General features: G+C 41.4%; 1 protein-coding gene, 1 long non-coding RNA gene and 1 other non-coding gene across 3 annotated transcripts; all 3 read left to right on the top strand.

Annotated features, from left to right (window-relative positions):
- Positions 1–38118: 38118 nt before the first annotated feature.
- On the top strand, positions 38119–38894 carry LOC123133166 (uncharacterized). The gene is made up of 2 exons (XR_006465172.1): positions 38119–38355; positions 38559–38894. It is a non-coding gene; the product is annotated as an uncharacterized lncRNA (long non-coding RNA).
- Positions 38895–42887: 3993 nt separating this feature from the next.
- Positions 42888–43509, top strand: LOC100146093 (uncharacterized). The gene is made up of 2 exons (XR_006465420.1): positions 42888–43112; positions 43259–43509. It is a non-coding gene; the product is annotated as an uncharacterized protein (transcript).
- Positions 43510–44788: 1279 nt separating this feature from the next.
- LOC123133165 (uncharacterized) lies at positions 44789–46231 on the top strand. The gene has a single exon (XM_044552704.1). It carries the CDS (start codon positions 44848–44850, stop codon positions 46012–46014), a length of 1167 nt encoding a protein of 388 aa, XP_044408639.1. The 5' UTR covers positions 44789–44847; the 3' UTR covers positions 46015–46231.
- The last annotated feature ends 25858 nt before the right edge of the window (positions 46232–72089 follow it).

The raw sequence follows: 72089 nt of genomic DNA, 5'->3' as shown, positions 1-72089 counted from the left end.
TGCCAAAGGATAAAATGAAAAAGGGAAAGTGAAGATCACCTTGACTCAAGCACAAAATAAAAGCATAAAGTAAGAACATAAAGTAAAAGATAGGCCCTTCGCAGAGGGAAGCAGAGGTTGTCATGCGCTTTTAGGGTTGGATACACAAAATCTTAGTACGAAAGAACGTCACTTTATATGTCACTTGTGTATGGACCTTTATTATGCAATCCGTCGCTTTTATTGCTTCCATAACAAGATCGTATAAAGCTTATTTTCTCCGCACTAATAAGTCATGCATATTTAAGGAGCAATTTTTATTGCTTGCACCGATGACAACTTACTTGAAGGATCTTACTCAATCCATAGGTAGATATGGTGGACTCTCATGGCAAAACTGGGTTTAAGGGTATTTGGAAGCACAAGTAGTATCTCTACTTGGTGCTGGGAATTTGGCTAGCATGAGGGGGAAAGATAAGCTCAACATGTTTGGAAGGTCAATGACAACATAGTTTAACTGAGATGTGAGAAAACATAAACCATTATGTTGTCTTCCTTGTCCATCGTCAACTCTTTTAGCATGTCATACTTAATGAGTGCTCACAATCATAAAAGATGTCCAAGATAGTGTATTTATATGTGAACCTCTCTTCCCTTATCACTTCCTATTAATTGCAACGATGACCAAAACTACGTTTATCGACTCTCAACAACCTTTATGCCTCATACCTTCTATGTGTGAAGTTATTACTATCCATAAGATCAATATGAACTCTTTTATTCTTTTTATACTTTCTATTTTTCTCAAGATCATAGCAACAAAGCGAAGCCCTTGACTCAACACTAATCTTTATTATAGATAGCTCACGGACTCGATTACAAAAAGAGATCACAAAGCAAAACTCAAAACTACTTGATATCAAAACTTCAATCTACTAGATCAAGATACTACTAAAATGATCGAGCTAAATAAAACAGTAAAGATAGGAGTGTGATGGTGATACGATACCGGGGCACCCCCCAAGCTTGGCAGTCGCCAAGGGGGAGTGCCCATACCCATGTGATTATGTCCTCGGAGGTGATGGAGGTGGTGATGATGATGGTGGATAATCGCACATCGAGCGTAAAAGCTCCTCCAACTTGCGGATAATGCCCTTGAGTCCGGTGATATGATCCTTCAACAAAATATTCTCCTGTGTGAGATACTTATTTTGTATGTGAGCTCACTCAATCATCTTGAAAGCTTCAATATCAGTTGGAGTAAAAAGGTTAGGTAAGGGTTGAGGGATGTCTTCTTCTTTCACTGCCGGGGCTTGAACCTCCATGGCCTTCTTGATCCCTTCATGCTTGTTGATCTCTTCCGGTTCTTCTCTTTTCAGCTCTATCTTTAATAGGCAAGCATGCTTGTCTTCATTGTTGAAGGAGGGTGACGCCATGGTGCTCTAGATCTGTAACAGAAAACAGCTCGAAACGAAAACAGAGGATATTTGCGTGATACGGTGGTCAAAACCTTTGGGAGTATATATAATGAATTTTTACCGACCAAAAATACATAAAGTGCAAGAAAACGGAGTCCAGGAGGCACACGAGGTTCCCACGAGACATGGGGGCGCGTCCAGTAAGGGTGGGCGTGCCCTCCACTCTTGTGGGGGCCTCGTGTCCCTTTCGGACTACTTCTTTCTTCCTAAAATTCTCAAATAATCCAAAACTGATAAAAATTGCCATTGGAGTTGTTTTGGGGTCGGTTTACTTACTGTACCACATACCTATTCCTTTTCGGAGTCTGGAACATTCTGGAAAGTGTCCCTTATGTATTCCTCCGGGGTTACGGTTTCAATAATATTAGTTTCAACGTTAATAGGATTACCTGAAATATAATGTTTAATTCTTTGACCATTTACCACCCTCGGACTTGTGCCTTCGAAGTTGTTAATCTTTATCGCACCAGAATGATAGACCTCCTCGATAACGTAAGGGCCTTCCCATTTAGAAAGAAGCTTTCCTGCAAAAAATCTTAAACGAGAGTTGAATAATAACACATAATCACCTACGTTAAACTCACGCTTTTGTATCCTTTTATCATGCCAGCGCTTGACTTTTTCTTTGAATAGCTTGGCATTCTCATAAGCTTGGGTTCTCAATTCATCAAGTGAGCTAATATCAAACAACCTCTTCTCACCGGCAAGTTTGAAGTCATAATTGAGCTCTTTAATAGCCCAATATGCTTTATGTTCAAGTTCAAGAGGTAAATGACAAGCCTTTCCATAAACCATCTTATATGGAGACATACCCATACGATTTTTGTATGCAGTTCTATAGGCCCATAATGCATCATCAAGTTTTTTGGACCAATTATTTCTAGATCTATTAACAGTCTTTTGCAAAATTAATTTGAGCTCTCTATTGCTCAACTCTACTTGACCACTAGACCGCGGATGATAAGGAGATGCGATTCTATGATTGACATCATACTTAGCAAGCATCTTACGGAAAGCACCATGAATAAAATGTGAACCACCATCAGTCATAAGATATCTAGGGACTCCAAACCTCGGAAAAATAACTTCTTTAAGCATTTTAATAGAAGTGTTATGATTAGCACTACTAGATGGAATAGCTTCTACCCACTTAGTAACATAATCAACAACAACTAAAATATGTGTATAACCATTAGAGGCAGGAAAAGGTCCCATATAATCAAAGCCCAAACATCAAACGGTTCAATAACAAGAGAATAATTCATAGGCATTTCTTGACATCTACTAATATTACCAATTCTTTGACATTCGTCACATGATAAGACAAACTTACGAGCACCTTTGAAGAGAGTAGGCCAATAAAAACCAGATTGTAGTACCTTATGTGCAGTTCTATCCCTAGCGTGGTGTCCTCCATATGATTCAGAGTGACACTTGTGTAGGATCTGTTCCTGTTCATGCTCAGGTACACAATGTCTAATAACACCATCCACTCCTTCTTTATAAAGGTGTGGGTCATCCCAAAAGTAATGTCTTAAATCATAAAAGAACTTTTTCTTTTGCTGGTATGTGAAACTAGGTGGTATAAATTTAGCAACAATATAATTAGCATAATCAACATACCATGGAGCAGTACGAGAAGCATTAATGACCGCTAATTGTTCATCAGGAAAGCTATCATCAGTAGGTAGTGGGTCATCAAGAACATTCTCTAACCTGGACAAGTTATCTGTAATGAGGTTCTCAGCTCCCTTTCTATCAATAATATGCAAATCAAACTCTTGGAGCAGGAGAACCCATATAATGAGTCTAGTCTTAGCATATTTCTTTTCCATAAGATATTTAATAGCAGCATGATCGGTGTGAATAGTAACTTTGGAGTCAACAATAGAAGGTCTAAACTTATCACATGCAAACACAACTGCTAAGAATTCTTTTTCAGTAGTTGCAAAATTTCATTGGGCCGTATCAAGAGTCTTACTAGCATACTGGATAACATTCAATTTCTTATCGACTCTTTGCCCTAGAACAACACCTACATCATACTCACTAGCGTCACACATAATTTCAAAAGGTAAATTCCAATCAGGTGGCTGAACAACAGGTGCAGTGATCAAAGCTTTCTTAAGTATCTCAAATGCTTCTACACAATCATCATCAAAGACAAAAGGAATATCTTTTTGCAATAAATTAGTCAGAGGCCTAGAGATCTTAGAAAAGTCCTTAATGAACCTCCTATAAAAACCGGCATGACCAAGGAAACTTCTTATACCTTTTATGTCCTTGGGACATGGCATCTTTTCAATAGCATCAACTTTAGCTTTATCAACTTCAATACCTCTCTCGGAAATCTTATGCCCCAAGACAATGCCTTCATTAACCATAAAGTGACACTTTTCCAATTCAGAACGAGACTAGTGTCTTTGCATCTCTGCAAAACTCGATCAAGGTTGCTCAAACAATTATCAAAGGAGGATCCATAAACAGAGAAGTCATCCATGAATACCTCGCAAATCTTTTCACAAAAATCAGAGAATATAGCCATCATGCATCTTTGAAAGGTAGCAGGTGCATTACATAAACCAAAAGGCATACGTTTATAAGCGAAAGTACCGAAAGGGCAAGTAAAAGTAGTTTTTGCTTGATCTCCCGCTGAGACAGGTATTTGAGAGAAACCAGAATAACCATCTAGAAAGCAGAAATGTGTATGTTTAGATAGTCTTTCTAGCATTTGATCCATAAAAGGTAAAGGGTAATGATCTTTCTTAGTAGCTTTATTTAATTTACGGAAATCAATTACCATCCTATAACCTGTAATAATTCTTTGCGGAATCAATTCATCTTTATCATTAGGAACAACAGTAATACCTTCCTTTTTAGGGACACAATGGACAGGGCTTACCCATTCACTATCAGCAATGGGATAAATTATACCTGCCTCAAGGATCTTTAGTATCTCCTTTCTTACCACTACTTTCATCTTAGGGTTTAATCATCGTTGAGGATCTCTAACTGGTTTGGCATCTTTCTCCACTTTAATTTTGTGTTGGCATAGAGTGGGACTAATGCCCTTGAGATCATCCAGAGTATATCCAATAGCAGCACAGTGCTTCTTCAGAGTTTTCAATAGTCTTTCCTCTTCCTGCTCTGAAAGGTTAGCACTAATAATAACAGGATATATCTTCTTTTCATCAAGATAAGCATATTTAAGATTATCAGGTAATGGTTTGAGTTCAAACACGGGATCACCCTTGGGTGGAGGGGGATCCCCTAGAATTTCAACGGGTAGGTTGTGTTTCAGAATAGGTTCCTGTTGAAGGAACACTTCATCTATTTCCCTTCTTCCCTTCATAAACACATCATTTTCATGGTCTAGAAAATATTGTTCTAACGGATCAGTAGGAGGCACGGCAATAGAAGAAAGACCAATAATTTCATCCTTACTAGGCAATTCTTTATCACGGGGTTGTCTACGAAATTTAGCAAAATTAAACTCATGAGTCATATCATCCAAGCCAATCGTAACAACATCCTTTTCGCAATCAATATTAGCATTAACAATGTTCAAGAAGGGTCTACCAAATATAATGGGACAATAGTCATCTTGTGGGGAACCAAGAACAAGAAAATCAGCATGGTATTTGACCTTCCCACACAAGACTTCAACATCTCTAACAATCCCAACTGGTGAAATAGTATCTCTATTGGCTAGCTTAATTGTAACATCTATTTCTTCCATCTCAGCAGGTGCAATGTCATGCATAATTTCTTTATATAAGGAATGAGGTATTGCACTAGCACTAGCACCCATATCACACAAGCCATGATAACAATGATCTCCTATTTTAACAAAAATGACAGGCATGCCTACAACAGGTCTATGTATCTTAGCATTTGGTTTAACAATATTAGCAGTCTCACCAAAGAAATAAATAACATGCCCATCTAAATTATCATCCAAGAGATCTTTAACCATAGCAATACTAGGTTCAACTTTGATTTGCTCAGGAGGTGTAAAAGTCCTAGTATTACTCTTACAAACAATAGTCGAAGTTTTAGCATGATCCTTTATTCTAATAGGAAAAGGTGGTTTCTCAACATAAGTAGTAGGAACAATAGGATCATTATAAGTAATAGTCTTTTCTTCAACTGTAATAGGTGCAACTACTTTCACTTCAACAGGAGGATTATATTTAAGCCACTTCTCTTTAGGGAGATCAACGGGAGTAGCAAAAGATTCACAGAAAGAAGCTACTATCTCAGAGTCAAGTCCATACTTAGCGCTAAATCCATGAAAAACATCGGAATCCATAAAAGATTTAACACAATCGAACTTAGGTGTCATACCTGACTCCTTACCATCGTCGGAACCCCAATCTTCAGAGTTGCGTTTAATTCTTTCCAATAAGTCCCATTTGAAATCAATAGTCTTCAACATATAAGAACCAACACAGGAAGTATCAAGCATGTTGCGATTATCAAGAGAAAGCCGAGCATAAATTTTTTGAATAATCATTTCCCGAGAGAGCTCATGATTGGGGCATGAATATAACATTGACTTAAGCCTCCCCCAAGCTTGAGTGATGCTTTCTCCTTCGTGAGGACAGAAATTATATATGTAATTACGATCACGATGAACAAGATGCATAGCATAGAACTTCTGGTGAAATTCCAACTTCAATCGCTTATAATTCCAAGATCCCGTATCATCACATAGCCTAAACCATGTCAATGCATCTCCCTTCAAAGATAAAGGGAATGCCTTCCTTTTGACAACATCATCGGGGATACCTGCAAGCTTAAATAATCCACAAACTTCATCCACAAAGATAAGGTGTAAATCAGGATGCAACGTTCCATCTCCTGCAAATGGATTAGCTAGCAGTTTCTCTATCATACCCGAAGGAATCTTAAAATAAACATTTTCATAAAGTTCAGTAGGTTGAGGAGCAACTCTTTGCTCCACTGGCCGGGGCGAAGATGCCCCAAACAAGCCCCTCAAAGGATTAGTTTCCATAGTAACAAGTAACAAAAATTTCAGCACACTATATAAATGTTTCCTTACCAAGTTCCACTCACCAAAAATGCTACACTCCCCGGCAATGGCGCCAGAAAAGAGTCTTGATGACCCAGAAGTGTAGGGGATCTATCGTAGTCCTTTCGATAAGTAAGAGTGTCGAACCCAACGAGGAGCAGAAGGAAATGATAAGCGGTTTTCAGTAAGGTTTTCTGCAAGCACTGAAATTGTAGGTGATAGATAGTTTTGTGATAAGATAAATAGTAACAGTAACAAGTAAACAAAGTAAATAAGGTGCAGAAAGGTGGCCCAATCCTTTATGTAGCAAAGGATAAGCCTGGACAATTTCTAATAATGAGAAAGGAGGTCTCGAGGACACATGGGAATTATCGTCAAGCTAGTTTTCATCACGCTCATATGATTCGCGTGCGGTACTTTGATAATTTGATATGTGGGTGGACCGGTGCTTGGGAACTGCCCTTACTTGGACAAGCATCCCACTTATGATTAACCCCTATTGCAAGCATCCGCAACTACAACAAAAGTATTAAGGTAAACCTAACCATAGCATGAAACATGTGGATCCAAATCAGCCCCTAACGAAGCAACACATAAACTAGGGCTTAAGCTTCTGTCACTCTAGCAACCCATCATCTACTTATTACTTCCCTATGCCCTCCTCTAGGCCCAATAATGGTGAAGTGTCATGTAGTCGACGTTCACATGACACCACTAAAGGAGAAGACAACATACATCTCATCAAAATATCGAACGAATACCAAATTACATGACTACTAATAGCAAGACTTCACCCATGTCCTCAGGAACAAACGTAAGTACTCACAAAGCATATTCATGTTCATAATCAGAGGTGTAATAATATGCATTAAGGATCTGAACATATGATCTTCCACCAAGTAAACCAATAAGTATCAACTACAAGGAGTAATCAACACTACTAGCAATCCACAGGTACCAATTTGTGGTTTTGGATACAAGATTGGTACAAGAGATGAACTAGGGTTTGAGAGGAGATGGTGCTGGTGAAGATGTTGATGGAGATTGACCCCCTCCCGATGAGAGGATCGTTGGTGATGACGTTGGTGATGATTTCCCCCTCCCGGAGGGAAGTGTCCCTGGCAGAACAGCTCTGCTAGAGCCCTAGATTGGTTCCGCCAAGGTTCCGCCTCGTGGTGGCAGAGTTTCGTCCCGTAAGCTTGCCCACGATTTTTTCCAGGGTAAAAGCCTTCATATAGCGTAAGATGGACACCGGAGGGCCACCAGGGGGCCCAGGAGACAGGGGGCGCGCCCAGTAAGGGGGGGGGCGCCCCCCACCCTCCTGGACAGGGTGTGGGCCCCCTGATGTATTTCTTTTGCTCAATAATTCTTAATAAATCCAAAAACCGGTTTCGTGGAGTTTCAGGACTTTTGGAGCAGTGCAGAATAGGTTTCCGATGTTTGCTCCTTTTCCAGCCAGAATTCCAGCTGCCGGCATTCCCCCTCTTCATGGTAAACCTTGTAAAATAAGAGAGAATAGTCATAAGTATTGAGATATAATGTGTAATAACAGCCCATAATGCAATAAATATTGATATAAAAGCATGATGCAAAATGGACGTATCATAGACCACTTTGCAAGCTTGTGCTAGTCACCACAGGGCGTATCATAAGAAATGGATCACATCATTGAAAAGATGACATGATTATGCTCCTAAAACATTTAGGCATGTTGCTCAAAAAAAAATCACACAAAATGCTATGAAAAAACAAAATGACATGTTACAGTAGTTTTCTGCACTTAATAGCACTTAGCACTTTTGCAATGATGATAATTGCATCAAGATGAATCCTAATAGGAATGCAAATGCAACCATCATGTATAGCATCAAGAGCAGAACATTTTGACATATTACACACTCCAAGTTTTTTTCATATATCATCATCTACTACAAAAAAATTGATCAAGTTTTCATATATCATCATATCATCATCATCATTTGCATATTTTGTGAGCAATGATGTGAGCATTACATAATCTCCAATATTACATAAGTGAACATTACATACATAAAATTTTGTGAGCATCACATAATCTCCAATATTTTACATATGAACATACATACATAAAAAATTTATGAACAAAAAAGAAACTTTTTTGTGAGCATTACATAATCAACAATATTTTTTTAAAAATGCAAAAAAGTGCATTAACAGAGCATTAAAAAAAGCATATACAATGAAAAAAAATAAAGGACGGTGGCGCCGGCGGGGCAAGGCAGGGGCGCGGGGCAGGGTAGATGCTCACGGGGCGGCGTCAGAGCAGGGGTAGTGGGGCACAACAGGTGGCATCGGGGCGGGCATGGGTGCAGGGAGCGGCGCCGGCATCGGGGCAGAGGGAGTCGAGGGCGTCGGCGGCGGTGACGGTGACATGGAGCAACCTGACAGCGTCAACGGTGGTGGCGACATGGAGCAGCCTGACGGCGTCGGCGACGGCGAGGTGGAGCAGCCTACGACGTCGGGGCAGGGCTCGATGGCGACGGCGACGACGAGTAGCTGAGGGCGTCGGGGCTGAGAAGAACTAATTTTTGGACCAATGCCCCCTTTAGTCCCAATTGTTGCTACGAACCGGGACCAAAGATCTCTTTTCGGCAGCCCAAAGGGCGGGAAGCAAAGACCTTTGGTCCCGGTTGGTGTCACAAACCGGGACCAAAGGGAGTCATTGGTCCCAGTTGGTGCCGCAAACCATGACCAAAGGGGGGCATTGGTCCCAGTTCGTGCCACCAACTGGGACCAATGGCCTTGCACATCAGCGTGGTAGGAGTTTAGTCCCACCTCGCTAGTTGAGAGAGTGGCGCACCAGTTTATAAGGCGCGGTGCGCCTGAGCCTTTGAGCTCCTCTCTAAAGCAGGCTTACGGGCCTAACCACTCGCTATCTGCCCGTGGGCCTACTGGGCCTTCTGAGGGCTTGAATCCTGGCCCAACTGGCTAGTTGGGTTTCTAGTCGTATTCAGGCCGTGGTGGCTCAGTAGGTGGCATTTTTTTGAATTTTTTTCCAGCTTTTTTGTTTTTTGCATTATTTTTTTCTTTTATTTTTTGCTTTAATTTTTTTAATTCTTTTTGCTGTTAGGTCACAAAAATTATTAACTTTCTATTAGTGCCATTGGTTTTCAAATTTGAATTCTTTGAAATTTGTGTGAATCACTAGTTTGTGAATAACTTTATTATAAAAATAGATTTTTGAGTGATTCTTTTTCATGCTATTTAATATTACTATGTTTTATCACTATATTTAAAACTAGATTTTGTTATTTTAGTTTCTAACAAAAAAATTCTTTATGATAATTCTTTTTGATATTAAAGTTTCTAACAAAAAAGTTCTTTATGATAATTCTTTTTGCTCTTAATGTTTGAACAAAAAATACTTTGGTAATTTTAGTTGCATAATTTTTTTATAATTTTAGTTTCAAAAATACTAGAAGTTTATAAAATCTTTTAAGTTGATTCCTTTTGCTATTAGAGTTTAATAAAAGCTTTTTAGTTGATTCTTTTTGCTATTGAAGAATATTATAGTTTTGTTTCAGTTGATCACAACAGAACATTTTAATTGATTTTTTAGTTGATGGCTATTAGAGTTTCATAAAAGTTTTCTAGTTCATTCTTTGTGCTATTAGTTCATTCTTTGAGCTAAATGACCCTTAAATTCAAAAGCACTTCAAATGAACTCTAAAGAGGTTGAAAGTTGGCATGGTATCATCATTTCACCCACATAGCATGTTCTAAAAAGTTGAGAGGGTTACGACAAAAACTGGATGCACTTCGTGTACAAAATGGACAATTGCTACCTCTTGAGCACCGCGTTGATTTTCCTTTGAAGCGGAAAGGGTGATGCAGCAAAGTAGCGTAAGTATTTCCCTCAGCTTTTGAGAACCAAGGTATCAATCCAGTAGGAGGCTCCACGCAAGTAGGAGGCTCCTGTAGGCCCAAACTAGGTTTGTCAATCCCTTCACGGCCACTTGCGAAAGTGAGATCTGATAGAGATAATAAGATAAGATAAATATTTTGGATATTTTTATGATATAGATTGAAAAGTAAAGATTGCAAAATAAAGTAGATTGAAACTTATATGATGGAAAATAGACCCAGGGGCCATAGGTTTCACTAGTGGCTTCTCTCAAGATAGCATAAGTATTACGGTGGGTGAACAAATTACTGTCGAGCAATTGATAGAAAAGTGCATAGTTATGAGAATATCTAGGCATGATCATGTATATAGGCATCACGCCTGCAACAAGTAGACCGACTCCTGCCTGCATCTACTACTATTACTCCACACATCGACCGCTATCCAGCATGCATCTAGAGTATTAAGTTCATAAGAACAGAGTAACACATTAAGCAAGATGACATGATGTAGAGGGATAAACTCAAGCAATATGATATAAACCCCATCTTTTTATCCTCGATGGCAACAATACAATACGTGCCTTGCTACCCCTGCTGTCACTGGGAAAGGACACCGCAAGATTGAACCCAAAGCTAAGCACTTCTCCCATTGCAAGAAAGATCAATCTAGTAGGCCAAACCAAACTGATAATTCGAAGAGACTTGTAAAGATAACCAATCATACATAAAAGAATTCAGAGGAGATTCAAATATTTCTCATAGATAGAATTGATCATAAACCCACAATTCATCGGATCTTGACAAACACACCGCAAAAAGAGTTACATCGAATAGATCTCCAAGAAGATCGATGAGAACATTGTATTGAGATTCAAAGAGAGAGAAGAAGCCATCTAGCTAATAACTATGGACCCGAATGTCTGTGGTAAACTACTCACAACTCATCGGAGAGGCCTTGGCGATGATGTAGAAGCCCTCCGTGATCGATTCCCCCTCCAGTAGAGTGCCGGAAAAGGCTCCAAGATGGGATCTCACGGGTACAGAAGGTTGCGGCGGTGGAAATAGGTTTTCATGGTGCTCCTGGATGTTTTCGGGGTACGTAGATATATATAGGCGAAGGAAGTCGGTCAGGGGAGCCACGAGGGGCCCACGAGGCAGGGGGGCGCCCCCCTAGGGCGTGCCCTACACCCTCGTGGCCGCCTTGGCTGCTTCTTGATGTCCACTCCAAGTCTCCTGGATTGCGTTTGTTCCAAAAAGATCGCTCCTGAAGGTTTCATTTCGTTTGGACTCCGTTTGATATTCCTTTTCTTCGAAACACTGAAATAAGCAAAAAAACAGCAATTTGGGCTGGGCCTCCGGTTAGTAGGTTAGTCCCAAAAATGATATAAAAGTGTATAGTAAAGCCCATAAACATCCAAAACGGGTAATATAATAGCATGGAACAATAAAAAATTATAGATACGTCGGAGACGTATCAAGGATCCCCAAGCTTAATTCCTGCTCGTCCTCGAGTAGGTAAATGATAAATACAGAATTTTTGATGTGGAATGCTACCTAGCATATTTCTCAATGTAATTTTCTTTATTGTGGCATGAATGTTCAGATCCAAATGATTCAAAATAAAAGTTCATATTGACATAAGAGTAATAATACTTCAAGCATACTAACAAAGTAATCATGTTTTCTCAAAATAACATGGCCAAAGAAAGTTATCCCTACAAAATCATATAGTCTGGCTATGCTCTATCTTCATCACACAAAATATTTAAATCATGCACAACCCCGATGACAAGCCAAGCAATTGTTTCATACTTTTAAGGTTCTCAAACTTTTTCAATCTTCACGCAATACATGAGCGTGAGCCATGGACATAGCACTATAGGTGGAATAGAATGGTGGTTGTGGAGAAGACAAAAAGGAGGAGAAGATAGTCTCACATCAACTAGGCGTATCAACGGGCTATGGAGATGCCCATCAATAGATATCAATGTGAGTGAGTAGGGATTGCCATGCAACGGATGCACTAGAGCTATAAGTGTATGAAAGCTCAACAAAAGAAACTAAGTGGGTGTGCATCCAACTTGCTTGCTCACGAAGACCTAGTGCATTTTGAGGAAGCCCATCATTGGAATATACTAGCCAAGTGGTATAGTGAAAAATTCCCACTAGTATATGAAAGTGACAACATAGGAGACTCTCTATCATGAAGATCATAGTGCTACTTTGAAGCACAAGTGTGGAAAAGGATAGTAACATTGTCCCTTCTCTCTTTTTCTCTCTTTTTTTGGTGAGCTTATTTGGCATCCTTTTTTTATTTGGGCTTCTTTGGCCTCTTTTATTTTTCATAAAGTCCGAAGTCTCATCCCGACTTGTGGGGGAATCATAGTCTCCATCATCCTTTCCTCACTTGGGACAATGCTCTAATAATGAAGATCATCACACTTTTATTTACTTACAACTCAAGAATTACAACTCAATACTTAGAACAAAATATGACTCTATGTGGATGCCTCCGGCGGTGTACGGGATATGCAATGAATCAAGAGTGACATGTATGAAGGAATTATAAAGGTGGATTTGCCACAAATACGCTGTCAACTACATGATCATGCAAAAGCAATATGACAATGATGGAGCGTGTCATGATAAACGGAACGGTGGAAAGTTGCATGGCAATATATCTCGGAATGGCTATGGAAATGCCATAATAGGTAGGTATGGTGGCTGTTTTAGGAAGGTATATGGTGGGTGTATGGTACCGGCGAAAGTTGCACCAACTCTCAAGGTGAGAAAGGGCAATTCACGGTACCGTAGAGGCTAGCAATGATGGAAGGGTAAGAGTGCGTATAATCCATGAACTCACATTAGTCATAAATAACTCATATACCTATTGCAAAAGTTTTATTAGCCCTCGAAGCAAAGTACTACTATGCATGCTCCTAGGGGAAGGGTTGGTAGGAGTTAACCATCGCGCCATCCCGACCTCCACACATAAGGAAGGCAATCAAAAGAGCACCCCATGCAACAAATTTGTTGCACAACTTTTACTATACGTGCATGCTACGGGACTTGCCAACTTTAACACAAGTATTTCTCAATTGCATAGTGACCCAACTAGCATTACTCTAACATTACCACCTTTATATCTCAAAACAATTATCAAGCATCAAGTTGATCATAGTATTCAATTCACTTCCTATGATAGTTTTTATTATACCCAACTTGGATGCCCATCATTCTAGGACCAATTTTATAACCATAGCAAATACCATGTTGTTCTAAAAGACTCTCAAAACAATATAAGTGAAGCAAGAGAGATCAATAATTTCTAAAAAACCACCGCCGTGCTCTAAAAGATATAAGTGAAGCACAAAGAGTATTCTAATAAATTCCAAATCATGTGTGTCTCTCCCAAAAGGTGTGTACAGCAAGGACCATTTTGGTAAACTAAAAAGCAAAGACTCATATCATACAAGACGCTCCAAGCAAAACACATATCTTGTGGTGAATAAAAATATAGCCCCAAGTAAAGTTACCGATAGAGGAAGACGAAAGAGCGGATGCCTTCCGGGGCATCCCCAAGCTTAGGCTTTTGGTTGTCCATGAATATTACCTTGGGGTGCCTTGGGCATCCCCAAGCTGTCTCTTGCCACTCCTTATTCCATAGTCCATCAAATCTTTACCCAAAACTTGAAAACTTCACAACACAAAACTTAACAGAAAACTCGTAAGCTCCGTTAGTATAAGAAAATAAATCACCACTTAGGTACTGTTATGAACTAATTCTAAATTCATATTGGTGTAATATCTACTGTATTCCAACTTCTCTATGGTTCATACCCTCCGATATTACTCATAGATTCATCAAAATAAGCAAACAACACAAAGAAAACAGAATCTGTCAGAAACAGAACAGTCTGTAGTAATCTATACCGTTCAAATACTTTTGTAACTCCAAAACTCCTACCAAACTAGGAAGTACTAGGACATTTTTCTATTGATCTACTGCAAAAAGAATCAACTCAAAAGCACATTTCTGTGATTTATTAGAATTATTCTTGTGAGCGCAAAAGTTTCTGTTTTTCAGCAAGATCAAGTTAACTATCACCCAAGATGATCCTATAGGTTCTACTTGGCAAAAACACTAATTAAAACATAAAACCACATCTAAACAGAGGCTATATGAATTATTTATTACTAAACAGGAACAAGAAGCAAGGAAAAAAATAAAATTGGATTGCCTCCCAACAAGCGCTATCGTTTAACGCCCCTAGCTAGGCATAAAAGCGAGAATAGATCTAAGTATTGCCATCTGTGGTATTGGGAGAGAAAAGAGAAAATTTCTTATCTATAGCATTTATTCTTCTGTTTTGGGAAAGCACATGGCCATTAATGGAAGAAGAAAGATTAAGCACGTTACGGAAATTTGCATCTAAGCTAGCCTTCATCTCTCTGATAATTTTGTTTTGATAAAAGCATAAGAGAGTGGTGGATTCAACCTTATCATTCATGGGGTGCCCAAATATGGTTTTCATTTTTTCATAGGTATCTATAGCATCCCCCTCAAGAAAACCTTCTTCAAAATAGAGTCTAAAACTTGCTTAAACGAAGAGGGTAAGCCAACATAAAAGCTTTTGAGGTAAATCTCAGTTTGATATTGTGGCACATAGCTAGCTCGAATCGTTAATAGCCTATCCCAAGCATCTTTTAAAGATTCATCAAGTAAATAACGAAAAATTCCAGAGTCCTCTTCATCAAAATTATTCAAACTCTCATTGGTAATCCGGGAGCTTAGAGAGGACAGAGGGACTATCCAAAGTACTAAAACTCGGGAGAGAACCCTTAGTTCTTTTTGACTCAGCCATGGTGACGAAATAAACGATCTAACACACGAGCACACAAAAGGCAAGCGAAAAAGAGGCGAATGGAAAAGAGAGGGCGAATACAACGGCAAGGGTAGGCGAACGGAAAAGAGAGGGCGAATAAAACGGCAAGGGTGAAATGGGGGAGAGGAAAACAAGAGGAAAATGGAAAATAATGTAATGCAAGGAAGATGAGTTTGTGATGGGTACTTGGTATGTCTTGACTTGAGCGAAGACCTCCCCGACAACTGCGCCAGAAATCCTTCTTGCTACCTCTTGAGCACTACGTTGGTTTTCCCTTGAAGAGGAAAGGGTGATGCCGCAAAGTAGCGTAAGTATTTGCCTCAGCTTTTGTGAACCAAGGTATCAATCCAGTAGGAGGCTGATACGTCCATTTTGCATCATGCTTTTGTATCAATATTTATTGCATTATGGGCTGTTATTACACATTATATCTCAATACTTATGGCTATTCTCTTTTATTTTACAAGGTTTACCATGAAGAGGGGGAATGCCGGCAGTTGGGATTCTGGCGGGAAAAGGAAAAAATATTGGAAACCTATTCTGCACAGCTCCAAAAGTCCTGCAACTCCACGAAAGTCATTTTTGGATTTAATAAGAATTATTGAGCGAAGAAAGCACAAGAGGGGGCCCACACCCTGGCCAGGAGGGTGGGGGGCGCGCCCACCCCTACTGGGTGCGCCCCTGTCTCTTGGGCCCCCTGGTGGCCCTCCGGTGCCCATCTTTTGCTATATGAAGGCTTTTACCCTGGAAAAAAAATCAGAGGCAAGCTTACGGGATGAAACTCCGCCGCCATGAGGCGGAACCAATCTAGAGCTCCGGCAGAGCTGTTCTGCCAGGGAAACTTCCCTCTGGGAGGGGGAAATCATCACCATCGTCATAACCAACGATCCTCTCATCGGGAGGGGGTCAATCTCCATCAACATCTTCACCAGCACCATCTCCTCTCAAACCCTAGTTCATCTCTTGTATCCAATCTTGTATCCAAAACCACAAATTGGTACCTGTGGGTTGCTAGTAGTGTTGATTACTCCTTGTAGTTGATGCTAATTGGTTTACTTGGTGGAAGATCATATGTTTAGATCCTTAATGCATATTATTACTCCTCTGATTATGAACATGAATATGCTTTGTGAGTAGTTACGTTGTTCCTGAGGACATGGGTGAAGTCTTGCTATTAGTAGTCATGTGAATTTGGTATTCGTTCGATATTTTGATGAGATGTATGTTGTCTCTCCTCTAGTGGTGTTTTGTGAACGTCGACTACATGACACTGCACCATTATTTGGGCCTAGAGGAAGGCATTGGGAAGTAATAAGTAGATGATGGGTTGCTAGAGTGACAGCAGCTTAAACCCTAGTTTGTGCGTTGCTTCGTAAGGGGCTGATTTGGATCCATATGTTTAATGCTGTGGTTAGGTTTACCTTAATACTTCTTTTGTAGTTGCGGATTCTTGCAATAGGGGTTAATCATAAGTGGGTTACTTGTCCAAGTAAGGGCAGTACCCAAGCACCAGTCCACCCACATATCAAATTATCAAAGTACCGAACACGAATCATTTGAGCGTGATGAAACTAGCTTGACGATAATTCCCATGTGTCCTTGGGAGCTCTTTTCTCATTATAAGAAATTGTCCAGGCTTGTCCTTTGCTACAAAAAGGATTGGGCCACCTTGCTGCACTTTATTTACTTTCATTGCTTGTTACTCGTTACAATTTATCTTATCACAAAACTATCTGTTACCTACAATTTCAGTGCTTGCAGAGAAAACCTTACTGAAAACCGCTTGTCATTTCCTTCTGCTCCTCGTTGGGTTCGACACTCTTACTTATCGAAAGGACTATGATAGATCCTTTACACTTGTGGGTCATCAAGACTCTTTTCTGGCGCCGTTGCCGGGGAGTGAAGCGCCTTTGGTGAGTGGAACTTGGTAAGGAAACATTTATATAGTGTGCTGAATTTTTCTGTCACTTGTTACTATGGAAACTAATCCTTTGAGGGGCTTGTTCGGGGTATCTTCACCCCGACCAGAAGAGCAAAGAGTTGCTCCTCAACCTACTGAACCTACCGAAAATATTTACATTGAGATTCCTTCGGGTATGATAGAGAAACTGCTAGCTAATCCCTTTGCAGGAGATGGAACATTGCATCCCAGTTTACACCTTGTATTTGTGGATGAAGTTTGTCGATTATTTAAGCTTGCAGGTATTCCCGATGATGTTGTCAAAAGGAAGGTCTTCCTTTATCTTTGAAGGGAGATGCATTGACATGGTATAGGCTATGTGATGATACGGGGATCTTGGAATTGTAAACGACTGAAGTTGGAATTTCACCAGAAGTTCTATCCTATACATCTTGTTCACCGTGATTGTAATTACATATATAATTTCTGGCCTCATGACGGAGAAAGTATCACTCAAGCTTGGGGGAGGCTTAAGTCAATGTTATATTCATGCCCCAATCATGAGCTCTCAAGAGAAATGATTATTCAAAAAATTTATGCTCGGCTTTCTCCCAATGATCGCAACATGCTCCATACTTCCTGTGCTGGTTCTTATATGTTGAAGACTATTGAATTCAAATGAGACTTATTGGAAAGAATTAAACATAACTCTGAAGATTGGGGTTCCGACGATGGTAAGGAGTCAGGTATGACACCTAAGTTTGATTGTGTTAAATCTTTTATGGATACCGATGCTTTTCGTGGATTTAGCGCTAAATATGGACTTGACTCTGAGATAGTAGCTTCTTTCTATGAATCTTTTGCTACTCGCGTTGATCTCCCTAAGGAGAAGTGGTTTAAATATAATCCTCCCATTGAAGTAAAAGTAGTTGCACCTATTACAGTTGAAGAAAAGACTATTACTTATAATGATCCTATTGTTCCTACTACTTATGTTGAGAAACCACCTTTTCCTGTTAGAATAAAGGATCATGCTAAAACTTCGACTGTTGTTCGTAAGAGTAATACTAGGACTTTTACACCTCCCGAGCAAATCAAAGTTGAACCTAGTATTACTATGGTTAAAGATCTCTTGGATGATAATTTAGATGGGCATGTTATTTATTTCTTTGGTTTTTTTTGAGGAACTTATGATAGTGAGGGCACCCCCCCACTGACTTTATATTAAAACCCCATCAAGACAGAATTACATGTATGAGTTTACATCTAAGGAGGAGGAAAGAAGAGGGCCTGTACACCAGGAGTACAGAAAGAGTAACCATCAAGTACAAATTCAAAACAAAGAAACAATCAAGTGGAAGCAATCAGCTGCTCAACAAATGGCACCAGGGCCTCTCTGACTCTGTGTCTCATCATGCCAAAGTCATTGTGGAATCTTTGCCGCCACCCATCCACCGTGGGCGCAACCCCCCTAAAATGTTTGTCGTTACGTTCTTTCCAGATGCTCCAGGCCGCGACAATGAAAATATCCATGAACATAGGCCCTGACCACAAGTTTTTCGCTGCATGCACTAGTTGTAACCTATTTCCAGTCGCGGGCCAGGAGATTCCCAACTTCGCCCAACACAAAGTGCTAAACTCACAGTGAAAGAACAGATGCTCAACTGTTTCCTCGGGGGGGTTACTACATAACAAGCAGGCATAGTTATTGTCCCTGAGCTTCATATTTTTTCTCTTGAGAAGGCCCCTCATGTTGAGTCTGTCCGCTAGAAGCAACCAAGCGAAAACCCTCCACTTGTTAGTGCATTTGGTCTTCCAGATCCATTCAAAGGCTTTGTCGGCTGCCTCATCACGAAAACAATGCAGGTAGAATTTGCCAGAATCAAAGCTCTCCGATCCCCAGATGCATCTCCAGGAGTCATTTGTCTCAGTCAGCTCAAACAGGGCCATGCTGTTTTGGAGATCATCAAGCTCACCTCTTGCCTGCACTGAGAGTGGCAGATGGAAGTTTTGGCCGAGCGTAGATGCGGTCAGAAGATTCCACACCGACACGTCTTCATTCTTCGAATAGGAAAACAAACGAGGGTGAGTGTCAGCCAACACATCCTGATGCCACACGTCCTTCCAAAACAGGGTTGTGCTCCCGTCCCCTACTTGGACAGTCGTGACCCCTCTGTAGACCGGCGCAAGGTGGATGATGTCGCGCCACCAAAAAGATCCACACAGATCATTCGCATGCGGGACCAGGCCATTGTAGTAGGCACCCACGGAAGGTCCATGCGATTATAGAACTTGTGTAGTTGTTTGAGGAGCAGTCCCTGGTTCTGAATCTTCAGATCAATGATGCCGAGGCCGCCTTTGCTTTTGGGATGGCAGATCAAGTCCCAAGCTGCCAGCGAGACCGCTTTCACGCCATCGTCCGTGGTCTTAACCCACAGGCAGTAACGCCTGAGTTTGTCAAGGTGCTCAAGGATCTTTGGTGGCAATCTGATGGAGCACATGGCATAAATCGTGAGGGACGTGATCACAGAGTTGACTAGTGTAAGCTTTGAGCCAAGATCGAGGAGGGTAGCTGTCGTGGAGAGTTTGCGTTCCACCGAGGCCACCAGCGGCATGAGATCAGTCACCGTGGGTCGTGTGGTTCCCATGGGCAGCCCCAGGTATGTGAATGGCATGGAGCCGACCGCGCAACCAAAGACTTGAGCCAAGCGAGAAGTCTCAGACGCATCGGTATTGACAGTGATCAGAGTGGACTTCATAAAATTGATGTGTAGCCCCACTGACGCCGCGTAGTCCTGGAGAATGATCTTGATGGTTTCCGGCTGGGACTGATCCGCGGGCATCACTAGGATAGTGTCATCGGCGTATTGAATGACAGGATAATCGTTATCAGGCACTGGGATCGGAAGCTGCAGGGCGCCTGCTCTGTATGCATCGTTAATGGCAGCTTGCAAGAGATCGGCCGCAAGCACAAAAATGAGCGGGGACAGTGGGTCGCCTTGGCACACCCCACGTAAATAGAAGAAAGGCTTGCCCGGGGTCCCATTGAGGAGTACTGAGGATTTGCCAGTCGAAAACAGGATGTTCATCCATCCAAGCCACTTGTCATCAAAGCCCATACATTTCATGATCTCCATCATCGGGGCATGTTCGATTGTGTCAAAGGCCTTGGCAAAGTCAATTTTGAGAATGGCGATCGCACGCCCCGACGCTTGGCATTGGTGTATAAATTCAAAAGCCCACACAACACAGTCCTGGATCGATCTCCCTCGCAAAAAACCATACTGGTTTCTGTGTATGATCTTAAGAATCACTTTCTGCAGGCGGTTTGCGAGGAGCTTTGTCAGCAGTTTCAGACAACAGTTCAGGAGGGTTATTGGGCGATAATCATTGGCAGTTTCCGGGGACTGGGTTTTGGGAACGAGAGTGATGTACCCAGTATTCAGACTTTCAAGGTCAAGGTTACCTGCGTGAAAATCAAAACAAAGCCGGTAAAAATCCTCTTTAATGATATGCCAGCACGTCTTGATGAAGCTACCACTGAAGCCATCTGGGCCAGGGGCACGGTCAGATGGCAACTCATTGACCACTTGATCAATCTCCTTGCGAGTGAAAGGGCCGACAGATGCTGGAGTCCATCGACCCTTTTTATGATACGCTTCAGGTTAAACTTCATGCTGGTTTGATAAGAGCAGCCCAACCTGTCTTTAAAGGCTTGGAAAAGAACTGCCTCTTTACCCAGGTGGTCATGGATGATCATATCATCGGGCAGTCTCAGCGTGGCAATGCTGTTTCTACGGTACTGTTTCGTAGCCACCCTATGGAAGAATTTTGTGTTGCCATCGCCAAATTTGAATTGTCTGACAGTGCAGCGTTTCCTCCAGTAAGCCTTTTTACACTCCAGCAGGTGAAGGAGGTGGCGCTTCAAAATTCTTCTGAAGTTGGCTTCAGGTAAGGTCAGCCTCCTTCTTTCTTCCAAACCATCTATCTCTAGAAGGGTTTTATTGCAGTTCTCAATAAACACAGACAGTTTAGATATTTTCCTGCTCCACTGTTTCAGATCATAATGCAAGGTCTTAAGTTTCTTGCACAGGATAGCGGAGGCATTTGGAGCATAGCAGTGTTTAGTCCAAGATCGTTGCACCACTTCAAGAAAGCCTGGTTGCTTGATCCAATAGTCCTCGAAGCGAAAATTTTTGGACTTTGGTATCCTGGATTGGATACTTACATAGCACGGGACATGGTCTAAAGTGGGTTTACCAAGCGGCATAACCATAGTGTTCGGATAGTTGGCTACCCAGTTGACGGAGGTGAAGTGCCAGTCAAGCTGTTCGAGGAGTGGATCGGATTGCATATTGCTCCAGGTAAACGAGCGGCCCTTGATTGGGAGTTCGTCGAGGGAGTGCCGATGTATGAGTTCGTTAAAGAGCAGCATGTCGTTAGCATCCCCTCCTCCTCTATTGCGGTTATCCGGTGTGCGGATAAAATTAAAATCGCCGAGGAGAAGCCAATCATCACCCGCAGGGATATCCAGGTCAAAGAGCCACGAAGTAAAAAGCGCTCTATTCGGATTGTTACAAGGGCCATAAATATTTACGAGCGTCCAAGAATCGTCTGACTGCGTCGAGGTAAGTCTGACGCCTAACGCAAAAGTTTCAGAGAAAACAGCCACGCCAGTGAAGACCGAGCTCTTCCACGCAGTTAAGATCCCTCCAGAGCTACCCACAGAGGGTACAAATTCAAACATATCAAATTGTTTAGGACAATTTTTTTTAACATAAGAGGCATCAAAAGAGGTACGTTTAGTTTCCTGAAAACAAACGACGGAACATCCACTGACATCAATTGCGTTACGGATCGCGAGGTGTTTCTTCTCAAAATTGACTCCACGCACGTTCCAGCATAGGATGTTCCACTGCTTATTCGCTGACATCCCACTTAGTGTTGATTTGGTTCATCCCCTCCTTCGCCCTCCAGGAGCTTTTTAGCGCTGAGATCATTAGGGGGAATCCCACATAGAGCCGTGCCCACATACTGCAGCTGATCGATGGGCGTTGGAGGAGGCAGCTGTTAATCAGACGTAGAGGGGTTCAGCAGCGTTGTGTTGCAGGGGTTGGTCGCTTTTGAGGAGCAAGCAATCGAGGGAGCACCCCTAGGTTTGACCTTAGATTGCCCCTTCTTAGTGTCAGTGATCATTGGCACTCTGAAGCCATCATATTTCGTAGATCTTGTGCTGCGACAAAGGGATGCAGTATTGACCGGCGCCGTTTCTTCAGAAACCATCTTCTGGAAATACCCTTGGCGCTGCTTACTAACGGTGCCAACCTTGGTCGAGGCCAGAAGCATGGAGCTATCCGAGTCCTGCTGCATTGAGGGAATAGACTCATCTCCAGTGTTTGGTATCTGCACCGCAAAGATGTCCCAGATATCTGAGGGAATGACCACTTGTGTATCCAGGTGGAACAGAGCTTCGGTCATAAAGACAGGTTGAGCACAAGCAGAAACTGCCTCGCGGAGAATGGCAACAGAGACAACTTGGAAGAACGTGAGGGGGTTGATCGGTAGCAGACCCTGATTCAGTATTGCGGCAGAGGCATCTGGCCCTTGAATGCAGTGAGTAAACCACCCAAAAGAAATCATCCAAAGAAACTGCAGAACAGATCTCCCTTCCTCAGCTCTCACCTCAACCATGTAAGCACTTCCGATTGCACAAACAAATTGAGCTCCCGAGGTCTGTCCACCATTGATCAGAGCATCCGCGGCCTGTTCAATGTCGGAGTAAACCGACCATTCATCTTGGGGGTCATCACTGATGTTACTCTCCTGTTCCACTCCGTCCATGAGGGAGGGGGCAGTATATTGGAACAAAGTTCTGAAACTAAAGCCCCGGTCAGTTGGAGGTGCAACAGGCCAAACGCCCCAACCGTCCCCTTGCAATTGCTGCTGCAGCTGGGGGGCATGTTGTTCCCAAGCTGCATCAATCTGCTGTTGCAGTGCCTTGCTGATGATCAAAAGCCCATTGATGTGCGGCAGAGAGGTAAGGCAATTCATACGGATGCGGTGAGGCATTCATGGGTGTAGCATCATCCTCATTGCCATTCAGTCCAGGGATTGTATCTCTGCCATTGAGAACATATACAGGCACCGACCATGAGCGGCCCATACCTGGCATAGTACCAATGCGCTTGACGACAAGGCTATGTGGCACCTGTGCAATGTTACTGATGATTACACGGACAAGCACCCGCTCCTTATTCTGGCCAGGCCTGTGCCAGAGATCTAACTTTCGAAAACAAGAAACAGCTTTGTTGATGTAGTGATCTGTCTGATAATCCATAGGGAAAGCTAAAAGAAGAACCCAGGCTACGTACTGAAAGGGACACTGACGCATATTTTCCCCTTCATCGTGAGGCACAAATGAAAAGGTAATATCATCATCCAACGGATCTAGTTGGTGTGGACTTTCCAAGATAAACTGATCTCTCAAAGCGACATCCGCAAAAGCAACCATGCCCACCCCAATCGGATAAACAAAGGCATCAGGAACTTCAAGATGGAAATCTTCAGTCATGATTCAGACCACCTCATTCAGAACTAACTGCTTCTGATGATCAGGCACTAGGGGTGTGACGGTGACAATGGCGTACCTTTCGTGGCTGAGCGGCGGGTCATCAACCACTATCATGTTGCGCACCAGCCGATTGCCCGGCCCTCTCTCGATCTGAGCTCCCACCGGCACGAACTAGAACGGGCGGACCGGGAAGTTCGCCATGGCCGTAGATGGCTTGGCGCCTCGAAGATCTGCTATCAATGGTGGTGTTTTGCCGGACGGGGGCTTGCCTTTGCTGCTCGTTGGTCGGCTGGGGTGGCAGAAGAGGTAGCTGCTGTTCGTTTGGGAGCAGAATCGCCAAGCCAATAGTCGAGGAGGGGGGGATGGGCCCAATATCGGGTACTTTCTTTTTGGGACGCCAAGTCTGATTGATATTTGGCAGGTGTGGATTATGTTGACGTGCCCGATTCCCAGGACGGGGCCGAGGATCTGTGGTGGTGGTAGCCTGCCGTTCCAACTTCTTTATGCGCCAAAATAAACAAAATACATTTTTGGCCCAGCAGCGATGCGATTCATGGCCCAAAAGTGTGCATTTTGGGCATCTCAGGAGGCCCGGGCAGAAAACCTTTGTATGTGATTGACTATTGCAAATGATACAGGGCCGGCGGGAATGGCCCATAGGTTGCTTAACACAAAAACACGTTCGCTCAAAATTGTTGCACAAAACATAGAGCTTGGCATTGCAATCAACGGACCTGTGGTCAGGTGCTCCACAATGGAAACAACGGCCCAGAATATCATGAATGATCTCCGAAGATGGTAGGTCATTTAAGTCATAACATTTTTGGATAGTAGCCTCGTCATACTGAGCCTGACGGAAATCCAAGATATGCTCCAAAACGGAGATTGGTATGTTGCGCCAATTATGCTCACGGTGTTCCTTTCCAAAATATTTTTTGGTAGGTCCATTATTGTTGCCCGAAGAACATGGAAGAACCAAACTGCCAAATTGAATAGTTCTGTTGCTCGGAATCTCATCGTTGCAAGAAATATCAAGATCATCAACTCTGTGAGAAGAAACGTCTTCAAATGAGCTCATAAGATTAGCAGGAACGTGTTTGGAGAGACCAAATTTCACCAATTCTCGGTGGGATGAATTGTCTTTAGTAGCACTGGTCTCAAGAAATGCAAGATTAGAACGAACAGCCCTGGGACTTCTAGCCCATAACTCAGATATTTCATGCGGTGTGTTCCAACCAACAGACCCATCCTTAGGTGCAATTCATGGCTGTTTGAATAAACCAAAGTGACAAACAAAATCCGGCCAGACTCTATCCCGTAGGGCATAGATGAAATGTCCCACCTTATTTGAAGCCATAGAGAACCTAAAGTTTTTTGCTCCAATTTGTGTCACGTTAAATCCAGAAGCAAGACCTCCAATGCAACATTGCAACGCCAAACCAACCGAAGCACAAGAGAGAGGGAAGGAGGCAGAGGAGAAAGTGACCACCAAGAAAAATTCCTTGGAAGTAGATGGGAGAGAGAAATGAACCGTGGATTTGAATCTTCTACGAACCTGGTCCTCGACCTTAAGGCCGGGGTCGAAATCCCAATGGAGCAAACCGTCCATGATGTTAATCTAGAGATCATGGTCGCCGGGGATGGAGAAGGTTGCCGGAGATGGGGTGGTGGGGGAGGTGGGGTGGAGGCGGTGGGTGGCTCTATCCATGCTTAATGCTGACACTGTCGATGTTTCTCCTATTTATTTCTTTGGTGAGACTGCTAATATTGTTAAACCAGATGCTAATATTGTTAAACCAGATGCTAAGATACATAGACCTGTTGTAGGCATGCCTGTCATTTTTGTTAAAATAGGATATCATTGTTATCATGGCTTGTGTGATATGGGTGCTAGTGCTAGTGCAATACCTCATTCCTTATATAAAGAAATTATGCATGACATTGCACCTGCTGAGATAGAAGAAATAGATGTTACAATTAAGCTAGCCAATAGAGATACTATTTCACCAGTTGGGATTGTTAGAGATGTTGAAGTCTTGTGTGGGAAGGTCAAATACCATGCCGATTTTCTTGTTCTTGGTTCCCCACAAGATTACTACTGTCCCATTATATTTGGTAGACCCTTCTTGAACATTGTTAATGCTAAGAATGATTGTAAAAAGGATGTTGTTACGATTGGCTTGGATGATATGACTCATGAGTTTAATTTTGCTAAATTTCGTAGACAACCCCGTGATAAAGAATTGCCTAGTAAGGATGAAATTATTGGTCTTTCTTCTATTGCCGTGCCCCCTACTTATCCGTTAGAACAATATTTGCTAGACCATGAAAATGATATGTTTATGAAGGAAATAAGGGAAAAAGATGAAGTGTTCCTTCAACAGGAACCTATTTTGAAACACAACCTACCCATTGAAATTCTAGGGGTCCCCCTCCACCCAAGGGTGATCCCGTGTTTGAACTCAAACCATTACCTGATAATCTTAAATATGCTTATCTTGATGAAAAGAAGATATATCCTGTTATTATTAGTGCTAACCTTTCAGAGCAGGAAGAGGAAAGATTATTGAAAACTCTGAAGAAGCACCGTGTTGCTATTGGATATACTCTGGATGATCTCAAGGGCATCAGTCCCACTCTATGCCAACACAAAATTAAAGTGGAGAAAGATGCCAAACCAGTTAGAGATCCTCAACGACGATTAAACCCTAAGATGAAAGTAGTGGTAAGAAAGGAGATACTAAAGATCCTTGAGGCAGGTATAATTTATCCCGTTGCTGATAGTGAATGGGTAAGCCCTGTCCATTGTGTCCCTAAAAGGGAAGGTATTACTGTTGTTCCTAATGATAAAGATGAATTGATTCCGCAAAGAATTATTACAGGTTATAGGATGGTAATTGATTTCCGTAAATTAAATAAAGCTACTAAGAAAGATCATTACCCTTTACCTTTTATTGATCAAATGCTAGAAAGACTATCTAAACATACACATTTCTGCTTTCTAGATGGTTTTTCTGGTTTCTCTCAAATACGTGTGTCAGCGGAAGATCAATCCAAAACTACTTTTACTTGCCCTTTCGGTACTTTTGCTTATAGACGTATGCCTTTTGGTTTATGTAATGCACCTGCTACCTTTCAAAGATGCATGATGGCTATATTGTCTGACTTTTGTGAAAAGATTTGTGAGGTATTCATGGATGACTTCTCAGTCTATGGATCCTCTTTTGATGATTGCTTGAAAAACCTTGATCGAGTTTTGCGGAGATGTGAAGACACTAGTCTCGTCCAGAATTGGGAAAAGTGTCACTTTATGGTTAATGAAGGCATTGTCTTGGGGCATAAAATTTCTCAAAGAGGTATTGAAGTTGATAAAGCTAAAGTTGATGCTATTGAAAAGATGCCATGTCCCAAGGACATAAAAGGTATAAGAAGTTTCCTTGGTCATGCCAGTTTTTATAGGAGGTTCATTAAGGACTTTTCTAAAATCTCTAGGCCTCTGACTAATTTATTGCAAAAAGATATTCCTTTTGTCTTTGATGATGATTGTGTAGAAGCATTTGAAATACTTAATAAAGCTTTGATTACTGCACCTATTGTTTAGCCACCTGATTGGAATTTACCTTTTGAAATTATGTGTGATGCTAGTGATTATGTTGTAGGTGCTTTTATAGGGCAAAGAGTTGATAAGAAATTGAATGTTATCTAGTATGTTAGTAAGACTCTTGATACTACCCAGAGAAATTATGCTACTACCAAAAAATAATTCTTAGCAGTTGTGTTTGCTTGTGATAAGTTTAGACCTTATATTGTTGATTCCAAAGTTACTATTCACACTGATCATGCTGCTATTAAATATCTTATGGAAAAGAACGATGCTAAGCCTAGACTCATTAGATGGGTTCTCTTGCTCCAAGAATTTGTTTTGCATATTATTGATAGAAAGGGAGCTGAGAACCCCGTTGCAGACAACTTGTCTAGGTTAGAGAATGTTCTTGATGACCCACTACCTATTGATGATAGCTTTCCTGATGAACAATTAGCAGTCATTAATGCTTCTTGTACTGCTCCTTGGTATGCTGATTATGCTAATTACATTGTTGCTAAATTTATACCACCTAGTTTCACATACCAGCAAAAGAAAAAGTTCTTTTATGATTTAAGACATTACTTCTGGGATGACCCACATCTTTATAAACAAGGAGTAGATGGTGTTATTAGACGTTGTGTACCTGAGCATGAACAGGAACAGATCCTACACAAGTGTCACTCTGAATCATATTGAGGACACCATGCCGGAGATAGAACTGCACATAAGGTATTGCAATCCGGTTTTTATTGGCCTACTCTCTTCAAACATGCTCGTAAGTTTGTCTTATCTTGTGATGAATGTCAAAGAATTGGTAATATTAGTAGACATCAAGAAATGCCTATGAATTATTCTCTTGTTATTGAACCGTTTGATATTTGGGGCTTTGATTATATGGGACCTTTTCCTACCTCTAATGGTTACACACATATTTTAGTTGCTGTTGATTACGTTACTAAGTGGGTAGAAGCTATTCCAACTAGTAGTGCTGATCATAACACCTATATTAAGATGCTTAAAGAAGTTATTTTTCCAAGGTTTGGAGTCCCTAGATATCTTATGACTGGTGGTGGTTCACATTTTATTCATGGTGTTTTCCGTAAGATGCTTGCTAAGTATGATGTTAATCATAGAATCGCATCTCCTTATCACCCACAGTCTAGTGGTCAAGTAGAGTTGAGCAATAGAGAGCTCAAATTAATTTTGCAAAAGACTATTAATAGATCTAGAAAAAATTGGTCCAAGAAACTTGACAATGCATTATGGGCCTATAGAACTGCATATAAAAATCCTATGGGTATGTCTTCGTATAAGATGGTTTATGGAAAAGCATGTCACTTACCTCTTGAACTTGAACATAAAGCATATTAGGCTATTAAAGAGCTCAACTATGAATTCAAACTTGCCGGTGAGAAGAGGTTATTTGACATTAGCTCACTCGATGAATGGAGAACCCAAGCATATGAGAATGCCAAGCTGTTTAAAGAAAAAGTTAAAAGATGGCATGACAAAAGGATACAAAAGCGTGAGTTTAACGTAGGTGATTATGTGTTATTATTCAACTCTCGTTTAAGATTTTTTGCAGGAAAACTTCTCTCTAAATGGGAAGGTCCTTACGTTATCGAGGAGGTCTATCGTTCTAGTGCCATAAAAATTAACAACTTCGAAGGCGCAAGTCTGAGGGTGGTGAACGGTCAAAGAATCAAACATTATATCTCAGGTAATCCTATCAATATTGAAACTAATATTATTGAAACCGTAACCCCGGAGGAATACATAAGGGACACTTTCTAGAATGTTTCAGACTCCAAAAAGGAATAGGTATGTGGTATGGTAAGTAAACCGACTCCAAAACAATTCTAATGGCAATTTTTATCTGTTTTGGAATATTTAAGAATTTTGGGAAGAAAGAAGTAGTCCGGGAAGGACACGAGGCCTCCACGAGGGTGGAGGGCGCGCCCACCCTTCCTTGGTGCGCCCCCCTGTCTCGTGGCCACCTCGTGTGCCTCCCAGACTCCATTTTCTTGCACATTACGTATTTTGGTCGGTAAAAATTCATTATGTAATCTCCCGAAAGTTTTGACCACCGTATCACGCAAAAATCTTCTGTCTTTGTTCCGAGCTATTTTTCTGACAGATCTAGAGCACCATGACGTCTCCAAGCGCTCCCAAGGACAAGTTTTTCGAGAGGATTATCAACCCCTATCTCGCGGAGGTGCTGCAACACCCTCAAACCATTGAGATGCGTGAGGGGGTGCTGCACATCCGCAATGTGGAGGGACCAAGGCGTACTGGAAGCATGGAGACAAAGCTCGAAGCCATGGAGCAACAAGTTTTCAAGTGCCAAGGGATGATGGAGCGTGGACTCAACGCCAACCAGATGATGATCACGGAGTTCACCAACAACCACAAGCTAGATGCCAAGGTCATTGGGGAGACCATCTTCAAGCTTCAAGAGAAAATTGAGCACCTCCAAGCCCAGATCTATGACCTGCAAAACCAAAACTGTGAGTATGAATATAGATTCAAGAGGATGAGTTTGGCTGCAGATTTGAGGATCCCGGAGACTCGATCATTTTTCTATGATGGTGAGCCTATGCCTTGGAAGATGGACGACAAGCCTACATCATCAACAACTCCTACTTCACCACCCCTGAGGACATAATCACATGGGTATGGGCACTCCCCTTGGCAACTGCCAAGCTTGGGGGAGGTGCCCCGGTATCGTATCACCATCACACTCCTATCTTTACCGCTTTACTTAGTTCGATCCTTTTAGTAATATCTTGATCTAGTAGATTGAAGTTTTGTTATGAATTAGTTTTGAGTTTTGCTTTGTGATCTTTATGTAATCGAGTCTGTGTGCTATCTATAATAAAGATTAGTGTTGAGTCAAAGGGCTTTGCTATCTTGCCATGATCTTGAGAAAAAATAGAAAGTATAAAAAGAATAAAAGAGTTCATATTGATCTTGTGGATAGTAATGACTTCACACATAGAAAGTATGAGGCTTAAAAGTTGTTGAGAGTTGACAAACGTAGTTTTGGTCATCGTTGCAATTAATAGGAAGTAATAAGGAAAGAGAGGTTTTCACATATAAATATACTATCTTGGACATCTTTTATGATTGTGAGATGTTGGACAAGGAAGACAACGTAATGGTTTATGTTTTCTCGCATCTCAATTAAAGTATATTGTCATGGATCTTCTTAACATGTTGAGCTTGCCTTTCCCCCTCATGCTAGCCAAAATTCCTAGCACCAAGTAGAGATACTACTTGTGCTTCCAAATATCCTTAAACCCAGTTTTGCCATGAGAGTCCACCATATCTACCTATGGATTGAGTAAGATCCTTCAAGTAAGTTGTCATCGGTGCAGGCAATAAAAATTTCTCTCTAAATATTCATGACTTATTAGTGCGGAGAAAATAAGCTTTATACGATCTTGTTATGGAAGCAATAAAAGCGACGGACTGCATAATAAAGGTCCATATACAAGTGGCAATATAAAGTGACATTTTTTCGTATTAAGATTTTGTGTATCCAACCCTAAAAGCACATGACAACCTCTGCTTCCCTCTTGCGAAGGGCCTATCTTTTACTTTATGCAAGAGTCAAGGTGATCTTCACCTTTCCCTTTTTCATTTTATCCTTTGGCAAGCACCTCGTGTTGGAAAGATCCTGATACATATATCCAATTGGATGTTCGTTAGCATGAACTATTATTGTTGACATTACCCTTGAGGTAAAACGTTGGGAGGCAACATTATAAGCCCCTATCTTTCTCAGTGTCCGATTAAAACTTCATAACCATAAGTATTGCGTGAGTGTTAGCAATTGTAGAAGACTATATGATAGTTGAGTATGTGGACTTGCTGAAAAGCTCTATTCTTGACTCTTTCTGACGTTATGATAAATTGCAATTGCTTCAATGACTGAGATTATAGTTTGTTAGTTCCCAATGAAGTTTATGTTCCATACTTGACACTGTGAATAGATTGTTATTTGAGCATAAGAAATCATATGATAAGATCTATTTATGTTGTTGTTATAAGAATGATCATGATGCCCTCATGTCCGTATTTTATCTTTATCGACACCTCTATCTCTAAACATGTGGACATATTTTTTGATTTCGGCTTCCGCTTGAGGACAAGCGAGGTCTAAGCTTGGGGGAGTTGATACGTCCATTTTGCATCATGCTTTTATATCAATATTTATTGCATTATGGCATGTTATTACACATTATATCTCAATACTTATGGCTATTCTCTCTTATTTTACAAGGTTTACCATGAAGAGGGGGAATGCCGGCAGCTGAGATTCTGGCTGGAAAAGGTGCAAATATTCGAAACCTACTCTGCATAGCTCCAAAAGTCCCTCAACTCCACGAAAGTCATTTTTGGATTTAATAAAAATTATTGAGCGAAGAAACCAGAAGAGTGGGCCCACACCCTGGCCAGGAGGGTGGGGCGCGCCCACCCCTACTGGGCGCGCCCCTTGTCTCCTGGGCCCCCTGGTGGCCCTCTGGTGCCCATCTTCTGCTATATGAAGGCTTTTGCCCTGGAAAAAAAATCAGAGGCAAGCTTATGGGACGAAACTCCGCCGCCACGAGGCGGAACCTTGGCGGAACCAATCTAGAGCTCCGACAGAGCTGTTCTGCCGGGGAAACTTCCCTCCGAGAGGGGGAAATCATCACCATCGTCATCACCAATGATCCTCTCATCGGGAGGGGGTCAATCTCCATCAACATCTTCACCAACACCATCTCCTCTCAAATCCTAGTTCATCTCTTGAATCCAATCTTGTATCCAAAACCACAAATTGGTACCTGTGGGTTGCTAGTAGTGTTGATTACTCCTTGTAGTTGATGCTAATTGGTTTACTTGGTGTAAGATCATATGTTCAGATCCTTAATGCATATTATTACCCCTCTGATTATGAACATGAATATGCTTTGTGAGTAGATACGTTGTTCCTGAGGACATGGGTGAAGTCTTGCTATTAGTAGTCATGTGAATTTGGTATTCGTTCGATATTTTGATGAGATGTATGTTGTCTCTCCTCTAGTGGTGTTATGTGAACGTCGACAACATGACACTAGACCATTATTTGGGCCTAGAGGAAGGCATTGGGAAGTAATAAGTAGATGATGGGTTGCTAGAGTGACAGAAGCTTAAACCCTAGTTTATGCGTTGCTTTGTAAGGGGCTGATTTGGATCCATATGTTTAATGATGTGGTTAGGTTTACCTTAATACTACTTTTGTAGTTGCGGATGCTTGCAATAGGGGTTAATCATAAGTGGGTTGCTTGTCCAAGTAAGGGCAGTACCCAAGCACCGGTCCACCCACATATCAAATTATCAAAGTACCGAACGCGAATCATTTGAGCGTGATGAAACTAGCTTGACAATAATTCCCATGTGTCCTCGGGAGCTCTTTTCTCATTATAAGAAATTTTCCAGGCTTGTCCTTTGCTACAAAAAGGATTGGGCCACCTTGCTGCACTTTATTTACTTTCATTGCTTGTTACTCGTTACAATTTATCTTATCACAAAACTATCTGTGACCTACAATTTCAGTGCTTGCAGAGAAAACCTTACTGAAAACCGCTTGCCATTTCCTTTTGCTCCTCGTTGGGTTCGACACTCTTACTTATCGAAAGGACTACGATAGATCCCCTACACTTGTGGGTCATCAGAGGCTCCACGCAAGTCCCTCGTACCTACACAAACAAACAAGAACCTTGCAACCAACGCGATAAAGGGGTTGTCAATCCCTTCACGACCACTTGCGAAAGTAATATCTGATAGAGATAATAAGATCAGATAAATATTTTTGGTATTTTTATGATATAGATTGAAAAGTAAAGATTGCAAAATAAAGTAGATCGGAAACTTATATGATGGTAAATAGACCCGGGGGCCATAGGTTTCACTAGTGGCTTCTCTCAAGATAGCATAAGTATTACGGTGGGTGAACAAATTACTATCGAGCAATTAATAGAAAAGTGCATAGTTATGAGAATATCTAGGCATGATCATGTATATAGGCATCACATCCGCAACAAGTAGACCGACTACTGCCTGCATCTACTACTATTACACCATACATCGACCGCTATCCAGCATGCATCTAGAGTATTAAGTTCATAAGAACAGAGTAACACATTAAGCAAGATGACATGATGTAGAGGGATAAACTCAAGCAATATGATATAAACCCCATCTTTTTATCCTCGATGGCAACAATACAATACGTGCCTTGCTGCCCCTGCTGTCACTGGGAAAGGACACCGGAAGATTGAACCCAAAGCTAAGAACTTCTCCCATTGCAAGAAAGATCAATCTAGTAGGCCAAACCAAACTGATAATTCGAAGACACTTGCAAAGATAACCAATCATACATAAAGAATTGAGAGGAGATTCAAATATTTCTCATAGATAAACTTGATCATAAACCCACAATTCATCGGATCTCGACAAACACACCGCAAAAAGAGTTACATCGAATAGATCTCCAAGAAGATCGAGGAGAACATTGTACTGAGATTCAAAGAGAGAGAAGAAGCCATCTTGCTAAAAACTATGGACCCAAAGGTCTGTGGTAAATTACTCACAACTCATTGGAGAGGCCTTGGCGATGATGTAGAAGCCCTCTGTGATCGATTCCCCCTCCGGTGGAGCGCTAGAAAAGGCTCCAAGATGGGATCTCACGGGTACAGAAGGTTGCGATGGTAGAAATAGGTTTTTGGGGTGCTCCTGGATGTTTTTAGGGTACGTAGATATATATAGGCGAAGGAAGTCGGTCCGGGGAGCCACGAGGGGCCCACGAGGCAGCCCCCCTAGGGCGCGCCCTACACCCTCGTGGCCGCCTCGGCTGCTTCTTGACGCCCACTCCAAGTCTCCTGGATTGCGTTTGTTCTAAAAATTGCTCCCGGAGGTTTCATTCCGTTTGGACTCCGTTTGATATTCCTTTTCTTCGAAATGCTGAAATAGGCAAAAAAACAGCAATTTGGGCTGGGCCTCCGGTTAGTACGTTAGTCCCAAAAATGATATAAAAGTGTATAGTAAGGCCCATAAACATCCAAAACAGGTAATATAATAGCATGGAACAATCAAAAATTATAGATACATTGGAGACGTATCAACAATCTCTTTCGAAGTATCAGGGTTTCAAACGAAAACTCATCTGTTACAAAGGGATTTCATTTTTTGAACTTATTTGAACTCTAGACTTTTTGTGTGTTCAAAATGCTCATTCAAAGCCACATCATCAATTTTCAACCCTTTGTGACTTCATTTGGTATTTTTCATGCATTTACTAATTTTTTGAGCTAAATGACCCTGAAATTGAAAAGCACTACAAATGAACACTGAAAAGGTTGAAAGTTGGCATGGTATCATTATTTCACCCACATAGCATGTGCTAAAAAGTTGAGAGGGTTACGACAAAAGCTGGATACACTTTGTGTACAAAATGGACAATCTCTTTCGAAGTATCAGGGTTTCGGACGAAAACTCATCTGTTACAAAGGGATTTCATTTTTTGAACTTATTTGAACTTCAGACTTTTTGTGTGTTCAAAATGCACCATTCAAAGCCACATCATCAATTTTCAACCCTTTCTGACTTCATTTGGTATTTTTCATGCATTTACTGATTTTTTTGAGCTAAATGACCCTGAAATTGAAAAGCACTACAAATGAACTCTGAAGAGGTTGAAATTTGGCATTGTATCATCATTTCACACACAGAGCATGTTCTAAAAAGTTGAGAGGGTTATGACAAAAACTGGATGCACTTTGCATACGAAATGGACAATCTCTTTTGAAGTATCACAGTTTCGAATGAAAACTCATCTGTTACAAAGGGATTTCATTTTTTTGAACTTATTTGAACTCTAGACTTTTTTTGTGTTCAAAATACACCATTTAAAGCCACATCATCAAATTTCAACCCTTTCTGACTTCATTTGGTATTTTTCATGCATTTACTGATTTTTTGAGTTAAATGACCCTGAAATTGAAAAGCACTACAAATGGACTCTGAAAAGGTTGAAAGTTGGCATGGTACCATCATTTCACCCACATAGCATGTGCTAAAAAGTTGAGAGGGTTACGGCAAAAATTGAATGCACTTCGTGTACAAAATGGACGATCTCTTTCGAAGTATTAGGGTTTCAGACGAAAAATTCATCTGTTACAAAGGGATTTCATTTTTTTGAAATTATTTGAACTCCAGACTTTTTGTGTGTTTAAAATGCACCATGCAAAGCCACATCATCAATTTTCAACCCTTTCTGAGTTCATTTGGTATTTTTCATGCCTTTACTGATTTTTTGAGCTAAATGACCCTGAAATTGAAAAGCACTACAAATGAACTCTCAAAAGGTTAAAAGTTGGCATGGTATCATCATTTCACCCACATAGCATGTGCTAAAAAGTTGAGAGGGTTACGGCAAAAACTTGGATGCACTGCGTGTACAAAATGGACGATCTCTTTCGAAGTATCAGGGTTTCAGATGAAAACTCATCTGTTACAAAAGGATTTCATTTTTCTGAACTTATTTTAAACTCCGGACTTTTTGTGTGTTCAAAATGCACCATTTAAAGCGACATCATCAATTTTCAACCCTTTCTAACTTCATTTGGTATTTTTCATGCATTTACTGATTTTTTGAGTTAAATGACCCTGAAATTGAAAAGCACTACAAATGAACTCTGAAAAAGTTGAAAGTTGGCATGGTATCATCATTTCACCCACATAGCATGTGTTAAAAAGTTGTGAGGGTTATGGCAAAAACTGGATGCATTTCGTGTACAAAACGGACAATCTCTTTCGAAGTATCAGGGTTTCAGACGAATACTCATATGTTACAAAGGGATTTCATCATCACATTAAAACAAAAGTACAGTAGTGATCAAATATTATTACTGAAAAATAAATACGTAAAGTTCATACATAGTTCTCATTGAACAACATATAGCTCTCTAGAGCATCTAATTAAACCATACATTGAAACTATGTAAAACATTTCAATGCAACAACATATGCGATCATAATCGCAACTAAGGTAACAATTGATCCAACGGCATAATGATACCAAGCCTCAGTATGAATGACATGTTTTTTTAATCTTTCTAATCTTCAAGTGCATTTTATCCATCTTGATCTTGTGATCATCGACGATATCCGCAACATGCAACTCCAACGCCATCTTCTCCTCCTCAATTGTTTTCAATTTTTTCTTCAACTATTCGTTTCCTTTTTCAACTAAATTTAACCTCTCTACAAGAGGGTCGGTTGGAATTTCCAGTTCACATACCTCCTAGATAAAACATCTATGTCACGTTGGTCGGCATAATTGTCATAAACACTAAATGAAAGAAATAGTTATAAAAGATAGTATATACCACATCAGAATCATAGACAGGACAAGGGCCGACGGGGGCGGATACCAAAATTATCGCACTATATAATAACAAACAATAATAAAAGTAAGAAAATTATACAAGTAGCAATCTAAATCATACAAGTAAGAATTTTTGTTCTTTTAGAAAGAAGATAAGGACAAGAGGCTCATCATGGTGGTGCCGACGACAAGATTGGCGCGAGCGATCGACAGCGGCGATGACGGGGGCGGGATAGGACGGACCGCCAAACCTAGACAAATCTTGAGAAAAATGGAGTTTGGACAAGGAGCTTCGAGAGGAGAAAGCTTAAGTGTGGCTCGAACATTTCATCGAACACCTCATGTGCATAGGAGGTGAACTAGAGCACCACAAAGCTCTCTCACGTCTGGGCAATAAAACAGAGCAGTGCATTGCTCTGCTCGCGCACATGGGGTATATATAGGCCTCTCTTTAGTCCCGATTGGTGGCTAAAACCGGGACTAAAGGACCACATTTGGTCCCAGTTTTAGACACCAACCGAGACTAAAGGTTATGGGCCAAGAGCGTGGTCCATTGGTCCCGGTTCTAGTCTGAAACCGAGACCAATGGGCTCAGACGAACCGGGACCAACGGCCCCCGAGACCCGGCCGGCCCCCTGGCCTCATGAACCGGGACTATTGCGGCCATTAGTCCCGGTTCATAGGAGAACTGGGATTAATGTCCTTGTCAGGCCTGGACTAAAGCCCTGTTTTCTACTAGCGAATGTCAGTAACTCAGTTTGGTTCCATTCGATGTCCAGTTTTCAGGATAATAGTGCCCGTAGACACCTCATCATCGCCAGTGCGGGAAATGTTTTTGCTGTACTTGTGTGGCTCAGAAAGATATACGTAACAACCGGAAAGTGATCGAACAAACGAAAGAAGCTAGCTGTAGAAAAAACGCTAGCAAAGATCTTGCATGGATCCTCTTCGATGGAACAAGCAAAGTGTTGCTGCCGTAAGTGTTTGTCTCTGCGTGGGCACACACCCCAGCCGAATAAAAAAATATGAAAAACTAACAAATAAATAAACAAATAAACAAGAGCGGGTGGATTTATTTTTGGGATGAGGTGGGCTGATATAGGATGACATCATATTAGATATGAGATATTATCTCACATCTAGATGAGATATAGTCAGACCAAAAAACTAATACCAAGCATGCCTCAAAATGTTGAGGATTTCCTTGAATTCGCCTCAATCTAAAAACCAGGCAAGAGGCAGAAAAGGAGGATGATACATCTTTTGAAACCAATCAATTCCAGCTAAAAATATATCAAAAGGAGGTATATCTACTGTCTTTACATAAATGTGTCCTTAAATATCTACTAATACATTAATTCCCGCAGAAACATCAAGAATGCATATCCACAACCTGATACATTAATTCAACGCCAAAGATATGATTCTTGTCCCTCTATATAAACGACTATGCAAGGGCCAAAGCTTACGACATCCTTAGCACACAACAAAGAAAGAACCGATTCTTTGTTGATCTCTTCGTCATGGCACCCAACAGCAACGCTACCAGGAAGGCTGTGATTTTCGTGGTTCTTATGATCGTGGCTTCCACCCTATCGTCATCGTCTTGCTACGCCCGCACAAGTAATAACATCTCTTCTTATTTTGTTAATGTGTTGCCAATTTTTTTTGCCCTCTCAAGTATTGACCGGTGTCATTCGTATTCAAGTCATTGCACCTGTTTAGTTAACAAAAATCGTCACTATTTCCCCCTACATACATACATCAATTCCATATTATTTTTCGTGCATGTTGGGACTTACATGGATCATGGATTGAACTTGCAGTTGAAGATGGAGTGAATATTCCATGCTTCCATCAGGAAAAGTGCAAAGATCGTTGCCAGACCGTATGCGGCTTGGGCGTTAAGCCCTCGGCTCACGCGTATTGCAACAAGAAGGATCAGTGTTGTTGTGCCTAGAATAATGCTTCTTTTCTAGCTAGTGGAATAAGTTTATCACATATGACTGCATATGTGGTATTGGTTACCGACAAATTATATAACCGAGCCTTTTATGTTGTGCGGTCCACATTTGTTACTTTGGTCACAGATTTCTTCCTTGGACGCCACTTCACATAAACTTGTGTTTTACTTACCTGGTTAATATTTCCTTTAAAATACATGTTTTATCTGGTGTTTGTAATCCAAGTCGAGGAACCGTATGCAACATAGATGTTCAGTGTGTTTTGATGGAGTAAATTACAAAAAACCATCACAACTGGGGACCCTAATTAAAAAAACCATCACCATTGTACTGACAGTTTGCAAAAAGCGCCGATTGGCCGATTAGAGCTGTTTGATTAAAAAACTGACAGCCGGGTCCCTCCATAAATGATGACGTAGCTTGAAAACAACTCACACCGTTTGTCTCAAATATTAGGCCGGCGTAGGGCCCACCCGTCATTCTCACTCCCACTCCTCTTCCTCTTCCTCCTCTGGCCAACACCAACGCACTCGTCACGAGTGGACCGGCCCTCATCATCCCAGCAACGGGTTTTTGCCAGGAGACTCAGGAAATTATCTTGACCCAACAAAGAAATCACCTATGCAGGTCTTACATCTACCTTTTGGGGAGGAAAAAAAGGCACTCTGAAGGCTGAAACCTATTCTTTTGAATTTAATTTTATCGTATCAAAGTCTCTAGGCGAACCTATAATCTTAGTGTTGCTTGAGACTCTCTGGATTTGCAGGTGCAAAATGTTCTAGAAAATCTCAGTGAACAAGATGTCAGTACCAGAGAAAATATCTGGTGAAAACCAAGTTACAATGAAAGCAAGCTGACTTGGGCATGAAAGTTCGATTCTTAGCTTGAGCTGTAAATTATAAAAAAAAATATGATTTTTTTGTACCAAACATTGGTGAAAAGTTTTTAGTGCTTATAAAGTTTCATTACAAAGTGACATTTGTGGAAGTTGTGCCAAAAAGTAACAAAATCGATGCTTCAAAATGCTCTCCTGGACTTGGCTATTTAAGTGGCCGTGGATGTGTTGTGTAGAAAGGGCTTGAGGGGAGTAGCTAGGAGAGATTTAGTCTCCAGTAGTCTCTTGTGTGGGTGTGGCGCCGGTATGAGCGCTGAGTCACCATGTGTTGCAGGCTGCCGGTATGTGTCGAACCCGGGTATGTGCCCAGTAAAGATTAGGCCATTCGTGCGGCTGAGGCGCCGTTCGTGTTGCGAGGCATTTGTGCGCCGGAAAAAAGTTTGTGTCCTTCTTCTATCTTCAACCGAGCGAGTGTGAGAGGGAGAGCTATCCGGGTTTGTCCCAACATTTGGTATCATAAGCTTGGTTGTATTGAGCGTGGTTTGCTATGCCGGAGGCATGTCGGCGATGGCAGCGTTCGCCGCCGAATGTGCGATGAAACTCTGGTCCGTGTGTCGGCCTATGAAGGTCCGCGAGTCCGGGACGGTGGCGACCGACGTCAGTGCGCCAGGTCGAGTCTGCGGCCGTGACGTCGACAACGATGGCGCTGCAACAACTCCGGTGACGTCGACGTCATGGTTTAGGGGGTGTGTTAGGATAAACCACGCATACGTGCGTCGTGCGCACAGCCGTGGCTGGCTAGCTACAGGCATGGCGGGGAGCAATGCTACATGCACGGGGTGATTACGGGGCGGATCCACTTGGAAGTTTGTAATTGGTCATTTGGAAAAATTGGCCCCACACCCTCCTGAAAATGGGGGGGGGGGGGGAGGGGGGCTGGTTTAGTTAGTTTGAAAGGCCCCGTAATTGCCCTGTAAAGGTCCGTGAGTCTAGCATTTTTGCATGCCGGGTCGTGTAGAGCCCAGCCGTGTGGATGTTGGAGGTTGCACAACGGCTGGGCATAAGCATCGATGAGTTCGTTAGAGCAACTCTAGCAGACCCTGCAAAACACGCAGACCCGCAAAATTCTGACGAGTATGCGGGCTTAGTCCAATTTTCCAACCAGAACAGAGTCCGCATACTTGCCCGGCCCGCAAAAAAATTTGCCGCGGCCCGCAAACCGAATGCCCTGACCGCTATATCTACAGTTCTGCGGCTCGTTTGCGGGTCGAAACCCTATCCCCCGCCGCCGCCGAGCCACGCAATTCCCCACCCCCTTCTCCACATTTCTCGCCGCCGGCGACCACCTTCCCGCCTCCAGCCGCCATGTGGGGCCGCGTGTGGAGCTCCGGACGCGGCTCCGGCAGCAGATCCGGCGGCGGAAGCGACCCGGAGCGCGAGCGGCGCGTCCGGTCGGATGGCACGAGGAAGCGCGGGGCCCGGAAGTGGACCAACCGCGGCTTGTCGCCGCCGGCGAGCTTCCGGCGGAGCGAGACGGAGGAGTACGACCGCCGGCGCGCGTCCTTCTCCTCCGTGAGATCTTCGTACGATGGGACCTTCTCCTCCTCCGGCGCGGGCCTTCTGCCCGTGAAGAGGGAGTGGTCGGAGGATGAGGAGGAGCCAGAGGAGCCGGACGAGTTCGACTTCGTCCCCGTCAAGGAGGAGCCCGAGGAGCCCGCTATGCTCGGCCGCCGCGGAGTCGTCGGGCCGGAAGACTACGTCGCCGACGTCGACGCTGTTGCGGCCGCCATCCCCGAGCGGAGCATGCGCGAGGAGGCGGAGCGCCGGCGCCAGGCCGAGGAGCTCGAAGACCTCGAGTGGCGGTAGGCGGTCGCCGCCAACCTCGCCGCCAAGGAGAAGGACGAGGAGTGGCGCCGCATCCGTGAGGAGCAGAGGGCGAAGTACGTCGACCTCTGGAGCTCCGGCGAGGAGGATTGAGCGTCCTTCTCCTCCACGGCGTCGTCCATTGCCGCGACCTCGCCGCCGTCAGATCCAACCCCCTCTAGTACTAGTATTAGCGTAGTATGTAGTATGAACCATGTTTGAGTGTGTTGATCATGTAAAATCTATGTAGTATGTGATGAACTACTCGCGTCAACGAGGTGCAATTTCTCCCGCGGAAATGTTTTTTCAGATTATGCAGTTTTAGATACGGTTTCTATTCGGCCGCGCTAATTTTCGACCCGCAAACGTGATCTTCATGAAACCGCAAACGCGTTTTGCGGGATCTGCTAGAGTTGCTCTTAGCAGCCAAGTCCTACGGTCGTTGTGGAGAGATTGCATGGATGGTGTATGTGTGCGCCTGCATGTAGGTAGGTTAGTTGGGTTAGTGGCCGGGCATGACGGCTGGCTAGTGTGTGCGTTGAGTCTCCTGTACTTGGCTATGTGATGCTTAGATTGGAAAGACCCAGGATGTTTAAAGAAACAAAGATTAGATCTGATAGATACCGTATGATGCTTGCTTTTGAGCTTTCCGCGATTAAACAGGGAGGCTCATGTGAACCCACCAAATCAGTGGTTCCTGCAAACCGACATGTGGTTCGACGACGAGGCGTCTACGATGACTTCATAAATCTCAAGATTATATGCCGGCCCAATATCTCGAAGGAGCTCATAGAGGTAGGGTGTGCGTGTGTGCATTCATAGGGATGAGTGTATGTGCGTACGTATGAGTGCTTGCGTCTCTATTGTGTTAAAAAAATCGGTGGTTCCTATTTTTCTTCTGACCGTGAAAGGTCGTGGGCCTTTTTTCTGTCGAACTGTTAATCTACATCATAATAACTCGGTCCCACCAGATGTACGGCTTGTATTTACTGGTTAACGTAGGAATGTCTTGGGAGTCTATAATTAATAGAAGTAGAGATAGAGATAGAGATATAGATATAGATAGGTATAGATATAGATGGCTGATGGCTGCATGCATCGTGCAGATGCAAAGGCCTAGGTCATCGTCCTTTTCTAGAATAAATAAAAAATAAACATATTGGAAACCAACAATTCCAACTAAAAATATATGAAAAGGAGGTATCTATTCTCTTTACATAAATGTGCCCTTAAATATCTATTAATACATCAGTTCCTGCAAACCAACCTGTGATTGGATGGTTAGCAGGACTACGGTATCTCCAGCCCATCAGGGTTCAAAGATGATATGCCGGCTCAGCCTTTCGGAGGTGCTCATAGGGATATGGTGTGCGTGTGTGCATTCATATGGATGAGTGTATGCGCGTGTATATGAGCGCTTGCGTCTGTATTGTGTTTAAAAAGATACATTAGTTCCTGCCAAAGCATCAGGAAGTCATATCCGCAGGCTGATACATTAATTCAACGCCAAAGATTTGAGTTTTGTCCCTCTATATAAATGACTATACAAGGGCGAAAGCTTACGGCATCCTTAAGCACACAACAAACAAAGAAGTGATTCCTTGTCGATCTCTTGGTCATGGCACCCATGAGCAATGCGACCAGGAAGGCTGTGGTTTTTGTGCTTCTTATGGTTATGGCTTCCACCCTATCATCATCGTCTTGCTACGCCCGCACAAGTAATAACATCTCTGCTAGTTTTATCCACGCGTTGCCAAATTTTTTGTCCTCTCGAGTATTGATCGGTTACTTTCATTTGTATTCAATTCATATTTATTTTTCTGTGCATGTTGGGGCTTACATGGATCATGGATTGAACTTGCAGTTGAAGATGGAGCCAATCCTCCATTGTACTGCTTCTATGTGGAAAAGTGCAAAGAACGTTGCCAGATCGCATGCAGCCTCAGCTTTAAGCCCTCAACTGGGCCGTATTGCAAGCACAATCAGTGTTGTTGTGCCTAGAATAATGCTTCTTTTTTTTACTAAATAAAGGAATAATTTTACTACATATGCTTGCAAATGTAGTATTGGTTACTGACTAATTATACAATTGAGCCTCTTGTGTTGTCTGGTCCACATTGTTACTTTGGTCACAAATATCTTCCTTGGACGCCCCTTCACATAAACTTGTGTTTTACCTCATTAACATTTCCCCTAATATATCGGTGTGTTAGCTTTCCTTTTTTTTGCGAAATCATCCAGATCTATTTTCAAAGTGCACCGGAAGAACAAAGCATTTCAAACATAATAAAAATTATACGAAGATTCCAAAACCACCCAACAACCACTACAGTTGCCAGAACGAGCCGCCAATGTGCCGCAGTCGCCAGGGAGCCGCCTTGACCTTGTCAATGACAACTTTCTTGCACAAGCATTTGATAAATCAATAGTGTGGATGTAAAGATTCATTACTTTTTCCTTTCTATAACCGAAAAATTAGCTTGTATAAACATTTAGCTATATTATTTCTATCTTATATAATAGATAATTTGAAACTAAATTTAAGGTTAATTGGTACAATTATTAAATTATTTTCAAAGTTGAAAATTCAATAATTATTTTTGGTATAAATTAAATCAGATTCATATTACGTGAATAATGAATTCAGCACTTTTACATGAAACTCAAAATAGTAAATAAAAGAAAATAAGGAAACTAAAATTTGTAAGAACTCCGCATCATGAAATAGCTACACCTTTTTTTTATTAGGATAGAAATATAAATTTGCACTTGGGTTCAAATAGGTAATTTAACCTATAACTAAGACAATAATAAAACAATTAAACCAGTTACCTTTTGTTTTTATCCGATTACATTAAATATGAAGCGGACTATCAAATGTGTCAGGTCAACATGTGCAAGATGTTTCCTAACTTTGGTTGTTAGTATATACTGATCAGGTTAATAAAAATGGTATAATTTTACATGAGCGGAAATAATTTGCTACCCATGGTGGAGCTACACATGACCCCAATTTTTATTTCTAATTATTTTCTCTCTCTCTCTCTCTCTCTCTCTCTCTCTCAATATATCTACTTTTCGTATTTTGATAGGACTTGGAATTCAAGCATTATGACTGTCGATTAATCATGCTATATGCTCACTTGGAATCCAATAATTTTTGTTTTGCCAAAGCACTTGGAATCCAATATGATGCGAATGCTAATATGCTACGCACAATTTGATTTATTTATTTATTTATTGAGGTTTGACAAATCTGAAATTTGTTGCAAAGAGAAAAGGAAGGGAAAAAATAGTCACTCTGGTCTAAGCCCAGCCCAGCCCAGCCCATTATACGACTGACGTGCTGCACCAGAGAAGCCACGGACCCCTCAACAACAAAAAAACAGAGAAGCCACGCGAGTCTTCGTTCATTCCCTCGCCGCCGCCGCCGCCGCCGCCGCCGCCGGCGAAATGCTCCGCTTCCGCAGCTGCATCCTCCTCACCCGTCTCCTCTCTTCTCCCACCGCCTCTCCCTCTCAAGGATCCTCTCTCCGCCGCCTCCTCGCCGCCGCCGCTGCCCCCCGCATTTCACCGAACCCTAGGTTCGCCGTCGAGGACTACCTCGTCTCCACCTGCTGCCTCAGCCGTGCCCAGGCACTCAAGGCCTACGCCAAGCTCTCCCACCTCAAGTCCCCCGCCAAGCCCGACGCCGTCCTCGCCTTCCTCGCCGGCCTCGGCCTCTCCGCCGCCGATGTGGCGGCCCTCGTCGCCAGGGACCCGCAGTTCCTCTGCGCCAAAGTGGAGACGACCCTGTCCCCCAATGTCGCGGGGCTCACCAGCATCGGCCTGTCAAATGCTGAGATCGCGCGACTCGTCTCGCTCGCCCCCGGCTACTTCCGCAACAGATCGGTCGTCTCCAAGCTAGAGTACTACCTGCCGCTCTTCGGTTCCACCGGCGACTTGTTCCGGGCGCTGAAATACGCCTACAGCTTGCTCGGCTCTGACCTCGAGAGGGTGGTCAAGCCCAATGTCAATCTCCTAGCAGAGTGCGGGCTAGGTGCTTGTGATATTGCCAAGCTCATCATCGGTGCGCCGAGGATGTTTAGCGCCAAACCAGGGCGCGTCCTGGCGATGGTTGCGTGCGCCGAAGGTATAGGTGTGCCCCATGGCTCTGGAATGTTCAGGCAAGCGCTGCATGCTGTCTCATACTTGAGCGAGGACAAGCTCGCTGCCAAAGTGGACTACTTGAAGAAGACATTTAGGTGGTCAGATACGGAGGTCCGCATTGCTGTGTTCAAGAGGCCGGTTGTGCTGAGGAGGTCAAAGGACACGCTGCAGCGCATGTCAGAGTTCCTTATCTCTGAGGTGGGGTTGGAACCAGCACGCATTGCTCACTTGCCGGTTATGCTCGGTCTTAGCCTGGAGGGCCGGCTCAGGCCCCGGTACTATGTTATGAGGTTTCTTAGGGAAAATGGATTGCTCAAGCGCAACCAAAGCTACTATACAATTGTTAAATGGACTGAGAAAGAGTTCTTGGACAAGTTCATATGCCCTCACAAGGACGCTGCACCATACCTTGCTGAAGACTATGCAAGCGCTTGCAGAGGGGAAGTGCCTGCGAGATTCATATTTGCATGAACCAAGAACAGGCTATGAAAATTGGTAACTGTGTGCGAAACAACAGAATTTACACTCGTCGTATTAAGCTGGTAATTCATGATTAGGTGTTCTTCTCATGATTGAAGTTTGGTTTTGTCGTGGCCAATGCTTGACGTAACTGATAACTTGATTTCTGCACCCCCAGTATGTTGATTTTGTCATTTTGTAGAGAAGAAAGCTTGATGTGATTGATCTATTTTCATGTTAAATTTATCTAGCATGTTCAGTTTTCATTTCATCGTCTTTTTTGTTGTGTTATATGCCAGTTAGTACTGAAGTTGCAGTTCATTGTTTAGTATTCTGATTATGCTTAGAAAATATATTTATATTATGCCGCCATCTGCTCTTCGGCGGGTAATGCACCATTACAGCCTGGAGAGCCCGCTCAGACGCTGATTCTATCTATGGTATAAAGTTTCTTAAGGCAAATGGATCACTAGGTGAGGGAGAAGGTATTTGTTGATAGCCTTACAAGGAAGCTCCCTTGTAAGGCTGAGCTACTATAGCAGAATAGTGGTGAGGGAGAAGGTATTTGTTGGTAGCCTTACAAGGAAGCTGCCTCGCCCTGCTGAATACTATGCTGCCGCTTGCGGAAGGCAATTGTGCACTAGATTCAGATTTGCCTGATTAAAGAACAATGTACTAAATTTCAAAAGTAGCCAGTGAGTTCTTTTTCTCCTGACTAAAAGTTTGATCTCTTAACATGTTGGTATACTTTTGCAATATTTGTCTGAAGCTGAGTATTCATTTATATAGAAAGTAAGAGATGTTGGTATCTTGGGTATTACTTCCATAGCTTGTCCTGCCTTGCATCTGTGTCCTCTAGCACAAAAGGAAGCTGTCAAATGAATTAGAGCAGTTGTCAGCTAGCGATTCATCTGTTGCCCTGCCAAAAAATCAGTTTAACAAGTGAATATATTATGCATAGTTTATACTTGTTGTCTTCATTGGTTGGCATCAAGGATCAGGCCATAGTGGTGAGAATAACTGGCCACCCTATTAGATGCGGCAGATATGATAAGAGGGAATACCAGGGGTTGGTTTGGTTGGCATGGCCCAAATTGTTACCAGGTAAAAATGAATTGAAATATTCTGCTCATAATTTATACTTCCATTTTGTTTGTTTACCTCATTGGGTTTGGTCGGTGTGCTTTATGCTTTGATTTGGAATGTGGCATCTACAATATGTTAGGTGGCATTGTGGTGTCGATATGAAGAGTGAAAGAATGCTTTACCACTTGGTACTGTTTCTGACATAAATGTTTGTAATTGGTCACTACTTTAGTAGAACCGTGTAGCTGATAAACATGCATTATGCTATTAATATACTCAATCCCGTACAGAGTTTAGTGTCCCATTTTGTAATCTTAGTTAGACAGTGATATTCTTAAATGTGTTAACTTATTGTTGTGAATGATTTTATTATGTAATCTAAATATCTGATTATGCTTAGGTGCCATCTGCACATAATATTGTTTCTGTTGTCACTATTTTTCTTCAAGTATCTTAGGTGGCATCTGCACATAATATTCAGACAGGCTCTGTAAGTACTTTTCCTTCTGGTATCTGTTGTGTATTATCTTTTGTGCTCCCTGCATAATATATACAACCTTCTATTAGTATTGTTCCTTCAGGGCTAATGATATCTCTTTGCATTTGCACGTGTGTTAGCTAATGCCTTGGCTGAATTGATTTTTCATCTGAAAACTGTATTGGAGGGCCGCAACACTTGATTTTGTTTTACCTATAACCAAGTATCAACTTAGAAGTTATTCGGTGAACCTTAGAGCAATGTGCGAAATCATATTGTCAAATGAAATCTCACATAGCCTTCGTTCGAGCTATGCTGCATGGTGATGGGAGGGTTGCTGGTCCGCGACATTTTTCGTTGTCAGATAGTGGTGTTAGCAGAGTGTATTGATAGTTTAACAGACAATACAGTGAAGGTCAGAGCTTCAACTACGAGTTATTGTAGAACATTCTCATGGTATGATGTGCGCTTCGTCGATAGCTTGCAGTTCCCACTTATGCAAGTTGATCAGATTTTGTCGATAAAGCTGATTTTTCCTGAGCTTATAATCCTTGCTCTGTCAAGCAAAGCATCTTATTGAATTTAAGCAGTCCCCACTTATGCAAGTTGATCAGATTTTGTCGATAAAGCTGATTTTTCCTGAGCTTATAATCCTTGCTCTGTCAAGCAAAGCATCTTATTGAATTTAAGCCTTGCATTGCTATATTTGAGACTTCTGCCTTGAACTGTTTTTTTGCTATCAGCTGAGCAAACTGTGACATTTTCTGAACAAGATGCGCCCCCCCCCCCCCCCCCCCCCCCCCCCTGCGCGGTTCTTGGCTTCAATTTGGCAGAGGACCAAGATGATAATAGTAGTACCATGCTATCCGAAGGCAGCCGCGTCTACCAAGCTTCATACACTACCTAAGTTCCCTTCTATTCTGTTATAATACAAAGGACAATATGTTCAGCACTTGGTACGGCAGTGGCCGTTTCATAAACTGGTTGTGGAAAATGGATATATCTTTCCTGGAAAAGAAAATTAGGTAAGTGAATTTTGGTAGGGCATTGGCAGTAAAAAATGGGTATCTTGCCTGAATTTTTTTCAATGCGTGGATTAGATAGCTTGCAAGGAAGCCTTTTAAAAAAAGTCTTCAGGTCAATGACTACTGAAGTATGAATTTGTACTTGTGACATTTTACTGAAATCTTGAATTCGCTGTTTACATTTAGACATTTGTACTGAAATGCTCTTTAGGATTCTGTGGGGTGCCAACCATCATCACATATTATATGAGAGAATCTGCGGAGCTGAGCACATTTAGATGGCGGTACTGAGCTTTGAATTGCGATTCAAAGGCATGTTTGAATGTTGTATTTGGATTGCGATTCAAAGGCTTCTTTGGATGTTTTAGTTCCACATCTTTGAAATATGTGTACGTTTGTCATCCCACCGTATCATGCTAATTTCACATCTTTGATATGTTAAGGGTTGGACGCGCTTTGTTACGCCGTTGGTGTTGTTGAGTTTTCATAATGTTTTTAACTTCATCTGTTTCAAAGTATAAGGTGTATCCTTTTTGGAAAAGTCAAAGCTCTTTATGTTTAACCAAATTCGTAGAGAAGTATATCAATACCCACAATATTAAATCGGTATCATTAGATTCATTGTACATTGATTTTTTTATATTTTTATTTATTTTTGGCTCTGAAGTTGGTCAAAGTAAAGAAATTTAACTACTAAAAAAACTAACGCATCTTATATTTTGAAACCTAGGGAATATTTGGTTTGGCGAGTGGGAGAGATGATGGAGTTTCTTTCTTTTTCTTTATAATAATGCGGTGTTTTGGTGGGCTTTTCGCCGTGTGATTATGCCTTATCTACTAATCAACCTATATTTATGTGAGAAAATTTTCTGCTTCAGTGCATCACACGCTTTGGCCAATACATTGTATCTATCATTAAATAGATGAGAGGTTCATCTTCCAAGAAATAGATGAGCGTGTACAAAAGCAGCTGATACAAAATCAAGGAAGAAGACCAGTGGAGGAAAATAGCATAAGATTTGCATCTAAGTCATCACTAGCAATTGTTATGAGATACGGTTTTGCTTGCAAATTAAAAACTACAACGCCTTTGGTCCACTATTTGCACATGATAAAGCTCCCTACAAAATGCCTATGATTTCCCCCAAAGTTGAATCATTCTTCTTCTAGATATATTTGGTAAATTATCTATTTCTTGGAAGGTATTTATAATAACATATCGGCAGATTAAACAAGAAGCAATTGGTGCCGGGTACAATAATTGTTTGAGGCCGACAAATATATCAAATCATGTATTTTCACTATTAACTCCACAGGATTATCTAATGATATATGCAAATGCGAGGGTTACCCTGTAGTTTTTTTAATTATGACGAATAATTTTTTGTACTTGATGAACAAATTTTAAAGTCGATAAATTTTTTTTGAACTTGATGAGCAGAATTTGTATTCAAGGACATTTTTTTGGTAAAATAGACGAACAATTTTGAATTTGATGGATATGTTTTTTAAATCAATGAACAAATTTGGAATTTGATGAACATCTTTTAAATTCGATAAATAAATTTTGAATTTGATGAACATTTTTTTAATCTGATAATTATTTTTTGAATTCGATGATTTTTTTTGAATTATTGACCATTTTTTACATTGATCAACATTTTTTGAATTCGAGGAACAAATGTTCATGAACTTGAAAAGAAAAATCGCAAATAAGTCAAAGTTAAAAAAGTGTGGAATTTTTAAAATGTCATCAATTTAAAAAGTGTTCACAAATTTGTAAAACATGTACCAGAACTTTAAAAATGTTCATGATTTTAAAAAATGTTCATGTATTTGAATAATGTTCATGATTTCAAAAATTGTTCATGATTTCAAGAAATGTTCATGAAATAAAGATTTTTCGAAATTTAAAATGAATAAAAAATAAAAAAAGAATGTAAAATGACAACAAGGAAGAAGAAATAAGAAGAAAAGGAAAAAAGAAAAGATAGAAAGAATCGAAAGGACAAAACTGGTTCAGGGAAGGTTCTATAACATTCCCAAAATCGGAGGGGAAGAAATCCGTTAATGGTCTGGCCCGCAGGAGGATCAAGGTTGGAGGGGTACGCGCTATTTCGCATGGGCGCGCCCTCCACGCCAAATAGGAAACACGAAAGCCATGGATATATGTGGCCATGGGATACCCGGCCCGACCGGCCTAACCCGACCCGGCCCGAAAAAGCCCGGCCCGACCTGACCCGGCCTGGTCTTACCTATGGGGCAGGCCTAGGCCTAGGTTTTGAGCCCAAAGGTCGGGCCGGGCTGGGCCTAGGCCTGCCATATTTGTGATTTTGCGAAGAGGCCTGGCCCAAGGCTTGAGGCCCGGTGGGCTTTTCCTGAAGGAAATATGCCCTTGAGGCAATAATAAAGTTATTATTTGTTTCCTCATATCATGATAAATGTTTATTATTCATGCTAGAATTGTATTAAACGAAAACATAATACATGTGTGAATACATAGACAAACATAGTGTCACTAGTATGCCTCTACTTGACTAGCTCGTTAATCGAAGATGGTTGAGTTTCCTAGCCATGGACATGAGTTGTCATTTGATTAACGGGATCACATCATTAGGAGAATGATGTGATTGACTTGACCCATTCCGTTAGCTTAGCACTTGATCGTTTAGTATGTTGCTATTGTTTTGTTCATGTCTTATACATGTTCCTATGACTATGAGATTATGCAACTCCCGTTTCCCGGAGGAACACTTTGTGTGCTACCAAACGTCACAACGTAACTGGGTGATTATAAAGGTGCTCTATAGGTGTCTTCAAAGGTACATGTTGAGTTAGCGTATTTCGAGATTAGGATTTGTCACTTCGATTGTCGGAGAGGTATCTCTGGGCCCTCTCGGTAATGCACATTACTATAAGCCTTGCAAGCAATGTGACTAATGAGTTAGTTGCGGGATGATGCATTACATAACGAGTAAAGAGACTTGCCGGTAACGAGATTGAACTAGGTATTGAGATACCGACGATCGAATCTCGGGCAAGTAACATACCGATGACAAAGGGAACAACGTATGTTGTTATGCGGTTTGACCGATAAAGATCTTCGTAGAATATGTGGGAGCCAATATGAGCATCCAGGTTCCGCTATTGGTTATTGACCGAAGACGTGTCTCGGTCATGTCTACATAGTTCTCGAACCCATAGGGTCCGCATGCTTAAAGTTTGGTGACGATCGGTATTATGAGTTTTTGTGTTTTGATGTACCGAAGGTAGTTCAGAGTCCAGGATATGATCATAGACATGACGAAGAGTCTCGAAATGGTCGAGACGTAAAGATTGATATATTGGATGACTATGTTCGGACACCGGAAGTGTTTCAGACATTTACCGGAGTACCGGGGGGTTACCGGAACCCCCCGGGGAGTATATTGGGCCTAATGGGCCTTAGTGGGAGAAGAGGAGGGGCGGCCAGGGCAGCCGCGCGCCCCCTCCCCCTCGAGTCCGAATTGGACAAGGAGGGGGGGCGCCCCCCCTTTTTCCTTCTCCTCCTCTCTCCCTTCCTTCCCTTATCCTACTCCAACAAGGAAAGGAGGAGTCCTACTCTCGGTGGGAGTAGGACTCCCCCTTGGCGCGCCCTCCTTGGCTGGCCGCCTATCCACCCTTGCTCCTTTATATACGGGGCCAGGGGGGCACCTCTAGACACAAATTGATCTGTTGATCTCTCCCAGCCGTGTGCGGTGCCCCCCTCCACCATATTCCACCTCGGTCATATCGTAGCGGTGCTTAGGCGAAGCCCTGCGTTGGTAGCAACATCATCACCGTCATCACGCCGTCGTGCTTCGGAACTCTCCCGTGAAGCTCTGCTGGATTGGAGTTCGTGGGACGTCATCGAGCTGAACGTGTGTTGAACTCGGAGGTGCCGTACGTTCGGTACTTGGATCGGTCGGATCGTGAAGACGTACGACTACATCAACTGCGTTGTTCTAATGCTTCCGCTTTCGGTCTACGAGGGTATGTGGACAACACTCTCCCCTCTCGTTGCTATGCATCACCATGATCTTGCGTGTGCGTAGGATTTTGTTTTGAAATTACTACGTTCCCCAACAGTGGCATCCGAGCCAGGTTTATGCATAGATGTTATATGCACGAGTAGAACACAAGTGAGTTGTGGGCGATACAAGTCATACTGCTTACCAGCATGTCATACTTTGGTTCGGCGGTATTGTTGGATGAAGCGGCCCGGACCGACATTACGAGTATGCTTACGCGAGACTGGTTCTACCGACATGCTTTGCACACAGGTGGCTGACGGGTGTCAGTTTCTCCAACTTCAGTTGAACCGAGTGTGACCACGCCCGGTCCTTGAGAAGGTTAAAACCACACTAACTTGGCGAACTATCATTGTGGTTTTGATGCGTAGGTAAGAACGGTTGTTTCTCAGCCCGTAGCAGCCACGTAAATCTTGCAAAAACAAAGTAGAGGATGTCTAACTTGTTTTTGCAAGGCATGTTGTGATGTGATATGGTCAAAGCATGATGCTATATTTTATTGTATGAGATGATCATGTCTTGTAACCGAGTCATCGGCAACTGGCAGGAGCCATATGGTTGTCGCTTTATTGTATGCAATGCAATCGCCCTGTAATTGCTTTACTTTATCACTAAGTGGTAGCGATAGTCGTAGAAGCAGTAGTTAGCGAAACGACAATGATGCTACGATGGAGATCAAGGTGTCGCGCCGGTGACGATGGTGATCATGACGGTGCTTTGGAGATGGAGATCACAAGCACAAGATGATGATGGCCATATCATATCACTTATATTGATTGCATGTAATGTTTATCCTTTATGCATCTTATTTTGCTTTGATTGATGGTAGCATTATAAGATGATCTCTCACTAAATTTCAAGATAAAAGTGTTCTCCCCGAGTATGCACCATTGCCAAAGTTCGTCGTGCCGAGACACCACGTGATGATCGGGTGTGATAAGCTCTACGTTCATCTACAATGGTGCAAGCCAGTTTTGCACACGCAGAATACTCGGGTTAAACTTGACGAGCCTAGCATATGCAGATATGGCCTTGGAACACTGAGACCGAAAGGTCGAGCGTGAATCATATAGTAGATATGATCAACATAGTGATGTTCACCATTGAAAGCTACTCCATCTCACGTGATGATCGGACATGGTTTAGTTGATTTGGATCACGTGATCACTTAGATGATTAGAGGGATGTCTATCTATGTGGGAGTTCTTAAGTAATATGATTAATTGAACTTAAATTTATCATGAACTTAGTACCTGATAGTATTTTGCTTGTCTATGTTGTTGTAGATAGATGACCCGTGCTGTTGTTCCATTGAATTTTAATGCGTTCCTTGAGAAAGCAAAGTTGAAAGATGATGGTAGCAATTACACGGACTGGGTCCATAACTTGAGGATTATCCTCATTGCTGCACAAAAGAATTATGTCCTGAAAGCACCGCTGGGTGCCAGTCCTGCTGCAGATGCAACTGACAATGTTAAGAACGTCTGGCAGAGCAAAGCTAATGACTACTCGATAGTTTAGTGTGCCATGCTTTACGGCTTAGAACCGGGACTTACAATGACGTTTTGAACGTCATGGAGCATACGAGATGTTCCAGGAATTGAAGTTAATATTTCAAGCAAATGCCCGGATTGAGAGATATGAAGTCTCCAATAAGTTCTACAGCTGCAAGATGGAGGAGAATAGTTCTGTCAGTGAACATATACTCAAAATGTCTGGGTATAACAATCACTTGATTCAACTGGGAGTTAATCTTCTAGATGACAGTGTCATTGATAGAATTCTTCAATCACTGCCACCAAGCTATAAGAGCTTTGTGATGAACTATAATATGCAAGGGATGGATAAGACAATTCCCGAGCTCTTCGCAATGCTAAAGGCTGCAGAGGTAGAAATCAAGAAGGAGCATCAAGTGTTAATGGTCAACAAGACCATCAGTTTCAAGAAAAAAGGTAAAGGGAAGAAGAAGGGGAACTTCAAGAAGAACGGCAAACAAGTTGCTGCTGAAGAGAAGAAACCCAAGTCTGGACCTAAGCCTGAGACTGAGTGCTTCTACTGCAAGCAGACTAGTCACTAGAAGCGGAACTGCCCCAAGTATTTGGTGGATAAGAAGGATGGCAAGGTGAACAAATGTATATGTGATATATATGTTATTGATATGTACCTTACATGAGCTCACAGTAGCACCTGGGTATTTGATACTGGTTCTGTTGCTAATATTTGCAACTCGAAACAGGGACTACGGATTAAGTGAAGACTGGCTAAGGACGAGGTGACGATGCGCGTGGGAAATGGTTACAAAGTCGATGTGATCGCCGTCGGCACGCTACCTCTACATCTACCTTCGGGATTAGTTTTAGACCTAAATAATTGTTATTTGGTGCCAACGTTGAGCATGAACATTATATCTGGATCTTGTTTGATGTGAGATGGTTATTCATTTAAATCTGAGAATAATGATTGTTCAATTTATATGAGTAACATATTTTATGGTCATGCACCCTTGAAGAGTGGTCTATTTTTATTGAATCTCGATAGTAGTGATACACATATTCATAATGTTGAAGCCAAAAGATGCAGAGTTGATAATGATAGTGCAACTTATTTGTGGCACTGCCGTTTGGGTCATATTGGTGTAAAGCGCATGAAGAAACTCCATACTGATGGACTTTTGGAATCACTTAATTATGAATCACTTGGTACTTGCGAACCATGCCTTATGGGCAAGATGACTAAAACACCGTTCTCCGGGACAATGGAGCGAGCAACAGATTTGTTGGAGATCATACATACTGATGTATGTGGTCTGATGAATATTGAGGCTCGCGGCGGGTATCGTTATCATCTCACCTTCACAGATGATTAGAGCAGATATGGGCATATCTACTTAATGAAACATAAGTCTGAAACATTTGAAAAGTTCAAAGAATTTCAGAGTGAAGTGGAAAATCATCGTAACAAGAAAATAAAGTTTCTACGATCTGATCGTGGAGGAGAATATTTGAGTTACGAATTTGGTCTACATTTGAAACAATGCAGAATAGTTTCACAACTCACGCCACCCGGAACGCCACAGCGTAATGGTGTGTCCGAACGTCGTAATCGTACTTTACTAGATATGGTGCGATCTATGATGTCTCTTATTGATTTACTGCTATCGTTTTGGGGTTATGCTTTAGAGACGGTTGCATTCACGTTAAATAGGACACCATCGAAATCCGTTGAGACGATGCCTTGTGAACTGTGGTTTGGCAAGAAACCAAAGTTGTTGTTTCTTAAAGTTTGGGGCTGCGATGCTTATGTGAAAAAACTTCAACCTGATAAGCTAGAACCCAAATCGGAGAAATGTGTCTTCATAGGATACCCAAAGGAAACTGTTGGGTACACCTTCTATCACAGATCTGAAGGCAAGACATTCGTTGCTAAGAATGGATCCTTTCTAGAGAAGGAGTTTCTCTCGAAAGAAGTGAGTGGGAGGAAAGTAGAACTTGATGAGGTAACTGTACCTGCTCCCTTATTTTAAAGTAGTTCATCACCAAAATCTATTTCTATGACTCCTACACCAATTAGTGAGGAAGCTAATGATGATGATCATATAACTTCATATCAAGTTACTACCGAATCTCGTAGGTCAACCAGAGTAAGATCCGCACCAGAGTGGTATAGTAATCCTATTCTGGAGGTCATGTTACTTGACCAAGGTGAACCTGCGAACTATCACTACTAGGGAAAAGCCTATACACAGAGGTATAGCAGTAGCGCCGGTTAAAATAGGGCGCTATTGCTAATTTGTAGTAGTGCGTTCGTGAGAAACGCGCTGTAGCTTAAACTATAGCAGTAGCGCGTGCGCTACCACTATAATTTCCACCATGTTGTCGGTAGGCTAGGAGTAGTAGTAGCGATTCTGAGGAAAGCGCGCTACCACTATACTCATTGTTGCAGCACGTTTCCTGCGTACAGCGCTACTGCTAAGAAAGAAAAGAAAAATAAAAAAATAGAAAAATAAATGAAAATGATAGAAGTAGGAAACAGAGAAATGAAAAAAAAGAAAATGTAAGGATAAACAAAAGAAATTACTGCTTCCTATAGCAGCAGCGTGTTTTTATAAAACGCGTTATAGCTAACTTAGCTATAGCGCTTTTACGAAACAGCGCTACTGCTAGTTCGACTTAACCACACGCGGGCTCAAAATTTTGCTAAGTCCTCTCCTTTCCCCCCACTCCTCCCGGCCCTGTTTCCCCAACTCCTCTGTCGCTGCCGCCCGAGCCTGCCCTCACCGCCGCCGCCCGCCCTCAACCTCAGCGCCGCCGCCCGCCGCCGCTCTCGACCTCACCGTCGCCGCCCTCGACCTCACCGCCGCCGCCCTCGACCTCACCGCCGCCGCCCGAGCCCGCCCAGCACCGCCGCCTCCCGGTCCCGAGCCCGCCCTTGCCGCCCCTACCTCTCCATCGCCGAGCACCTCCCCGCCACCGTCTCTCCCCTCTCTATAAGCCCCCCACCCCTCCCCCACCCCCTTTCTCTCTTCTTAGTTAGTACTAGATGTTTTTTAGTAGTAGTAGATGTTAATTTAGGGTTCATAGATAATTATTTTTAGTAGTTGAACTAGTTTAGTTTTAATTGAACTAGTTTAGTTTTAGTTGAACTAGTTTAGTTTTAGTTGAACTAGTTTAGTAAGTAAATTAATAAACTAGTTGAATTAATAGAACTAATGTATTTTTAGTAAGTAAATTAGTAAACTAGTTGAACTAGTTTAGTTTTAGTTGAACTAGTTTAGTAAGTAAATTAATATAACTAGTTGAACTACTTTATTTTTAGAAAGAACTAGTTTTTTTTTCTATTTATAGTAAGTTTATATTTAGTAAGAACTAGTTGAACATGTCATATTTGTTGTTATTTTGTGTGGCTCATATAGGATATGTGGTTGCCCAAGTGGCCGGTCATGTTCAGGTTACACCTCCGAGTGGCCTATGTTTTGCCGGAGTGTTGATTAATTTCCGTTCCGGCAAATTTCAAGCGCTCGATATGTCCTTTTTTAGCAAAGGTCATGCCGGATTTTTCCGTGAATTCTGGCATGACTTGTGCTAGAATATGTAGGAAATATCGAGTGGCCTGGATTTTCTCAAAAAATAATGATCTAATTTAGGTTTTTTAGTACATATATTTAATTATACAAGTTTAATCTTTGAATTATGAACGTAGGAAATGTCGTACTCGGACGACGACAGTCTCCCGGGGGAGTGCAGCTGGTGCCACGACGATCAAGGTATGTGCGACAGGTTCGTTGAGCTGGACAAAGATCGACGCTTCAGCATTACGCTCGAGGAGACCTTCGATGTTGAAACGGTACGCAACAACGACAAGTGTTTTTTCGTAATTAAGCATGACTTCAACTATTTCAACGTCTAATTTTCATCTTTTACAATTCGACTAGCTTATCCCATGCCATGCAAGACGCTATGTCTTAGAGAGGATGGGTTTTGAAGACCATGAAAATTTTGAAACAAAGAAAATACACCTAAGGACCCATCATGATATGGATTTTGAAGTAAATCTGTGCAATGCTCAGAGCGTAACCCATTTTGGTTGCCAAAATTGGGAAGCACTTTGCAAAATGTATGGTTTTTATGAGGATATGATTGTCACCATGGTTCTTGGTGATCCTGACTCGTGCAAGACAATATGGACATTTGGATCCTTGTTGATACGCTTCCGATTCTACCGCTATGTGAGTTTCTCAAACATAGTTATTAACTAATTTATATTGTTTATTTCAAAATAGTTGATAACTTATTTCCATTGACAGCTTATTTTGATTCTTCAAAGACTGTGCGGAAGATGGTAGACAAAACCCACTACACCGATGGCTCCGAATTAACTTATAAGGAGAAAAATCATCTGATCGCATTTTGTACTCTTCTTGAGGATTACAATACCTATTATCTAACTCCTCCAAATTATGGTGAATACGTGCCACTAGTGCACGTGTTGAACCACGATAACTTCTATGGAGATACCCTGGTATGATTTTTTACTATTACGACCTCCGTGCATCTTTTGCATACTTCTAAAACTAGTACATCATTGCTAACTACGAAGTTATTACTATGTTTTTCAACAGAAACTCCCGATGGATTGTGTGCCTCATCTGATGTATCAGAATGGTCACCTTACAGTTTTGAACATACTGTCAGGTAAATCTAGGGAGCTCACCTGTGCATATCGGATTTCTAAAACTGGTGAACACATGCTCATCAAAGAATGGAAAAAATGTTTGGACATTTGCAAGGAGGTTCTTGGAAGTAACATTCAGCGAAAGTCAAGAATTGGAGACAGGATAATCTCCATTCTCCATAATGGAGAGTCAGGGGCTATCTTGTTTTTTGCTATTTTACCTTAGAAAATGTAGTAGGTCCTAAGAGAATGTAGTAGGTCCTATGAGGTACAATATGTTTATTATGTGGTACAATGTGTTAAAGTTGATGATGAGGAGTACTTGTGATTACGACTAGTGACCAATTTGTTATGTGATGTCATTGATGAAAACGATGATCTTGAGGATGTGTTATATAAATGACGTATTATGATGATAAGTTGTTAATGATATGATGATGATGATGATGATATTATTATATCATTGGGTGAAAGAACCGCGGATTCCTCTCATATTATCTTGGGGTGCCTTGGGCATCCCCAAGCTTGAGCTTTTGTGTCTCCTTAATTCCTCTCATATCATGGTTTCTCTTTTTATCAAAAGCTTCATCCACAGCAAACTCAACAAGAACTCGTGAGATAGGTTAGTATAAACCAATGCAAAACCTTATCATCTCTACTGTAACAAATCACTAAGATTATTATTCAACATTGAATACTAAATGTCTCTGCATATTTAATACTCCTATCCTCAAATAGAATCATTAAACAAGCAAACATATGCAAACAATGCAAACATAACAGCAATCTGCCAAAACAGTACAGTCTATAAAGAATGCAAGATTCATCATACTTCCCTAACTCCAAAAATTATAAGAAAAATACTACGCTGTAAAAGATTTATCATAGCTCATTATGCAAAAATATTCAACATTATATCACTCTCTGACTTTTCTAGGGAAATTTTGCAACAGCGGTAAACTTTCTGTTTTCAAACAGCAGCATGCATACTTGCAAAATAAGCATGGTAAAGGCTATCCTTGACATTTTTATTGAAACTAAACAGTCAAAACATTAATCTAAATAACAGAAAGAAAATACTAACAAAAGAAAATGACACTCCAAGCAAAACACATAGCATGTGGTGAATAAAAATATAGCTCCAAATAAAAATATAACACCTAAAGCCTTCCGGGGCATCCCCAAGCTTAGTTGCTTCGTTGTCCTTGAATATTAACTTGGGGTGCCCTGGGCATCCCCAAGCTTAGGCTCCTGCCACTCCTTATTCCATAGTCCATCGAATCCTTACCCAAAACTTGAAAACTTCAACCACATAAAACTCAATACAAAACTCGTAAGCTCCGTTAGTATAAGAAAATAAATCACCACTTAGGTACAGTAATGAACTCATTATAAATTCATATTGGTGTAATATCTACTGTATTCTAAGTTCTATATGGTTCATACCCTTACATACTAGTCATAGATTCATCAAAATAAGCAAACAACACAATGAAAACAGAATCTGTCAAAAACAGAACAGTCTGTAGTAATCTGTATCAAACGTATACTTCTGGAACCCCAAAAATTATAAAATAAATTGGTGAACCTGAGGAATTTGTCTGTTAATCATCTGCAAAAAGAATCAACCTAAAAACACTCTCCAGTAAAAAATGGCAGCTAATCTCGCGAGCGCTAAAGTTTATGTTTTTTACAGCATGGTCATAAAGACTTCACCCAAGTCTTCCCAAAGGTTCTACTTGGCACTTTATTGAAACAAAAGCTATAAAACATGATTACTACAATAGCATAATCATGTGGACACACAAAAACAGTAAAGATAAATATTGGGCTGTCTCCCAACAAGCGCTTTTCTTTAATGCCTTTCTAGCTAGGCATCATGATTTCAAAGATGCTCACATAAAAGATAAGAATTGAAACATAAAGAGAGAATCATGAAGAATATGACTAGCACATTTAAGTCTAACCCACTTCCTATGCATAGGGATTTTGTGAGAAAACAACTTATGGGAACAATAATCAATTAGCATAGGAGGGTAAAACCAGCATAACTTCAAAACTTTAAGCACATAGAGAGGAAACTTGGCATTATTGCTATTCCTACAAGCATATATTCCTCCCTCATAATAATTTTCAGTAGCATCATGAATGGATTTAACAATATAACCAACACCTAAAGCATTCTTTTCATGATCTACAAGCATAGAATTTTTATTACTCTCCACATACACTAGTAGAAAAGGGGGCATTGGTCCAGGTCGGGTCAGCCCATTAGTCCCGGTTCAATCCAGAACAGGGACCAATGGGGGCATTGGTCCCGGTTCGTGAGCCCCGGGGGCCGGCCGGGCCACGTGGGACATTGGTCCCGGTTCATCTGGACCCTTTGGTCCCTGTTGGTGGGACGAACCGGGACCAATGTGCCTCGCTCCTGGCCCACCACCATTTGTCCCGGTTGGTGGCATGAACCGGGACCAAAGGTTTCCCTTTAGTCCCGGTTCATACCACCAACCGGGACTAAAGTGTTGGTCCTCGTTGCGGCCAGAGTTTAGTCCCACCTCGCCAACCGAAGGGGGCTCACACCGGTTTATAAGCCCCTCCCTCTCTGCCTTGTTGAGCTCCTCTCAAAATGAAAATAGATGCCCTTATACAGGAAATTTGACCTAAATTCATACTGAATTTCTCTGAAGTTAGTAGAAATTTATTATGAATTTAGGTTGAATTTTCTCTATAAGCGCATCTATTCTCATTTCTGAGTAGTTTTTATATAGTTTTTTTCTTTTCTGCTATATTTATTTTTTTCTATTTATTTCTGAGTTGTAATAAGTCATTAAAAATAAAAAATATTTTAGTAAAGTTAATCACAACTATTTTTTCTTCTATTTATTTCTGAGTAGTTTTTTATATAGTTTTTCTTTTCTTTTCTGCTATATTTATTTTTTCTATTTATTTCTGTGTGGTAATAAGTCACTAAAAATAAAAAAGAGGCGCAATGCTAGTTAATTCGCTTCAAGCCTTTCGGAATAGTGTAAACTGCACTGCACATAGCTCCGTGTAGTCTACCCTATTCCTCAAGGCTTGAAGCGAACCAACGTGCAGGTGAGCATTGAGCCTCTTCTTTATCGTCTCTGCACTCAGGGCTTATAAACAGCTGCGAGTGCCTCTCGCTTGGCGAGGTGGGACTAAAAAAACAGCTGCAGAAAGAATCAACTAAAAAACAACTGCAGAAAATAAATAAGTAATTAGACGGGTCCATTGGTACCGGTTGGTGGCTCCAAACGGGACCAATGCCCCTCTTTAGTCCCGGCACATAATGCTTTAATGTCTTATGGTTCGGCCCTCGTGATACCATGCCAACTTTCAGCTTTCAACTTTTTTAGAGTTCATCTGAAATGCTTTAATGCAGAAAACAAAAGAAAATAAATAATAGAAAACAAAACAAAAAAACTGGAAAAAAATAAAATAAATAAAGCAAAAAGAAAACAAAAAAGGTGTATTCAAATTTGAAAACTAATGGCACTAACAGAAAGTTTATAATTTTTTCTAAAACTAAAAACAAAAAGAATTAAAAAATAAAGCAAAAAAACAGAAGAAAGTAAATAATGCAGAAAACAAAACAAAAAATCTGGGAAAAAAATAAAAATAGCAACAATAAGTATTTTGTTGTAAGTAGAACCAAAATAAAATAAATAAAGCACGAAAAAAAACAAAAAAAACAAAAAAAGTGTTTTCAAATTTGAGAACTAATGACACTAACAGAAAGTTTAAAATTGTTCTAAAGCTAAAAGCAAAAAGAATTAAAAAATAAAGCAAAAAAACAAAAGAAAAAAACAAAAGAAAATAAATAATGCAGAAAATAAAACCAAAAATCTGGGGAAAAAATAAAAATAGCAACAATAAGTAAAGAAAAAAAAGTGCCTCCTACTGGGCTCCCACGGCCTGAATACGACTAGAAACTAACCATGGGCCAGGATTCAGGCCCGTAGGTGGCCCAGTAGGCCCATCAGGCAACGCAGTAGTAAGTAGGCCCGTAAGCCTGCAGTGGAGAGGAGCTCGAGAGGGGTGCGGCAGTGGGGCTTATAAACCACTGCGCGCCCCTCTCAGCTAGCGAGGTGGGACTAAACTTTTGTGCCGCACCGTGCCAGCACACGACCATTGGTCCCGGTTCATGGCTCCAACCGGGACCATTGCCCACCCTTTAGTCCCGGTTGGTGGCACCAACCGGGACCAAAGCCCTCTGCTTCCCGCCCTTTGGGCTGCTAAAAAGTGACCTTTGGTCCCGGTTGGTGGCACCAACCGGGACTAAAGGGCGTCATTGGTCCCGGTTGGTGCCACCAACCGGGACTAAAGGCTTTGCTATATAAGGAAAATTTCAGAACCGCATCCCCACTTCAATCTCTCCTCCTCCTCTCGATCCCCCGACGCCGCGCGCCGTCGCCTGCCGCCACCTCGTCGTCGCCGCCCCGCCCCGACGCCGTCGCCGCCCCGCCCTGACGCCGTCCCGCCCCGCCCCACCCCGACACTGTTGCCGCCCCGCCTAGCCTTGCCGCCCCGCCGTCGCCGCCCCGACGCCGTCGCCGCCCCGCGCCGCACCTTGCCGTCGCCGTCGACCTCGCCGTGAGCAACGTTTTATGATTTTTGTTAGATTTTTTTAGATTTTTTTGTAGTTTACAGATTTTTTAGTTAGATTAGATGTGTAGTAATTTAGATATGTAGTTCATAGTATGTTAATTTAGATTTTGTAATTAATTTGTTCATATTGTGTTAGATTTTTTTTCTGTTAATAAATTTTTTTGGTGTAATTAATTTGTTCATATTGCGTTAGATTTTTTTTTCTGTTAATAGATTTTTTTGGTGTAATTAATTTGTTCATATTGTGTTAGATTTTTTTCTATTAATAGATTTTTTTCTATTAATTTGTTCATAGTATGTTTGGTGATATTATTGTTAATAGATTTTTTTGGTGATATTTAGATCGTGTTAGAAAGTACTATAATTGAACTAGCTAGTTAGAAAAATATAATTACTATTTTATTTAGATTTTTTTTGGTGTAATTAATTTGTTCATATTGTGTTAGATTTTTTTTCTGTTAATAGATTTTTTTCTATTAATTTGTTCATAGTATGTTTGGTGATATTATTGTTAATAGATTTTTTTGGTGATATTTAGATTGTGTTAGTAAGTACTATAATTGAACTAGCTAGTTAGAAAAATATAGTTACTATTTTATTTAGATTTTTTGGTAATATAATTAGTTAGAAAAATATTAGTTAGTTAGAAAAATACTAGTTTATTTTTAGTAAGTACTATATAGTAAGTGCTACTTTGTTTTTAGTAAGTACTACTTTATTTATTTATAGTAAGTGCTTAGTAGTTTAACTAGATAGTTTATTTAATTAATAAAACTACTTTATTAACTATATATAGAAGTAGTTTGTAGTAAGTGCTACTTTATTTATTTATAGTAAGTGCTACTTTATTTATTTATAGTAAGTGCTTAGTAGTTGAACTAGATAGTTGATTTAATTAATAAAACTACTTTATTTAACTATATATAGAAGTACGTAGTTCCCGCATCGACGTCGGCGATGCCTATCCCGCATCCTTGTCGTCGTCGACTCGGCGGTGGAGGCCTGCTTGATCAGGGCCATGTTCGGGACTGGGCTCCGCCGGGCTGGTATTGGGAGGTGCTACCTTTCGGGGGACGTAGGTTGGTGAGGAGGCAGCCCGTTGTTGACCCGATCCTTGTTTGGTGGCGGTCGCGTGGGCCAGTGACGGTGCCGAGGCTTTCGGACACCGCGGAGGTGGTACGTCACCGTGTCAGCGAGGAGGACGAGCACGTCCGTCGCTACATGGTTGCGTTGGAGGGCAGGTTCAACAATACCTGGCAGGTTCTTCAGGGATCTCACTGGAGCTATGATCCTGTGATCGTTCCTTATCTTTGGGTGTCCACCGCCCGCGACGATACCCGTCGGGCGCTACGGTTCTAGCTGTATTAATTAGCGATGCTATATGTATGATAGTATTCGAGGAGTATTCGACGATGTACGGACACAAGAGATGATGTACTTTTGGTTATAATTGAATGCATGCTAATTTGAATACTACTTTATTTTACGATTTGGTTTTGCTTATTGAATGCTCATATTGGAAAAGTACTCCTACTTTGAATGCTAAAATTGAAGAGCACTCCATGCAGAAATCTAGGAGCCCCCTCCATCATCCACGCCGTCGTGGGGGTAGCTTCTCCTTCATTCCCGTGTGCTAGACAATTTGTTGTAATAATGCACTCGGGAATGAAAGGAGGAGCTACATACCATCACCGATAGTCAACCCGTGATTAATAATAATGATCTAATTTAGGTTTTTTAGTACATATATTTAATATTTGAATTATGAACTTAGGCCGGAAATGTCGTACTCGGACGATGAAAACCGCCCGGGGGAGTGCGACTGGTGCCACGACGACCGAGGTATGTGCGACAGGTTCATTGAGCTGGACGAAGATCGGCGCTTCAGCATTAAGCTCGAGGAGACCTTCGATGTTCATACGGTACGCAACGACGACAATAGTTTTTTTCGTAATTAAGCACGACTTCAACTATTTTAACGTGTATTTTTCATCTTTTCCAATTCGACTAGCTTATCCCATGCTTTGCAAGACGCTATGTCTTGGAGAGGATGGGTTTTGAAGACCATGAAAGTATGGAAACCAAAAAAATTATCCTAAGTACCCATCATGGTGTGGATTTTCAAGTAAAGTTGTACAATGCTCAGAGTGTAACCCATTTTGGTTGCAAAAACTGGGAAGCACTTTGCAAGATGTATGGTTTTGATGAGGGTATGCTTGTCACCATGGATCTTGGTGATCCTACAATCGCGCAAGAGAGACCTTCGATTTTCGTCCTTGTGGATACACCTCCAATTCTTCCCCCATGTGAGCTTAACATAGTTATTAAGTAATTTATATTGTTTATTTCAAAATAGTTGACAACTTATTTCCATTGACAGCTTATTTTCATTCTTCAAAGAATGTGCGGAAGATGGTAGACAGAACCTACTACACCGAAGGCTCCGAACTAACTTATCAGGAGAAAAATCATGTGGTCGCATTTTGTACTGATCTTGAGAATTACAATATCTACAATCAAACTCCTCAACATTATGGTCAATACGTGCCACTAGTGCACGTGTTGAACTACGGTAACTACCATGGAGATACCCTGGTAAGATTTTTTACTATTACGACATCCGTGCATCTTTTAGCACACTTCTAAAACTAGTACATCATTGCTAACTACGAAGTTATTACTATGTTTTTCAACAGATAATCCCGAATGGTTGTGTGCCTCATCTGATGTATACACATGGTAGCCTTCATGTTTTGAACATACAACCAGGTCTTCCTACGAATCTGAACTGTCCATACCGGGTTTCTAAAAGAAGTGGAGACATGACAATCAAAGAATGGAAAAAATGTATGGACAGTCGTAAAGAGCTTCTTGGAAGCAACAATCAGCGAAGGGCAAAAATTGGAGACAGGATGATCGCCATTCTTCATAATGGAGAGTCGGGGTCTATATTGTTTTATGCTATTTTACCTTAAGGGTGTTTAGGTCATGTCCTACCTGATACTGATGATCATGTGCTAAGAACAATTATGTAGGGTTGGGTTCGATGACTATGAGGATGATGATCGTATGACTTATTATTAATAACGAGTAGAAGTTGTATGATGATGCATGATTAGTAGGACTTGTTATTATATATGATGATGTATGATGCGAGCATGCATGAGTTATTATATCAGCGGGTGAAATGAACATATATAGCAGCAGCGTTGGTAAACCAAGGACGAAGATATAAGAGAGGACACTTCTATCTATTAGCTAGCTAATAACAACCTAAAAATAACCCCCAAAACCCCTAAAGCAGCCACTTTTCTAAAAAAACATGGACTTTTGGTCCCGGTTGGAGCCACCAACCGGGACCAAAGGCCCCCTGACTGGGCTCGGTGCACAGGGCCACGTGGAGGCACATTGGTCCTGGTTCATGTTTGAACCGGGACTAATGGGTGGAGGTATTAGTAACGACCCATTAGTCCCGGTTCATGAACCGGGACTAAAGGCCCTTACGAACCGGGACTATTAGGTGTTTTTCTACTAGTGATAAGCAAAATTCTTCTTATTCGATTGGAATGGTGGGAGTATCATAAGAGACTTGAATACTATAAATTGTTTCCACATTAAAAGAGTAATGTTCAGAAAAATGGTAATCATAATCATGACAAGTTTTACAAATATAATCATCACTACTTTTTATAGCATAAGTTTCATCACAATAATCATCATAAGTAGCAACTTCGTTCTCATCATAATCGATTGAAACCTCTCCCAAGATAGTGGAATCATCACTAAATAAAGTTGAAACTCTTCCAAATCCACTTTCATATTCATCACAATAAGATTCAACATCCTCCAAAATAGTGGGATCACTACTTCCTAAAGTTGACACTCTTCCGAACCCACTTTCATCAATATAATCATCATAGGTAGGAGGCATTCTATCATCATAACAACTTTGCATATCAAAACTTGGGATGCTAAAAATATTATCTTCACTAAACATAGCATCCCCAAGCTTGGGACAAACATTAATTTCAGCAAATATATTCTCAAATATTTCATCCTCATCAAACATAGCTTCCCCAAGCTTGGTCCCTTTCATATCATAAGCATAATCATCATCAATAGTATGGATAGCACCAATAGTATAGCAATTATCATCATCACAATGAGTAGTAGGAGCAACATCATTTGGGAGGGATACCTTTCTACCTTTGTTGCCCCTTCTCTTCCTTTTCTTCTTTACATTATGTGTGGATTCAACCTTCTTTATTGAAGGGATTGGTTGAATAAAAAGCTCCTCCTCGTTACCTGAATCATCATAAGAAATAATAGGAGGACATTGGGAAGTCTCTTCCCTTTCATTAGTATTATCATCATCTTCTATTTGCTTTCTTTTATTTATGTAATTGGCAATATAAGGATTTTTAATGCAATTCACCGCACAATACAAATAAATCTTCTCTAGATCAAAATCAAGAAATCTATCAAGATTAAACTTTGGAATACCCTCAGTTATACGTTTCATTTCTTCATACCCCAAAAGAAGACTAAGCTGTTTATGATGCTCAAGGGTAATCAAATTATCACAATTTTTGAATACGATTTGGTCATGAAACAATTTGCATTGGAGATTTAAATGACCACATTCATTGCAAAGTTCACAAGGAGCGCAAAAAATATTGAATTTTTCAGCACAAACATCAAGATTTTCTTGCAACCTTTTAGTTTCTAAATACATATGCCTCTTGCAATATATATCTTCTCTATTCGGTGTGTTCATGCAAACATGCACTCCACAAAAGTTGACATGCTCATAAGAGATATTTTCATCATGACTAGTGCAATCATCATTAGTACTATGGATATTCAAAGAGTTCATACTAACAACATTGCAATCATGCTCATCATTCAAAGATTTAGTGACAAACATTTTATAGATTTCTTCTTCTAGCACTTGAGCACAATTTTCCTTACCATCATTCTCACGAAAGATATTAAAAAGACGAAGCGTATGAAACAAACTTAACTCCATTTTTTAGTTTTCTTTTATAGACTAAACTAGTGATAAAACAAGAAACAAAAAGATTCGATTGCAAGATCTAAAGATATACCTTCAAGCACTCACCTCCTCGGCAACGGTGCCAGAAAAGATCTTAGTTGACGGGGTGTGAGTGCCGCTTACCTAGCCTCCCCGGCAACGGCGCCAGAAAAGAGCTTGATGTCTACTACACAACCTTCTTCTTGTAGACGTTGTTGGGCCTGCAAGTGCACAGGTTTGTAGGACAGTAGCAAAATTTCCCTCAAGTGGATGAGCTAAGGTTTATCAATCCGTACGAGGCATAGGATGAAGATGGTCTCTCTCAAACAACCCTGCAACCAAATAACAAAGAGTCTCTTGTGTCCCCAACACACCCAATACAATGGTAAATTGTATAGGTGCACTAGTTCGGCGAAGAGATGGTGATACAAGTGCAATATGGATGGTAGATAAAGGTATTTGTAATCTGAAATTATAAAAACAGCAAGGTAACTAATGATAAAAGTGAGCATAAACGGTATTGCAATGATAGGAAACAAGGCCTAAGGTTCATACTTTCACTAGTGCAAGTTCTCTCAACAATAATAACATAGATAGATCATAGAACAATCCCTCAACATGCAACAAAGAGTCACTCCAAAGAAACTAATAGTAGAGAACAAACAACGAGATTATGGTAGGGTACGAAACCACCTCAAAGTTATTCTTTCGGATCAATATATTCAAGAGTTTGTACTAGAATAACACCTTAAGACACAAATCAACCAAAACCCTAATGTCACCTAGATACTCCATTGTCACCTCAAGTATCCGTGTTCATGATTATACGATAAGCATCACACAATCTCAGATTCATCTATTCAACCAACACAAAGTACTTCAAGGAGTGCCCCAAAGTTTCTACCGGAGAGTCAAGAACGTGTGCCAACCCCTATGCATAGGTTCATGGGCGGAACCCGCAAGTTGGTCACCAAAACATACATCAAGTGGCACATGATATCCCATTGTCACCACAGATAAGCACGGCAAGACATACATCAAGTGTTCTCATAAAAGACTCAATCCGATAAGATAACTTCCAAAGGAAAACTCAATTCATCATAAGAGAGTAGAGGGGGAGAAACATCATAAGATCCAACTACAATAGCAAATCTCGGGATACATCAAGATCGTGCCATAGAGGGAACACGAGAGAGAACACGAGAGAGAGAGATCAAACACATAGCAACTGGTACATACCCTCAGCCTCGAGGGTGAACTACTCCCTCCTTGTCATGAAGAGCGCCGGGATGATGAAGATGGCCACCGGTGAAGGATCACCCCTCCAGCAGGGTGCCGAGAAGGGCTCCGGAGAGGCTTCTGGTGGTTACAGAGGCTTGCAGCGGCGAAACTCCCGATCTATCTTGATATTCGGTGTTTTTAGGGTACGAGGGAATATATAGGCGAAAGAAGTCGGTCGGGAGGTGCTCGAGGGGTCCACGAGACAGGGGGCGCGCCCAGTAGGGGGGGCGCCCCCTATCTCCTGGGCTCCTCGAGTATCTTCTGACGTGAACTCCAAGTCTCCAGGATGATAATCTTCCAAAAAATCACGTTGCCGAAGCTTTCATTCTTTTTGGACTCCGTTTGATATTCCTTTTCTTCGAAATACTGAAACAGGCAATAAAACAGCAATATGGGCTGGGCCTCCGGTTAATAGGTTGGTCCCAAAAGTAATATAAAAGTGTATAATAAAGCCCATAATCATTCAAAACAGGTAATATAATAGCATGGAACAATAAAAAATTATAGATACGTTGGAGACGTATCAAGCATCCCCAAGCTTAATTCCTGCCCGTCCTCGAGTAGGTAAATGATAAAAACAGAATTTTTGATGCGGAATGCTACCTAGCATAATTCTCAATGTAATTTTCTTTAATGTAGCATGAGTGTTCAGATCCAAATGACTCAAGATAAAAGCTTATAAAACATAAAAATAATAATGCTTCAAAGCATACTAACAAATAATCATGTCCTATCAAAATAACATAGCCAAAGAAAGCTTATCCCTACAAAATCATATAGTTAGGCCATGCTTCATTTTCATTACACAAAATACTCCCATCATGCACAACCCCAATGACGAGCCGAGCAATTGGTTCATACTTTTTAACGCGCTTCAGCTTTTCAACTCTTACGCAATACATGAGTGCAAGCCATGGACATAACACTATGGTGGTCTAATGTGGTGGTTGTGAGGAAAAAAAGTGGGAGAAGATAGTCTCACATCAACTAGGCGTATCAACGGGCTATGGAGATGCCCATCAATAGATATCAATGTGAGTGAGTAGGGATTGCCATGCAACGGATGCACTAGAGCTATAAATATATGAAAGCTCAACAAAAGAAACTAAGTGGGTGTGCATCCAACTTGCTTGCTCATGAAGACCTAGGGCCTTTTGAGGAAGACCATCATTGGAATATACAAGCCAAGTTCTATAATGAAAAATTCCCACTAGTATATGAAAGTGACAACATATGAGACTCTCTATCATGAAGATCATGGTGCTATTTTTGAAGCACAAGTGTGGAAAAGAGATAGTAGCAATTGTCCCTTCTCTCTTTTTCTCTCATTTATTTTTTTCTTTTTCTTTTTTCCCTTTTTTTCTTTCTTTTTTTCTTTCTCTTTTTTTTCCTTTTTTTCCTTTTGTGGGCTTCTTTGGCCTCTTTTATTTTTATAAAGTCCGAAGTCCCATCCCGACTTGTGGGGGATAGTCTTCATCATCCTTTCCTCACTGGGACAATGCTCTAATAATGAAGATCATGACACTTTTATGGATTTACAACTCAAGAATTACAACTCAAAGCTAGAACAAAATATGACTCTATATGAATGCCTCCGGCGGTGTACCGGGATATGCAATGAATCAAGAGTCACATGTATGAAAATTAAGAAGGTGGCTTTGCCACAAATACGATGTCAACTACATGATCATGCAAAGAGCAATATGACAATGATGAAACATGTCATAATCAACGGAATGGTGGAAAATTGCATGGCAATATATCTCGGAATGGCTATGGGAATGCCATAATAGGTAGGTATGGTGGCTGTTTTGAGGAAGGTAAATAATGGGTTTATGCTACCGGTGAAAATTGCGCGGTAAAATAGAGGCTAGCTAAGTGGAAGGATGAGTGTGCGTATATCCATGGACTCACATTAGTCATAAAGAACTCATATACTTATTGCAAAAATCTACTTAGCCCCTGAAGCAAAGTACTACTACGCATGCCCCAAGAGGGATAGATTGGTAGGAAAAATCCATCACTCATCCCCGACTGCCACTCATAAGGAAGACACTCAAAAGAGCACCTCGTGCAACAAATTTGTCACACAACTTTTACCATACGTGCATGCTACGGGACTTGCGAACTTCAACAAAAGTATTTCTCAATTTCATAATTATCCACTAGCATGACCCTAACATTACTACCTTTATATCTCAAAACAATTATCAAGCATCAAATTGATCCTAGCATCCAGTTCACTTCCTATGATAGTTTTCATTCAAAATACCATGCTATTTAAGACTCTCAAAATAATATAAGTGAAGCATGAGAGTTCATTAATTGCTACA

Source organism: Triticum aestivum, chromosome 6B, assembly GCF_018294505.1.
Source record: "Triticum aestivum cultivar Chinese Spring chromosome 6B, IWGSC CS RefSeq v2.1, whole genome shotgun sequence".
In the NCBI taxonomy this organism is placed as follows: domain Eukaryota; kingdom Viridiplantae; phylum Streptophyta; class Magnoliopsida; order Poales; family Poaceae; genus Triticum; species Triticum aestivum.
Note: the sequence above shows the minus strand (reverse complement) of the source record. Positions and strands in the feature narration are given on the sequence as shown.

Bases quoted from the DNA above. Each gene is read 5' to 3' on its own strand.
- LOC123133165 (XM_044552704.1), top strand. From the start codon at position 44,848: ATGCTCCGCTTCCGCAGCTGCATCCTCCTCACCCGTCTCCTCTCTTCT.